At 44.1% G+C, this 72,089-nt stretch overlaps 1 protein-coding gene across 1 annotated transcript; it reads left to right on the forward strand.

Moving 5' to 3' along the window:
* On the forward strand, positions 23,421–24,409 carry LOC8061290. The gene has a single exon (XM_002439523.2). The coding sequence runs from the start codon at positions 23,489–23,491 to the stop codon at positions 24,179–24,181; it is 693 nt and encodes a 230-aa protein (XP_002439568.1). The 5' UTR covers positions 23,421–23,488; the 3' UTR covers positions 24,182–24,409.

Genomic DNA, 72,089 nt, shown 5'->3' on the forward strand with positions numbered 1-72,089 from the left:
CGCTTTTCAGTGGCAGCTCCTCGACGTCGTGAAGCCGAGCTTTCGGCTTGTTGAACTGCCGCCACTTGGAGCAGGGTCTGTACCTTGTCTCGAATGCGTCGAGCTTGGGAGTTCGACGGTTCTGGCATGTTATGCAGCAGCATTGTTGCTGCCACTACATTCTGGACTACTCGAGGGAAACGGCTGACGGGCTGCTCTGGCTCCGCGTCCCCGACGATTTGTCGGTGTACCTCTCGAGCTCGTGTACGGACACTTCTGCCTGGCGGGTAAGGCAAGTCTTGCTCAAGGATTTGCTCGAGCAGGACGAGGCGCTCACGATCCTCGTCAAGCTTTGTCTTGAGCTCCCGCAGCTGTGCAAGTTGCGCTGCCCTGTCTTCCTGTGGAAGAGGGTCGACCTGTCCGTCGTTCCCAGGCGTCCTGGGGTCTTCTCTTGCTGTAGGGGCTCGACCGCCGGCAGCGGCATCCTGCGTCTCGTCAGTTGTTTCTACTGCTCCGTCGACGTGATAGCATTCCCTAGTGGGGTCGTAGCTATCGGTCTCGGAGTCGGAGTCTGGCTCGGCAGCGTAGAAACATCCACGTCCCTCCTCCAGCAGCCGCTGCCTGAGCGAGGTGATTCTGTATCGTCCAGGGCCTAGGCGACAGAGGCCTCGTACCTTGGAGAAATCCGGCAGCTCGGACGTCGGCGGTTGTGCTTCAGAGTCACGTGGGAGGACCATTGGTCTCTCCACGTACGTCCGGGCGTTTGGGCATTTCGTCCTGGCGAGCGACGTCGCGGCGTTTTCCAATCCGAATGGCAATGCCCTTCTTGGAGTGAGCAACCCATGTGGAAGTAACCTAGCGGTGGGGGAGAGCGCGCGGGGCGCGTCACCTCTTGTTGGCGTGCCCACGGTTCCGACACGTGGCGCTGCCAGCTCCTGTGTCACCTCCTGCCTAGCGCGAACTGCTGGTCGTGACGAGGCAGAGGGGTGACGATGGTGCTGTGCACGCCTCTTCTTGGGCGGGGAGGCGTGGTGGCGAGGGCGTCTCGGGGCCCTCAACCGCACTGGCGCAACGCGGGCTCCTCCCGGTCCTTTGATCGAGAGCAAGATCATGTCATAGCCGGAGCCAGTAGACATGAACTCGAGACTCCCAAACCAAATCACCGTGGAGCGAGGAATCGGCGAGGAGAGAGTGGCCATCTGGAAAGGAACGGGAAATCGATGAAAAACACGCAGGACCCCTACCTGGCGTGCCAACTGTCGGTGTTCTCCCCACGGGGGATCACACCAACGAGTAAATTTGTATGCGTGCTCCCTTTTCCAGATGGTGATGCAAGAAGACACAAAGATTTATCCTGGTTCGGGCAAGATAAGGCCCTACGTCCAGCGGGAGAGGGGAGTTTGTATTATCTTGCACCTGAGTGCTTGTACAGGGGCGAATAAAAGCGTGGGGTAGAATGGAGTATGGAGACTCTACTACGTGTGGGTGTTGTGTTGCCTGATCCCCCTCGTTCACTCCCGGGTCTCCCCTTTTATAGTTCCAAGGAGAGACCTAGGGTACATGTATAGGTGACAGAGTAGGGGTCGATAGAGGCATGGCGCGCTGACCTACTCGAGGCCTCCGTACCGGTGTGGTCTCGGGCCATCCCGTCCTGGTAGCTTGATGATGATTACGCGTGCCCATATATCCCGCTCTGTACGCCGTCTTGGGCTGATATGTCCGTTGCACGCCTGTACGTCATGGCGGCTGATACGTCAGAGTGGTGGCAGTGCCGTCAGTCGACGTCCAACCCTTCCCCAGGAAGGAAACACGTCTGGTCGAGGGTCGAATGCTATGTAGCGCCTTGTGTGGGGGAATAAACCCCTATACCCTTACGGCTAGACTTGGGCCAGGAGGCTTGGCCCATTACGAGACGGGCTCAAGGCTTGATCCGACAGCCTGGAGCTTCGCGCAAGGAAACAAGACGTGGAGATCAAGTAGGATTCTAGTCGGTTAGAATAGGAATTGATATCGAACTATCTATGGCAATTGTAACCGACTAGGATTAGTTTCCAGATCTATAACCCTGCCCTCCAGACTATATAAGGAGGGGCAAGGGACCCCCCTAGGACATATTCTCTCAACACAAATCAATACAACCAGACGCAGGACGTAGGTATTACGCCAACTCGGCGGCCGAACCTGGATAAAAAGCTTGTCCGTGTCTTGCGTCACCATCGAGTTCGTAGTTTGCGCACCGTCAACCGATAAACTACTACCGTGGGTATACCCCAAGGTAGACTGCCGACTAGCTTTCGTCGACAGTGGCGCGCCAGGTAGGGGGTGTGCGTGCAACTTCTCCGGCGAATAAGATGGTCACAATCCCAGCTTCCGCAACCATGCCCGAAGGCCTCACGTTCACCGTCAGCCAGATCACATGGACGACGTGCAGCGACGGCCTCATGACCACGGTTCCAGAAGAAACTCAGATCCAATCTGAGATCACGTCGTCTCCGACCACTCGGACGACGGCACCGAGCACCCGACCACCGTTCCAGCCCTACAAGGGAAAGAAGATCGACTGCTCGGACCTTCTTCAAGCGCTTGATCGCGCCGATTTCAAGCTACTCGAAGCCTCCTAACTAGTAGATGGAATCCTGCGCCGGCCTGATCAAGCTGCCCCAACGGATTTTTTCAAATCCCGCCGGCCAACTCGTGTCGTTACACACGAACGGCTGGGAACGTCTCTGACGATAACCTCAACTCCCTCAGGACGATCCGTCAAGCTCAAGACCAACCCGGAGGAAGATTATCCTTGCGGCCTGAACAACTCGGCCTCGCTCTACTCACGGCACATCCAATCTGTTTTCAGCAGGGCGGGTTGGCCCCCAAAAAGGAACGTTCGACCTGCTCGTCACTGCGTCAACATGGTGACGATTCGAGAACTACGGGATGGCCAGGCTTCCAGCACCAATTCGAGCACCGGTTCCGTCCCCACCAAAGTTATAAACTCCGAAGACGAGGACTACGATCTGGATCTGCCTTCACATCCTCCGGGTTTCCCTCGTTTCCCGGTATTCCCCCCGGCAAGGAGATATTGTTTTCAACGTCAGCGCCGACGAGCCGGCCGTTGACGGAGAAATGGACGAGCAGAGGCAGCTCCGCGAACAGCGTAACGCTGATCGTGCCCGACGGCGCGCGGATGAGGAACGACAAATTCCACCGCATAACCTCAGCGACACCTTTGACATGGTCGGGGACCAGCCAGTCTACAAAACGCCAAGCGCCAACGTAGCTGTCGCCATGGCTAATCTAGATCGGCTCCCTGATACTCCTGAGTGCCAGGGAGTCCGAACCAGCGTCCGAGTGCACCTGATCGCCGCAATGGGACAGACAGCCACTCTGCTCAAAAGAGTCCAAGCCGTCTCTTATACGGAAGCCAGCTCCGACCAGACTAACTGTAGCCGGACCTCACCGCCTCCAAGCAGGCATCACCACAGTCGTTCCCCCGACAACCACCGTAAAGATTCACGGCGTGACGATGGTGGTCGGGATGCCAACGGTCAAGTGAACCAGCACAGGGATCTTCGCTATAACATCCCTCCCAAAGATGCCCGGGACCGCATCAATAGGCGCGCTACGGAGAGAGCAGTCCACGAAAACCTGCGCCGTATCGAGTACGATGCAACGCACGGTCCCCCGGGTCTGAGACAGTTCTCCTCACACCTCCGCCAGGTCGTATGGCCCCGCAATTTCAAGCTCGAGAAACTTAAAAAATACGACGGCAAGGAAAATCCAGAGAACTGGATCACTCTCTATGAAATCGCCGTCCGATCAGCAGCGGGAGATGAGCACGTCATGGCCAACTACTTCCCAGTAGTCCTCGACCAGGCCGGTCATCAGTGGCTTCTTGGCCTGCCTGAGGACTCCTTCGACTCTTGGGAAGAGCTAGGCCAGGCTTTTATCGACAACTTCATCACCACGTGCGAGCAGCCTGGAAACAAGTATGACCTCGAAAGGATAAGAGACAGGGAAAACGAACCTCTGCGCGATTACATCCGACGATTCTCGGATATGCGCCTTAAGATCCCGAAGATTTCCCACGACGAAGCCATCTCTGCCTTCATCAAGGGCCTGCGTTTCCATGAAGCGATGAGGAACAAACTGTTGCGCAAAACGCCGACAACGGTGGCGGAGCTCCTCGCCACGGCTAAAAACTACGCCGATGCCGACGACGCAGAGAAACTAATCCGAGATGATGCGAGAGGTCCCGACCAGCCCCCCCGACGGGATGACGGTCGCGGTCGTTTCGACAACAGGAACCACCGCCGCCCCGACAACCGTGATCATAGAGAAGGTTGGAATCGGCGGCGTGACAATCGCGATGATTTCAGAGGAAAGCGCCCCCGCGACCACGACCACGAAGTAAATACGGTCAAGCGTCCCAACGGGCGCCGGGACTATCAGGAAGACTACAACAAAACATTGAAGGGACCGTGCCAACTACATCCAAAGTCTAATCATACCATGGAAGAGTGCCGCGTCCTCAAAAACATCTATACACGGCGGGCCGCCCAAGACGACTCCGCCAAGAAAAACAGAAAGCGAGACGGGCACGACCACGAAGACGAGGACGAGGACCAGGATAGGGACCTCCGACACCAATACGTCAGCCCCACTGACGTGGTCCACTCCATCTTCGGGGGCAAGGTCTCCATCGAATCTAAGCGAGAAAGAAAGCTATTAAAGAGAGCCTGCCTCAACATAGACAGCACGGACGGGCTGATCGCAGACCCAAAATTTCCCCCGTGGTCGCACAGAGAGATCTCATTCAGCAGGAAGGATCAGTGGGCCGCTATCCCAGAGCCAGGTCGTTTCCCTCTGATCCTAGACCCTTGCATCAACAGCATCAGATTCGAGCGCGTGCTCGTAGACGGGGGAAGCTCCATCGACATCCTCTTCCGCAACAGTCTGCCCGCTCTCAAGATATCTCCTGCACAACTAAAACCCTACGATGCTCAATTCTGGGGGGTTCTGCCAGGTCAGAGTTCAGTGCCCCTCGGACATATAACATTGCCTGTCCAATTTGGCACACCCGACCACTTTCGGACAGAGTTCATCAACTTCGTGGTCGCGGACTTCGACGGGACCTACCACGCTATACTAGGCCGACCATCGCTGACAAAGTTCATGGCAGTCCCGCACTACTCATACCTGGTCCTTAAAATGCCTACGGAGAAAGGTGTCCTAACTGTCAGAGGCAATGTCTACACCGCGTATACCTGCGAAGAAGAGAGCTTCAAGATTACCGAGGCAATCGACCTCTCAATCCGCATGGCAGAAACAGCAACCCAAGCCGCGCAGCTGCCTCCCGACCAGCTCCAATTACCCGAGCAGGAGACCGCCAGGAAGAATTCAAAATCCAAGGAGTACAAAGAAGTACAGCTGGTCGACGGCAGCCCCGAGAAGACGGCCCTCATCGGGGCCAATCTGGACCCAAAATAGGAAGACGCGCTCGTCAGGTTTCTAAGGGACAACGTGAGCGTTTTCGCATGGAAACCCGCAGACATGCCCGGCGTCCCACGAAACCTGATCGAGCACTCCTTAAATGTCTCGAAGACCGCAAGACCAATCAAGCAAAAGCTACGATGGTTCGCTCGTGACAAAAAGGAAATAACACGGCTTCTAGCAGCCGGATTCATAAAAGAAGTGTATCACCCCGATTGGCTCGCCAATCCGGTCCTTGTACGCAAAAAGAATAATGAATGGAGAATGTGTGTTGATTACACTGATCTCAATAAACACTGTCCTAAAGATCCTTTTGGTCTCCCTCGCATCGACGAGGTGGTCGACTCAACGGCCGGATGCGAACTCCTCTCTTTTTTAGACTGCTACTCTGGTTATCACCAGATTTCGCTAAAGGAAGACGATCAGATCAAAACATCTTTCATTACTCCTTTCGGCGCATATTGCTACACGACTATGTCATTCAGACTCAAAAATGCCGGAGCCACTTATCAACGAGCTATACAGCAGTGCCTCCACGACGGGATTCGTGACGACCTCATCGAGGCCTATGTAGACGACGTCGTCGTCAAAACAAGGGACGCAAGCACCCTAATCGACAACTTAGACCGAACATTCAAGGCGCTTAATAGGTACAAGTGGAAGCTTAACCCCAAGAAGTGCATTTTCGGTGTTCCTTCCGGTCTACTGCTCGGCAACGTCATCAGTCGTGACGGCATACGGCCGAATCCCTCCAAAGTAAAAGCAGTACTCGACATGCGGCCACCTAAAAATATCAAGGACATTCAGAAACTCACCGGATGTATGGCCGCCCTAAGTCGCTTTATCTCAAGACTAGGAGAAAAAGGCCTCCCTTTCTTCAAACTCTTGAAAGCGTCGGAAAAATTCTCTTGGACAGAGGAAGCCGACGCCGCGTTCACTCAGCTTAAGACTTTCCTCACTTCACCACCTATTCTTACAGCGCCTCAGCCCAATGAAGACCTACTCCTTTACATTGCTGCAACCGATAGGGTTGTTTCCATGGCAATAGTGGTCGAACGAGATGAGCCAGGTCACGTCTACAAAGTCCAGAGACCCGTTTACTTCATAAGCGAAGTCCTAAACGAGTCCAAGGCCAGGTACCCACAAATACAGAAGCTCATATACGCCATTCTAATAACGTCAAGAAAGCTGAAGCACTACTTCGACGGCCATCGAGTCTTGGTGACCACCAGTTTCCCTCTTGGGGACATTCTGCGCAATAAAGATGCCAACGGCAGAATCGTAAAATGGGTGATGGAGTTATGCCCATTTTCCCTGGAGTTCTAGAGCCGCACCACAGTTAAGTCTCAGGCCTTGGTCGATTTCATTGCTGAGTGGACGGATCTCAACGAGCCTCCCGTTCCCGATGTCTCCGACCACTGGTCAATGTTCTTCGACGGATCCTTGAACATCAACGGTGCCGGCGCTGGGATACTGTTCGTGTCGCCTAACAAGGACAAACTGTGTTACGTCCTTAGGATCCTCTTTCCGGCGTCAAACAATGTCGCCGAATACGAAGCATGCCTGCACGGCATAAGGCTAGCCGTTGAGCTGGGAGTCAAACGCCTCTATGTCTATGGCGACTCTGCTTTGGTTATCAACCAGCTCAACAAGGAGTGGGACGCAACCCACGAGAAGATGGATCTCTACTGCAAAGAAATTCGCAAATGGGAAACCAACTTCTACGGCATAGAGTACATCCACGTGGTCCGGGATAAGAACCAGGCAGCAGATGCGTTGTCGAAGTTAGGGTCATCTCGGGCCCAGATCCCGCGGGGTATTTTTGTCCAGGACATCCACGAGCCAAGCGTAGGCTCCGGCCTAGTCGAAAAGCAACTCACTGAGGCAATGCTCATAGACGATGCCACTCCGACAACCAGTGGTCGTGATTGGCGTGCTCCGTTCATCAAGTATATATCGGACGGGTCAGGCTTTCAGGACAAAACAGAGAATGAGCGCCTCATTCGATGGTCAAAGAACTACATCCTGGTCGACGGCAAACTCATGCGAAAAAACGCAAGTTCTGAAGTACTGCTCAAGTGCATATCCCAAGATGATGGTATCAAGCTCCTAGAAGACATACACACTGGATCCTGCGGCAATCATGTCGCATCCAGAACGCTGGTCGGGAAAGCCTTCCGAGCAGGTTTTTATTGGCCAACCGCGGTAAATGACATAGAAAAACTGGTCCGACACTGCGAGGGATGTCAGTTCTTCGCTAAAAGGACCCACGTACCTGCTCATGAAATTCAAACCATCCCGTCATCCTGGCCCTTTGCCTGATGGGGGCTTGACATGATCGGGCCATTTAAACCAGCTCCCGGCAACTTCAAGTTTGTTTTCGTGTTAATCGACAAGTTCTCCAAGTGGATCGAATACATGCCTCTGGTCAAAGCAACCTCCAAGAAGGCTGTGGAGTTCCTCAATCAAATCATACACAGATTCAGCATCCCGAACAGCATAATCACCGACCTGGGTACTCAGTTTACTGGCACCACATTTTGGGACTTCTGCGATGACAGGGGCATAGTCATAAAATATGTGTCAGTGGCTCACCCACGGGCAAATGGTCAAGTTGAGCGCGCAAACAGAATGATCATTGACGCCCTAAAGAAACGGCTGTACACCGAGAACGACAGAGCACCCGGTCGGTGGATGAAAGAGTTACCAGCCGTGGTCTGGGGCCTCCGAACTCAGACCAGTCGGAACACAGGAGTGTCTCCCTACTTAATGGTTTATGGCACCGAGGCAGTCCTGCCGTCTGACATAACCTTCGGTTCTCCTAGGATTGAAAACTTCGACCAGTCAACAGCCGACAACGCCAGAGAGCTCGAAATCAACTGCATGGAGGAAAAGCGTTTGAATTCTTGTCTCCGAACAGCAAAGTATCTCACGGCAGTCAGGCGATACCACAACAGGAACGTCAAGGACCATTCCTTCATGGTCGGCGATCTGGTACTTAGGTGGAAAACAAGCCAAGAGGGAATGCACAAGCTATCCACTCCTTGGGAAGGACCCTTCGTAGTCGCCGAAGTCACACGACCCACGTCCTACAGATTGGCATACCCAGACGGAACACGCGTGCCTAACTCTTGGCACATAGACAAACTGCGACAATTTTATCCATAAGTTCTAATAACTTTCGCTTGTAAATATCTTATAGCTGTCAATAATAAAGATTTCTTTTTTTTGCCTATACTTTGTTACACGCAGAACTCGGAAAGCCTTCTGCACCAGAAGCTCTTAGCGACTACAAAGTCAAATACAGTGGCACGTCACTCAGATAATTGTACAGCGCTCAAAATAACAGTCATGACAAAAGCAAACTTTATTACAAACTTTACATACAAAGTTTACAATAAATACCCTGACGGGCAGACGCTAGTCTATTCCTACAGACTACCCTATTGGCCTACTGCTCGGGCTGATCACCCGCCTGGCCCTGCTGCCTGGACGAAGGGGTCGGGGCCACCGGCGCTTGGCTGGTCGAGACCGCAGGCGTCGACCGCCCATCTCCCGCAATAGACGCGCTTGACAGCTCCCTGGCCGACCTTTCTGAACCTGGCTGGTCGGGGGGAGTGGTCGTTCCGCATAGATTGATGTCGCCGATCACCGTCGACGACAAGTCCAGCAGACCCCCCAGAAGCTCGTCCGCCTCCTGCGGGCCGACCTCCTTGGGGTACCCCTTCTCCAGCCTGGTCAAGTCGACCAAGGGGTAGTGGGCGCGCACCATGCTAAGGACATGCGCGCCAGCAAACTCCCCGGCGTCCTTCACAAATTGCTGGAGCCAGTCCCACGCTCGTTGCGCCATCTCCACTGGAGTCAACCTCGGCGCGCGGGGCTGGCTCTCCGGGAGCTCGGGACTGATCAGATCCAGGACCGGGGATACTCCTTTCCAGATCTTACAACAATTGACCTTCCAGGAGTCCCGGTCCTTGATCAGCTCATCCAGGTGCTTCTTGGCGTTCACCTTGAGCACTGCAAATCAAGCAGGACGTTATTTTCGACATATCAGAAAACAAAGGGGCGACAAGCGGCAGATAACAAGGCAGCGCGTATTACCAGATAACTCCCGGTCCTTCCGACCCAACTCCTCTCCCGCTCGGCGCCCGGACTCCAGCGCACCGGCAAGCTCTTGGCTGAGCTGCTCCTTCTCCTGTCGCAGGCGCGCCACCTCTTCCGCCAAGTCTACGTGAATTATAACCTGGTCAGTAAAACAAACTACACAGCTACACAAAGCTGCTCGGAGCGCATGACTAACCTTCTCGCTGCCGATACTGGTCGGCCAAGCGACGGGTAAGCTCGAGATGATGCTCCTCCTAGGCATTCATCTCGGCCACCTTCTCCCCAACCTCCGACCGCAACCGGTCTACCTCCGCGGACAAGGCCTTATTCTCGGCCACAATTCCTTCGATCTGGTCAAAGCACCGTTTCCGGTACTTCGCCGTTCGCATTGCACCCTGCAAAAAGAACACATGTCGAATACGGGAACACTGCACAAAGTTATCCAAGCAGCACACAGGACCACCTACCTTAACCTCGTCCACGAGGCGTTTAGCCGCGCGCTCCACCCTCGTGGCCTCTTCCGTCTCCGCGAGCTCCTCATGTCCAATAAAGTGGTCCCCGCGTTGGCGCCACACGTAGACATGCTGGCGACCATCACGGGGACGACCCTGGACCTCCTCCACGTCGTCATCGGAGGCCTCCTGGGGCTTCTCGTTTGCCGCATTGCCTCCGGCCGCGGTCGAGGGCATCACTGGTCCCTGGTCTGGGCCAGGGGAGCCCAGGGGCGAAGAAGCCCCTGCTCGGGGCGGTGTCGGCACCCTCCCTTCGGCTGGAGGAGTCGGGACTGTGCTCTCCTCCTCTGCAATAGTACTCGGGGGAGGGGTCCCTGTTGCCTCCTCACTCCTCGGCTGAGTGCTCGCCGCGGCACTCGTCGGGGCAGATTGATCCTCGGTGCCCGCCGCCGCTGCAAGTTGCCCTGTGGCCTGTGGTGCGGCGTCCTCAGCGGCCGCAACAGGAGCAGCCGTCACCTGTTCTGCGGCCTGGTCGGGATTGACGTCCGACGCCGTGCTACGTGCTACATAACAGAGCGATATTTTCAACAACAGCTCAAAAAAAATCGCCAAAATACGTAAGTCGAACACTTACAGCTCCGACCGACGGTGGGTCGCGGTGAACCTCCTCCTTGCCCGGCCAGTTGGCACCTGTGCCCCCGTCTCCTCAACGCGAGGCGCAGGAGGGTCGCTGGCCACTTGATCAGCAGTGGCCGGCACGCTGTCCGGACGGCTGTGAGGCCTCCGGACCAACGATGGTGCAGCCTCCTCCTCCTCGTCATCGTCGTCAGTAATACGAATGAACCGACGACGCTTCGGCGCTCGGCTGCTCTCGGCCGGCAGCGTCGGCGCCGGCGACGGATCCGCCGCCATTGGCCTTTTCCCCGCCACTCTATCCTCGGTGGTCGGGACGGGGTGGGCCTGGTCTTCCTCACTGCTGGTGTAACGAGTACACCGAACAGCGTCTTCCTCCGGCGGATCTTCTCCCGCAGGATTCTCCATTCCAGGTGCCAGTGATACATACACTGTGCACCGGTCAACATCTCCGATCTGCAAAACCAACAAAGATAAGCCAGCTGTAGACGATACATGGATGCTAAAGCAAAAATATCTGTAACATACCTTTGGTGCTGGTCGCCCCAACTTAAAGGCTTGCACCCGATCACTAACACGGACGAAGCCTCCGTCCGCAAAGTTGAACAGCTCGTTCAACAGCTGTTGTACCTCCGCCTTCTCCAAGACCTCAGGTCGCATCCTGGTCGGGTCTACGCTTCCGGCATACTCGTACGCCGAGTGCACCCTCTTCTGGCAGGGCATCACCCGGTGGCAAATGAAGTTGCCGACCACGCCAAGCCCGTCCAGGTGCGACCAGTCGATCAGCTGCATCAGGTCTGCCACTTGACCGGCGTACGCTGGGCGGTCGGTCCAGCTCACCCTCTTCTCGGGGATGTATCCCACGTCGCAGAACGTGGAGCTGCCCGGTTCTTCCCTGATGTAGAACCACCTCCTGTACCATTCGGTCAAGGAAGTGTTCTAGGGGCAGTGCAGGTAGCGATTCTTCATCCCGTCGCGAAGGTTGAGGTATACTCCACCTGCAACCTTGGAGCCTCCAACTGCTCCCTTCTTCCTTAAACAGAAAAGATAGCGGAAGAGGTCGAAGTGCGGCTCTATGCCAACATAGGCCTCGCACAAATGGATAAAAGTTGAAATAAGAAGGATTGAGTTCGGGTGCAGATTGCAAATCCCGATCTCATAATACAAAAGAAGACCCTGGAGAAAAGGGTGGACAGGCACCCCAAAACCCCTCTTAAAGAAATCTTCGAACACGACGATCTCACCGGCGCGGGGGTCGGGGTAGCTCTCCCCCTCCGGTGCCCTCCAGCCGCCGAGCTCCGGGCCGTGCAGAAGCCCCATATCGACAAGGTCACCAAGAGACTTGGTGGTGCTGCGGGACTTCTTCCACTCCTTGGCCATCAGTTCGGCCCTCTTCTTGGAGTCGCTCTTCGCCATTGGAGGTGAGGAAGTGGATTTGAGTTAGGAAGATGCAGGTGATTGAAGGAGGCAAGAGTGGAAGGTTTGAAGGCAATGGTAGGGTAAGCAGTACAGGCGGAACTGTCGAGCTCTTATAACCCGCAACTTCACCCCTCCCACTTCCCGCATTCTTGGGAAGTGGGCGGGCCATACGGCGGACGCGATGTTTCGGTTTTCAATGATTATCGACAATTAATGCGGCGGAGTTTTCGTACAAATTGATGGTTTCCTTTTCTCAAACCGCGCAAAGGGCGGCTGTACAGTTGCCAGGCGCAACTTTTCATGCATCCCGTCACGTCAACTTTTTGTGTGGAAACATTTTCAAAACAAGCAGATAAAACTGGTAGAGAGTCAACAATCCAAAGACTGCACCGACCACCGAGCACTTGATGCTCGGGGACTGGTCGCCCAGTCTATCGATTCGGCACTTCAAAGACTGCACCGACCACCGAGCACTTGATGCTCGGGGACTGGTCGCCCAGTCTATTAACTCAGACGTGAAGGACTGCACTGACCACCGAGCACTTGATGCTCGGGGACTGGTCGCCCAGTCTATCAGCTTAGAACTTCAAAAATCACATCGACCACTGGGCGTTCGATGCTCGGGGACTGGTCGTCCAGTATAGTAACTCAGAATTCTGAGGAGCGCACTTGGTGCCTGGGGACTGGTCGTCATACTATTGTACACCCGGGGACTGGTCGATTAGTCTATTCAATTGTAGACAGACTGGTAAATTCAATTTTTTAGACCTTGCTACAAGGCTCATACATCGCCTTCCAGCAAGCTCGGGGACTACATCGGTACGATGCATCTGGCGATGCATCTCAGTTTCAAAATTTCTTTGAGGACTTTTCTTTTGACCCTGGCACCACGTGCCTACGCCACCTACTACCAGGCTCGGGGACTAAGTGGGCACACTTCACCGAGGTGAATATGCTTGCTTTTTTGAGGTTTATACTTTTCAGAAAAGTAAAGTGGGCACACTTCACCAGGAAAGAAATCTTTTTTAATTTAGAGCACCATGCATTCTTCGAACAACCTGCTTCTTCGATGATAATGTTGATCAACTGTCTTTTGAGTTGGTCAAAATACCGTTTGTAACTGTTTGGGTGATTTTTCTGCTTATTGAAGATGTCGAGCCTCACTGATCGAAGAAGCTCAAGACGGCGTGTTACATCACAATACATGGTGCTCGGGGACTAGCTGTGGGGGTATAAACCCCTATACCCTTACGGCTAGACTTGGGCCAGGAGGCTTGGCCCATTACGAGATGGGCTCAAGGCTTGATCCGACAGCCTGGAGCTTCGCGCAAGGAAACAAGACGTGGAGATCAAGTAGGATTCTAGTCGGTTAGAATAGGAATTGATATCAAACTATCTATGGCAATTGTAACCGACTAGGATTAGTTTCCAGATCTGTAACCCTGCCCTCCAGACTATATAAGGAGGGGCAAGGGACCCCCCTAGGACATATTCTCTCAACACAAATCAATACAACCAGACGCAGGACGTAGGTATTACGCCAACTCGGCGGCCGAACCTGGATAAAAAGCTTGTCCGTGTCTTGCGTCACCATCGAGTTCGTAGTTTGCGCACCGTCAACCGATAAACTACTACCGTGGGTATACCCCAAGGTAGACTGCCGACTAGCTTTCGTCGACACCTTGCTATCCAGAGTATTGACTTTTGGCGTCTCAATGGGGTCCTGACTAGACGTTCCATCCCGGCTTCCCGCGTCCTGACACGCTCTGGGTCCTTCGGTGGGGAAGGCTGCAAAAAGAATGACGGGACGGGTGCCTGTTCCCCATCACGCTTCCCGTGACTAGTGTGTTAGATGGGAAAGCGACAGGCGCATTAAATGCCCGGGTTCTCGTGCGCGCGTCAGGCGGTGGGCGGTGTCCTTGCGCTCGACGCCTCCTGGTTCGCTCGAGCCTATTTCCGTATTCGACGGTAGTTGGCGCTCGACACTTGGGCGGTTCGCTCGACACCTTTTCCGTCTTCGAGGCTACGGCCGTTGATGATTGTGCATGTGACTGATCAGAGCGTCGAGTTGAAGGCCTCGATCTGTGTACAGATAATCTTGTTATGTGCATCAGTTAGGATACCCCTTACTGGTACCATCGACAACTTTATTCTAGACCTTGACCCAATTGGCATTCCTGAATCTCGACACGAGGGCAGACTCAGCGGAAAGGGAACACTTGGGAAGAAAACATACATTGGTACAGGAGACGATTACTTCAATAAAGCACACTACACAGTTCTCCAGAACTCCTCATTGGTGGAACCATATGTTGAGGTACACAAAGATTTCCTACAGTCCCAGTGGCCCAGGAAGAATGAAGCTTGGATAATGCGTCAGCACATGGAAACTTTTGGCGATTGGTTGCGCAAAAAATGTCAAGGTGATGAAAACATTGATGCGCAGCTTTATTTGTTGGCCAGGCAACCATCATGGCATGTCCTCACGTACAAAGGGTACGAGATAAATGGTAACACATTTTACACAGCTGGCCAAGATAAAAGGAGCACCAACCAAAATAGTGGTGTACGCGTCGATGCCACGGATCCAAATGGGAACAGACAAACATATTATGGACGCATAGAAGACATATGGGAACTAGTCTATGCAGCTAATTTTAAAGTTCCTTTGTTCCGGTGTCAATGGGTGAAGATGACCGGAGGTGGGGTAACAGTCGACAAGGAGTATGGGATGACAACCGTGGACCTTAACAATAGTGGGTTCAAAGACGAACCATTCGTCCTTGCTGCAGACGTGATTCAGGTGTTCTATGTCAAAGATATGTCTACGAAACCAAAGAGAGGAAAAAATGATGCCCACTCAATCATCAATGAGCCAAAGCGCCACATTGTCCTTTCTGGGAAAAGAAACATTGTCGGAATTGAGGACAAGTCAGACATGTCAGGCGATTACGAAAGGGATGATCGAATTCTGCCCTTCATAATCAACAAAGACCCAAGCATTCAGTTAAACAATGAGGATACTCCATGGTTACGGCAGGATCATAACCAAGGGTCATACATCAAGAAGAAGTTCACTGTTGTGTCGGCTTAACATAAAGTAATGTTTAATAGTATGTGTTGTAACAAACTTTGTATGAAACTATATTTGAGAATTGTGAATTTTGATGCGTGTAACAAACTTTGTATTCATAACTTTGTTAGATATCATCAAGATCTAAACTTTTTATATACACAACTTTTCCATTTTAGAAAGTTTAAGTTAACAATACCCACCAATTCTTGAATCTCACACAAACTATATGAAACTATATGTGTCAATTGTGGATTTTCAACTACACCTTCCTAAAACTTTGTCAAATGCAAAAGTGGTCTATATATTAAATGTAGATTTTGATGAGTGGAACAATATTGGTACTCATGACTTTTCCATTCGAGACCATCTAGGGTTCCAAAACCGCTGCGTGGCCATGAATTCTCTGAAAATTCAAAATTTAGTGGTTCAAATTTTTCCAAAAGAAAAGTTGACCATTAGACAAAATGTAGAACTTGATGAGTGTAACAAACTTTGTATTTATGACTTTTACATTTGGGACAATTTAGGGTTCGGTCAAAGAGTGTTTTTGTAAAAACCAATGCTTTGACTTTGGTCAAACTTGATCAAATGGCCCATTTGATGACTTCAAATGAAAAAATTTTGAATACAAAGTTCTTAGAGATAATCAAGATCTACATTTTATATATTATCCATTTTTCCATTTGAATAATTTTTAGCCAATCCTAATCACATTTCTATAAAATCCAAGACGGGTTTTGGTCAAACTTGGTCAAATGACAAACTAAATTACTTAAAATGAAAAAATTTTGAATACCAAGTTGTTACATATCATCAAGATCTAAACTTTTTATATACATAATTTTTCCATTTTAGAAAGTTTAAGTTAACAATACCCACCAATTCTTGAATCTCACACAAACTATATGAAACTATATGTGTCAATTGTGGATTTTCAACTACACCTTCTTAAAACTTTGTCAAATGCAAAAGTGGTCTATATATTAAATGTAGATTTTTATGAGTGGAACAATATTGGTATTCATGACTTTTCCATTCGAGACCATCTAGGGTTCTAAAACCGCTGCGTGGCCATGGATTCTCTGAAAATTCAAAATTTAGTGGTTCAAATTTTTCCAAAAGAAAAGTTGACCATTAGACAAAATGTAGAACTTGATGAGTGTAACAAACATTGTATTCATGAATTTTCTATTTGGGACAATTTAGGGTTCGGTCAAAGGGTGTGTTCATCAAGATATATATTTTTATATGATAAATAGATTTTTTATTTGATGAAAACAATACACTACTAGCATTCCGAGTAATAGATAACAAAAATAAAAAGTTTAACGTCAATATGATGTGAAAATAGATTTCCAGTTGATTGGATATAGTTTTTATAAATTTATTGGAATAATATATTATTGCATTAACAAAATAGTAAACATTTCTTACAAAATCATTGCAAATTATAAAAAAACAGTAAGATATTTAAGGTTAAAATTTTTCATGTGTACATTAAAAAAAATTACAATATATGTCACTGTTTAAAAAATATTATACATAATATTTAATTTAATATACAATTTATAATATAAACTGTATATATATACACAATTGAAAAACCCAAAACTAAAAAACAGGGCCTTTAGCACCGGCCCATAGTGGGAACCCTATATAAGCCGCCGGCGCCCTTATCTGGGCCAGTTCCCTTCGTCTTCGTCTTCATCGAGCAGAGACCTCCGCCGCCGCCGTCCAGCGCCGCCCGTTCGTCTCCCCAGCGCCGCTGTTCGTCTCCAGCGCCGCCCGTTCGTCACCCCAGCGCCGCCGTTCATCTCTAGCGCCGCTGCAGCGGCTATCTCCACCAGATCGTATATTCTTCATCAATCGTGTATATATATATATATATATATATATATATATATATATATATATATATATATATATATATATGGATGAATGCCAACAGTTTATATGTATAGACTAAAATTGTATATATGAATTGTATATATATATATGAATACCAACAGTTTCGATGAATAATATGTTATATATATATATATATATATATATATATATATATATATATATATATATATATATATGTATATATATACTATTATTCTTGTATCATTTTGTTCTTGTATCATTATTTTATACTATTATTTTGTATCATTATGTATATATACTATTATTTTATATGCACTTAATTATGTACTATTATTTTGTATCATTATATATGCACTTATATTTCATACCAACAGTTTCTATACTATTATTTTGTATTATTATGTATATATATGCACTTATATTATTCTTGTATCATTTTGTAGTAGTATTATTTTTTTAGTATATTATTCTAGGTGCAAGTGTATTACTTGGCTTAAAACATATACTATTAGTTTATACTATTATTATAGTATTATTTTTTAGTATATTATTCTAGTATATTACTTGGCTTAAAAGACTTTTTAGTATGTTATTCTAGTATATTATGAATTGTAGTGTTTTGAATTGTTATGAAATATATTGTGTGCTAGTATATTATTCTAGTGTTATTGTCCGTATTATTTTTTAAGTACTATTTTTTAGTTTGGAGCACTCTAGCACTTATATTATTCTTGTATCATTTTGTAGTATTAATTTTTTTAGTACATTATTCTAGGTGCAAGTGTATTACTTAGCTTAAGACATATACTATTATTGTTTATACTATTATTATAGTATTATTTTTTAGTATATTACTCTAGTATATTACCTGGCTTAAAAGAATTTTTAGTATATTATTCTAGTATATTATGAATTGTAGTGTTTTGAATTGTTATGAAATATATTGTGCTACTATATTATTCTAGTGTTATTGTCCGTATTATTTTTTTAGTATTACTTTTTAGTTTGGAGTACTCTAGCACTTATATTATTCTAGTGTATTTCTTATCTTATATAGAATATATATATATATATATGTATGATTGCAGACATAGAAATGGCTGATCGCGCTCATGATGATCCTGAATATATGGAAGATGCCATTCAAAATATAATCGACGATGGTAGTCAGTACTTTATTGATTACCACGAGATCATGCAAGGCAATCCTACTGAGCAACAAGAGGGCAATGCCCCTGAGCAACAAGAGGACAATGCGCCTGAGCAACAACTTGTCGTGCAACAAGAAGAAAATACTGGCGAGGTATGTAAATGTAAACATATATAATTAATGCATATCTTACATTAGGTTTTAGACTTACTTGGTTATTAATTTAGTATTTTTATTTCTATATCTACGTGTAGCCTTCTGGATCAACCTCTACGGGGAGAAGCGTACCTCCACGAGGGCTAAAGAAGCCGTTGGAGGGCCGCTATGTAATCTCTGAGTTTGAGATAGCTATAGGCAGACCACTTGGTGAGCATGCAAATAAATATGTTAGTCACTGTGGATATCTTGTGAGAGATCAAATACCGATCAGTGCTCGTGAATGGAGAGAGAAGTGAGGTGCTCCTGAGATCATTTTGTCTATAATCGTGACAAGGAGTTAGTTTGGAAAGCCGTCACAGACGTTTTCACCTTCGACACCAACGATGAAGAGTTGAAGGTGCGAATTTATGACTGGACTATGAAGAAGATGGCAGTACTCTTCCAGAATTGGAAGAAGACTTTGTACAATAAATATGTCAAGAAAAACGAGACTCCAAATTTCAACCTCAAGCAATATGTAAAGCTGAGGGCCTTCTGGGATGACTTTGTGCAGTACAAAACATCAGAAGAGGGCGAGGAACGAGCCAATAGAAACAAAGAGAATGCCAGTAAAAAGACATACCACCATCATATGGGATCAGGTGGTTATAAGAGTGTTGTTCCCAAGTGGGACCGAATGGAACAGGAGATGCTTGCTAGGGGGGTCACACCCGAGACAATAGCAAAGAATTGGAGCGAGCGCTCCAAGCATTGGTTCTACGGTCATGGAGGAAGCGTGGACCCAGACACCGCGCAGCAGAGAGACTAGTCCGTGCACGAGAGGCGGTTCAGTCTGGTGAGTTCAGGCCTAACAGGGAGAAGGATGAACTCACCTATGCGCTTGAAAATCCTGAGCACGGTGGGCGTACGAGAGGCTATGGGGCAGTTCCGTGGCTGTAATCATTCCAAGCCGATCAAGATACCTACAGAAGCCGCCAGAGAAAGAAGGATGAGGAGGCAGAGCGGATCCGCCGCCTGGAAGCTTTTGTTCTGCAGTCACAAGAGCGCGAGAAAGCTCGTGAAGAATGGATGCAGGCAGAGATTCAAAGGCAAATGCAAGCAGCACTTAGTCAAATGACGAAAGGGCTAGGTACATCACAACCTGAGGTCAATGTTAGCCCCCCAGGCCAGTTGAAAAGCAGCTGCGCATCCACGGAAGTACCAACCATTCAGGATGACACGAAGCTACACTTCCCCATGGATGATGTCACAGAGGCTTTTACTACCTGTGAGCTGCATGTACCAGATGGGAATGCAAGCAAAAAGGTGGCTATCGCTGTTGTCAACCCTATCGACCGAACGAGAACTCCAATAATCCATAATCGACCAGTACCTGGTGGATATGCTAGCGTCTCGGTTGATAGGGTTGAGAAAGGTTGTAGCAATGTGCCACTAGACACAGAAGGAGGAGACGGAGAGAAGACCTTAGGTGAAGCTGAGAAGACATTTATTTGTTGGCGCAAGCGCTTCTTAATTATTCCTCAACATAGGTTTGTGTGTGAATTTACTTCTTATATTATTTATTATGTATTGAAATTAAAAAAAGTTTGCTCACAGAACTTGTAATTGTTTTCTTTGCAGGGACTCCTCCAACCTAAGTCCAGTCCTCTCCCCAGCGCATCATAGTGCTGCGGGCGGTGACAATGCTGGATCTCCTCCAACACCTGCGGCGGCCACACCGATCCCGCCACCGCCTCCACCACGGTCTCCACCTCCTCCACCGAGCCTCCACCGCGTTCTCCAACGCCAAAAACATCGACCCCACCACCTCCACCGCCTGCACCGCCCTCTCCAAAGAGTGCACGGTCGGTCCTCTCGCCTCTAAAGCGAGTAGTAAGAAGCTGTCCGCCCAAGAAGGACCGAAGTCATCGGCCCCACCTCCAAAGAAGGCTGCCTCAGCAAAGAGAGCTAAGACGCCAGAAAAATTACCTTACAGAAGAGTGAAGAGGACGTAATTGCTACATCCAAAGCTGAGGTCAAACAATTTTTTGATAAATTGAAGGAGGATAGGAAAAAACGGCTTAACCCAGAAAAGCCGTACTTTTATGTAAAGCCATCGGAACTGAGGCAGAAGGTGGCGGACCATCAAAAGAAGCAACGCGAAGCTCAGAAAAAGCCAGCACTTTCAGACTATGAGCGGTCTCTGGTCAAGTCTTCACAGCCTAAGAAGAGAGTAGGAAAGGGGGTCCCACAGCTCGGAGAAGTATCAAAACCGGTGCCCCCTTTGATTGTGCCAAATCAATACGGCTCAAATGAAGACTTGATGCCAAAGAAATCCTTAGCGTTGTCTGAGCTAGACTCGCTTGAGCGTTACTTTGGACAGAGCGGTTTAAATATGGAAGAAATTGCCGCCATTCTTGGATGCCAAACATTTGAAAAAGCTGAGGTAGTTGATCAATGGAGGGCAAGATATGAACCGGGCAGGAGTCTATTCGACCCTAAGCATTTAGACGAGCTCGGCACACAAATGTTTGCAATGAACAAATGGTGCATTGAGGCGTCTAAAAGGGGAGAGAATTGGATTTCTGTTCGTATTAGACAACATCACTACTTCCGTGGAGATGACCTCATATACGTGCAGTTCGAAGAATTGCACCAATTATGTCACCTCGACGCTCTTGTATGTATATATGCAGGCACCAAATGAGAGAGGTCAGAATGAGAAATGACAATAGTATTGGGTTCGTTGACCCTTATATTGTTTTCAAGGCTCCGCAGGCAGTGTGGACAGCAGATCATGAGACAGAAGTCTGCACCAATCTTATGAGGTTCTTTGTGAACCAAAAAGAAAAAACAAAAAATACTCTCCCCTTACAACTTCGTGTGAGTTATATAGTTATTAAGTGCATGCATATTTTATTTTACATTATAGGACTGACTATATATAAATGTGTGTGTAAACAGCTTTCACTGGATACTCATGGTCATTGAAATTCTCAAGAACCGGTTGATAATCTTTGACTCAATGAGAAAACCACAAGAAAATTATCAACAAATGGTAAACATTATTCAGAGGTACGTAATGTCGATCTCAGCTACAAAAATATCATAATATGACTCTGTAATTATTAGTTCACGATCCACAATGGCTGTGTATAGGGTTTGGAAAAGATTCATTGACCGTGAACATCTCAGTGGATGTAAAGCGCCGCTTAACATAATACATCCACAAGTAAGTTCTACTAGCTAACAAACTTTCGCTAACTTTAAGCCTTCTTATTGTCGTGGTCGTGAATATTTTTATATATATATATCGTACAGTGGTGTTTAATACAAGAAGGGGGAACAATCTATGTGCATATTACGTGTGCAAAAGCATGATGGCACAAGTCAATCAAACACCCATAGAGACGCTCAGAGTACGTTACATGTCTCTTTTCATTATCTTCTGAATTATATTGAATAACTTAGATAACTAATACCTTTTTAATTTATTTCAAATTAAAGACGGAATGGCTGAGGGAAAAGGTCCTACAACAAGACCGAATCAAAGCTATCCAAGTGACGATAGCAGGATTTCTCCGCGACCAAGTGATCAATCCAAACGGCGAGTTTCACTTCAACGGCAACGGAACTCTTATTCCAAACAACGATGATCATTTGTATCGTTTGTAGACATTGGGAGAAAAAACTCTATGTATATATGTGTTACGAATTTTGTACATATAAAACTATATATATATAAAGCTTTTTACATATCTATTTAATTTTTGATGTGGTCTATTCATTTTATTATAGGCAAAGCTTAATTATTAAGCTAAGCCTATAATTTTTATTTATATATGCTTAATATGCGTGTAATATAAATATATTATTGTATCAGCAAAAACATGTATTGAAAAAACCTATTATTATATATTATATAAAAACAATAAACAGAACCGAATAAGTGAAACAAAAAAAAACCTTTAACACCGGTTGGTAATACCAACCGGTGGGTAATACCAACCGGTGTTAAAGAGTTCTGCAACGTGGCAGCCCTGGCAGGACCCTTTAACACCGGTTGGTATTACCAACCGGTGTTAAAGTGGGGGGGCTTTAGCCCCGGTTGCCCGAACCGGGACTAAAGGCTGGGCCTTTAGTCCCGGAAGGGCAGCACCGGCTCGGGAACCGGGGCAACAGGCCCTTCCCGACCGGTGCTAATGCCCGAACGTGCTGCAGTGCAAGGACTCTCTGAAAGAATGTATAGACAAGATCAATTCAGCAGCAAACAAGACTCTGTGGCTCCCATATACCACCATTCAAGGCATTGTGTGAAGATTCAGAGAAGTGATGAAAGAAAAGTGATTTGACTTTACAAGCTGGGGGAAGATGCAGAGAAGAAGATCGATTTGCCTTGGTGGAATGCGCTGAACACATCTCTCTCTGGCTGAGTTGGCTGGTTGGTCACAGCTCTTGGGTTGTTGGTTCTTTAACTTATCGTTTTGGGATGGTTGTCTCTAGTTTTTATGCGTTGGTTGTCTTCAGCTCTAATGTTGAGCTTTGAACTTTCGGGTCCTGGTGGACTTTTGGCTTCTTAAACTGTGCTGTAAAAGACTTTGGTTTTTCGATGTTAATTGTAAAGCCGGGGCAATAGCTCTCGAATTCTAAAAAAAACAATGCATCAAACAGCCAACTGGTTCTTCTAATGTTTTTCCCTATCTATAGGATACACATTTCCACCTCCGACGATCGTACAGCATCATATTCGAATACGTGTTGGAAGAGTTGTTGATGCTACTGTAACATATATCTTTAAGCTTACTGATTAAAGTGAGCGTGTCACAAGATGCTGTTGCGATGCACAGACAGATTTGCTAATATATATTTAATATTGGCAAACATATGTGTAGGCACACATTCGTTATTAAATGGCTCATATAAGGGTCACAACTTCTTAGTGGCAACCAATTATCATGGCATATAATGCTACCCAATTCTTATTGCATATATAATAATGCTATATATGTATGAACGTGTACACCACATCGCTGCAACGACAAGCAGGCACGCACACCACAAACCTCGATCGGGTTCCTACAAATATGCAGCTCAAACATGCGGTCCCGTTCCAAATCGATCAACAGTTTGATGCTGCGTGCCCATCAGTTTCTAGTCTAGCAGTAATATAACTCAGAAAAGATGCATGTTTGCTCGTCTCATTACAAGCCGCCTTCCTGCGTGACGTGCGGCATCCTCGCGCCATGCCGACGAGCACTCACGCGGCTGTTCCGCGTCCCGGTATCCGCTGCGCTCTCCATTAGGGCCTTCCGCTTCCGTAACCTCCGGAAGGCAGCGGCCGCCAGGATGAGCTCGCGCCGCCGACGTCGCGGCCGCAAGACGTTCCGATCGGTGCGCGCTGTCTTCTGGCCGCTGGTCCCGACGTCGACCACGCCGGCGACCTCTACAGGAGAAACTGAGGCCGCGCCGGGGCCAGCACCGGCACCGGAAATAGTGGTGCACGAGACTCCGGTGGTCGCGCCGGTGTCGTCCCCAGAGACGCCAGCGTACATGAAGGTGGTGGCGCGGCTGCGGTTAGAGAGGAGCGCTGCTAGCGCAGGCAGACAAGAAGACGGGGACAAAGAGGAGGAGGCGTGCCGGAGCTTCGAGACCTGTCTGATGGAGATGCTGGTGGAGGAGGGGAAAACGAGGGACCTGCAGGACGTGGAGGAGCTCCTGCGGTGCTGGGAGCGCCTCAAGTCGCCGGTCTTCGTCGAGCTGGTGTGCAGGTTCTATGACGGGCTCTGCAATGGCATGTTCCCCGCGCCAGGGGATGACGAAGTTGACATCGGCGGCAGCGGCGGCGATGGCTCTGAGTCCATGTCTGCTGCTTGATCACGCACGGCTCAAGAGTCTACAGGATGCATCATTCGGTGTTTCGTAGAACTAAATAAATGCTCTTCGAAGTTACTGTTGGATGTTTTGTTATGTATACACTGCCACACGTCGGGCATTAGCACCGGTCGAGAAGGCCCTGTTGCCCCGGTTCCCGAGCGAGCCGGTGCTGCCCTTCCGGGACTAAAGGCCCACCCTTTAGTCCCGGTTCGGACAACCGGGGCTAAAGGCCCCCCCTTTAACACCGGTTGGTAAAGGGTCCTGCCAGGGCTGCCACGTTGCAGGACCCATTACCAACCGGTGTTAAAGGGTTTTTTTTTGGTTCACTTCTTCGGTTCTGTTTATTGTTTATATATAATATATAATAATAGGTTTTTCAATACATGTTTTTCTGATACAATAATATATTTATATTAAGCATATATAAATGAAAATTATAGGCTTAGCTTAATAATTAAGCTTTGCCTATAATAAAATGAATAGACCACATCAAAAATTAAATAGATATGTAAAAAGCTTTATGTATATATATAGTTTTATATGTACAAAATTCGTAACACATATATACATAGAGTTTTTTCTCCCAATGTCTACAAACGATACAAATGATCATCGTTGTTTGGAATAAGAGTTTCGTTGCCGTTGAAGTGAAACTCGCCGTTTGGATTGATCACTTGGTCGCGGAGAAATCCTGCTATCGTCTCTTGGATAGCTTTGATTCGGTCTTGTTGTAGGACCTTTTCCCTCAGCCATTCCGTCTTTAATTTGAAATAAATAAAAAAGGTATTAGTTATCTAAGTTATTCAATATAATTCAGGAGATAATGAAAAGAGACATGTAACGTACTCTGAGCGTCTCTATGGGTGTTTGATTGACTTGTGTCATCATGAATTTGCACACGTAATATGCACATAGATTGTTCCCCCCTTCTTGTCTTAAACACCACTGTACGATATATATATAAAAATATTCACGACCACGACAATAAGAAGGCTAAAAGTTAGCAAAAGTTTGTTAGCTAGTAGAACTTACTTGTGGATGTATTATGTTAAGCGGCGCTTTACATCCACTGAGATGTTCACAGTCAATGAATCTTTCCCAAACCCTATACACAGCCATTGCGGATCGTGAACTAATAATTACAGAGTCATATTATGATATTTTTGTAGCTGAGATCGACATTACGTACCTTTGAATAATGTTTACCATTTGTTGATAATTTTCTTGTGGTTTTCTCATCGAGTCAAAAATTATCTACCGGTTCTTGGGAATTTCAATGACCATGAGTATCCAGTGAAAGCTGTTTACACACACATATATATATAGTCAGTCCTATAATGTAAAATAAAATATGCATACACTTAATAACTATATAACTCACTCGAAGTTGAAGGGGAAGAGTATTTTTTGTTTTTCTTTTTGGTTCACAAAGAACCTCATAAGATTGGTGCAGACTTCTGTGTCATGCTCTGCTGTCCACACTGCCTGCGGAGCCTTGAAAACAATATAAGGGTCAACGAACCCAATACTATTGTCATTTTTCATTCTGAGCTCTCTCATTTGGTGCCTACATATATACATACAAATCCTAAGTGTGTAAGGATTATATACATGTAATTAAAGAAGTTAGAAGTATAATAAAAAGAAAAAAATACTTACAGACAAAAGCAGCTGACAAGAGATTTGTCAAGAGCGTCGAGGTGGCATAATTGGTGCAATTCTTCGAACTGCACGTATATGATGTCATCTCCACGGTAGTAGTGATGTTGTCTAATACGAACAGAAATCCAATTATCTCCCCTTTTAGACGCCTCAATGCACCATTTGTTTATTGCAAACATTTGTGTGCCGAGCTCGTGTAAACGCTTAGGGTCGAATAGACTCCTGCCCGGTTCATATCTTGCCCTCCATTGATCAACTACCTCGGCTTTTTCAAATGTTTGGCATCCAAGAATGGCGGCAATTTCTTCCATATTTAAACCGCTCTGTCCAAAGTAACGCTCAAGCGAGTCTAGCTCAGACAACGCTAAGGATTTCTTTGGCATCAAGTCTTCATTTCAGCCGTATTGATTTGGCACAATCAAAGGGGGCACCGGTTTTGATACTTCTCCGAGCTGTGGGACCCCCTTTCCTACTCTCTTCTTAGTAGGCTGTGAAGACTTGACCAGAGACCGCTCATAGTCCGAAAGTGCTGGCTTTTTCTGAGCTTCGCGTTGCTTCTTTTGATGGTCCGCCACCTTCTGCCTCAGTTCCGATGGCTTCACATAAAAGTACGGCTTTTCTGGGTTAAGCCGTTTTTTCCTATCCTCCTTTATTTTATCAAAAATTGCTTGACCACAGCTTTGGATGTAGCAATTACCTCCTCTTCACTCTTTTCGTAAGGTAATTTTTCTGGCGTCTTAGCTCTCTTTGCTGAGGCAGCCTTCTTTGGAGGTGGGACAGATGACTTCGGTCCTTCTTGGGCGGACCGCTTCTTACTACCTCGCTTTGGAGGCGATGGGACCGACCGTGCACTCTTTGGAGAGGGCGGTGCAGGCGGTGGAGGTGGTGGGGCCGATCTTTTTGGCGTTGGAGAACGCGGTGGAGGAGTTGGAGACCTCGGTGGAGGAGTTGGAGACCTCGATGGAGGAGGTGGAGACCGTGGTGGAGGCGGTGGCGGGGTCGGTGTGGCCACCGCTGGTGTTGGTGGAGATCCAGCATTGTCACCGCCCGCAGCACTATGATGTGCTGGGGAGAGAACTGGACTTAGGTTGGAGGAGTCCCTGCAAAGAAAACAACTACAAGTTTTGTGAGCAAACTTTTTTTTAATTTCAATACATAATAAATAATATAAGAAGTAAAATCACACACAAACCTATGCTGAGGAATAATTATGAAGCGCTTGCGCCAACAAATAAATGTCTTCTCAGCTTCACCTAAGGTCTTCTCTCCGTCTCCCCCTTCTATGTCTAGTGGCACATTGCCACAACCTTTCTCAACCCTATCAACCGAGACGCTTGCATATCCACCAGGTACTGTTCGATTATGGATTCTTGGAGTTCTCGTTCGGTCGATAGGGTTGACAACAGCGATAGCCACCTTTTTGGTGGCATTTCCATCTGGTACATGCAGCTCACAGGTAGTAAAAGCCTCTGTGACATCATCCACGGGGAAGTGTAGCTTCGTGTCATCCTGAATGGTTGGTACTTCCGTGGATGCGCAGTTGCTTTTCAACTGGCCTGGGGGGCTAACATTGACCTCAGGCTGTGATGTACCTTGCCCTTTCGTCATTTGACTAAGTGCTGCTCGCACTTGCCTTTGAATCTCTGCCTGCATCCATTCTTCACGAGCTTTCTCGCGCTCTTCACTACACCACAACACTTTTTTAGGGTCAGACATCTGACGGTAAATGTTTTTTTAAGCGTTGGAGGATCTGACGATAAAGAAAAGCGAGAGACGATCTGACGCTGAAGTCATATATAGCGAGTTGTTGTCTGACGCTATAATTATTGATCTATAGGGTTAGCCGATCTGACGCTAAAACTGGATATAGCGTTGGCCTGTCCGACGCTAAAGAAAATGGGCCCCACCTTCCACCCCTGCGCAGCCGCGAGGCCCAGCTGGCCTGCTCGCCATCCCACTCGGCCCGCGCAGCAGCCAAGGCCCAGCCGCGAACTTCCCCTGCGCCCCAACCCTAGGAGGCGCGCCCCCTGCCTCTTCCAGGCTGCCGCCGCCGCCTCCCCAAGGGCAGAGCTGCGCCCCGCCACCCGCATCGCGCCCTCAGCCTCCATGGCACGGACGCCGATGAGCACCGCGTGTCCTCCCCGAAGCACGGACGCCCAGGAGCCGCTGTAACCTCCCCAACCGTCCGCCGCCGCTATAAATAGGAGCCGCTGCGCCGTCTTCCCCCTCTGCTTCTAGGTAGCCGCCACCGCCTCGCCCTCGCGCACTCGTCGTCGTCGAGCCGGCCATGGAGAGCTCCGACGTAGACCTCACCAGGGGCCTGTGACGTCCGCGTCCTCACCGCGGCGAGCAGGAGCCCGAGCGCCACCGCTTGGCGCCCCAATGCACTTGCAAGTCAACAGAGCAACACACGCACTGCCCACTCTCCGTCTCCTCTCTCTGCTAGCTCTGCTTCCTTTTTCCCTCTTCTGCAGCCATGGCGCCCAAGGTGGCTGTACCAAATCCACCCCCATGGCTGGAGTATTTCAGCGATTTGTACCCCAAATCAAGTCCCCAAAAGTTGTAGTTGCTATCTATCTATTTCTCCCCTTCGATTTTTCCTCTCTAATGTGTGCAGGTTCGGGGGTGGCGGCCGGCGGCGACCTGCTCCATCACGGTGCCGTGCTTGGCGGCCGTGATGCCCAGGACAGGGCCAAGAAGACCCGTGTGTGCAGCACCATGACTCCAAAGTCCGGCGACAACCTCCACAACCTGACAGTGAGTGCTCCTACTCTTGCATCCTCAAACTCAGTTCATCTAGTCAGTTTACATGTAGATGTGAAAGTTTCTTTTGTAAATGTTTTAGCCCAGATTCAACTATTTATGTGTATATTTGCACACAAAAAAAAGGAGAATACTAGTTCATGTTCTGATTACAGCTAGCACATTTTCCTTGGCCAAAACATATCACCTAGTATTTGTTAGCTATGCTCTACTAGTACAGTCAAAATATCTATCTTCATGGTAGGTGTATCGTGCTCTTAGTGGAGAAGGAAAAAGTTTCTATAGATGTGCATGTGAAAATAAACCTCACCTTAATCCCGGTGATGTTTAGCTTCACTCTCTCCCTCAACAAGCACGCTTTCTCCTTGCAGGTCTTGACTACTGAAAAGTTTCTTCTTTTCGATGTGGTTGATCCTCACCTGGCTACTTCTCTTGACTTCTTCCATGGTCAGCTGCCTTACTCTCACCCAATTGCCCCTCTCCATGGATGATCAGGGTATGGCAACAGTAGCTGCAGTGAAATATACTACTATATTGCAACTAGATGTGAGAGAATGATTGTGTGCTATTTTGTGAAGCTATATTGATCTGCATAGCTCCAAGAATTTACATACGATTTATATATGTCCATGCCAAGGTGTATTAAATTAACAAGTTAATGTAATTAAGAGAAACTTATTGTTTATTTTACTATGGTTAATTATTTGCTAAAAAGCAGGTTCTTACAATATTCTAGCCCTTGTGCTCCTCATCCTCCCTACTTTGGTGTGCTATATCTAAATGAAAATATGTATACCCATATAAGTTTATGAACTCTTTGAAGGCGTCAAGCATCTTTGTGATTTGAGTAAATATCAAGGCCCTATGCCTGACTTCAAACGCCTTAACAAAATAGCGTGTCCCTGCATCTTCCCACATTCAAACTGGATCAAACGTCTATCAGGAAAGTAGAATTTATAGGAGAAAGAATGGAAGAAAACTTGTGCATGCATTTTTCTTTATATATCGGGTCAATAAAAACAGGACACTTTTCTTTGCTGCACCAACAAACAAACAGGGGGAGCAGCTCAAGCAGCAGGAAATCTGAATGTAAATGATTCAACAATATCAAGCATTTTTTATATCCTCTTACAGTTAGTTATTAGTAGAAAATAAAATGTGATCAATCATGGATACTAAAAATCATTTGCTCTTGGTAGGAGCAGGTATACAACTGGTAATTTGAGATGCTCCAGGTGGGTGTTTTTTTGGCTCCAACAATCTACTTCCTGACCTCCATCCTGTTTTGTCGATGCTCATGCCCAATGGGATCAAATAAATAGAAACTTTTCTTATAACTTATGTAAAGATCATTCACTCTATTTGTTTAGTTATTAGTTGTTTTTTGCTATTCAGTGTAAAGTATATGTGCTTTCCAATGCAGATTATTGCCCTCATTCCAATTTAAGATTTTATGTATTTTACTTTTAAAAGTATTATAGGGATTTTAGGGTGCCACTTTGGTGATAGCACTTGCAAGGAGCAGGAGCCGCACCAAACCACTAAGAGGAAGCACTTCTGGTGATAGTGGATGAGGAACCGGAGCTGTTTCCATGTATGATGGTGGAGCCACTCTTTTGGCGCTTAGGAATTAGGATTGTAGTCCATGAATATGTATATTATTAGTTTTACCTTTGGTGTGTGAACCTTTTTATATATTATTATGTATGCAAAATGAGAGGATTGTAGGACATGGATGTGTGTATTACACTCAAGCACATCAATTTTAGGTAATTATGACACATGTAATGATGCAAACTTAAATTATTATGGTCTATTTTTTTCCCGTTGCAACGCACGGGTATGATCCTAGTAAAGTAATAAACTAGACTTATATAATTTTCATTTTGGTTTTACCTGTGATGCATGGCCAATGTTCCTAATTAAACCATCTGTGATAGGTAAAGGAATGCAAGAAGAGGGAAGGCAAGAAGGCATCTAGTACACCTCTCAAGGGCACTGCAGGTATGTTCCTAAACTTACAGTCATCTGACTATGTACAAACTCAGTGACCATCTGTAAAAACCTAGTGACTAAATTCAGCACATAGGATTGTATTTGGAAGGCAATCACTACATTTTATTAGAGATCATAAACTGTAGTCTCATAGTAGTACAAAATCCAAAGTTCATGCTTAAGAGGCTCATAGCTACATACCTGGAATATACTTTGACTGAGAAGTGACACCTAGCACACAAATATATATATTTCATCTTTTTTTGACAACATGTGTATGCATAGTTTGTAAAGATCTAAGAACAGAATATGTAATGACTTTGTTAAAAACCCATGTATTTTGAGTTAATAAGTAACTAATCTTTCTCTAGTCTGAATTAGCTTCTCTCAGCATCATTTTGTTGATTACAAACTAGTATTGTACAAATTTACATTGCCTAATTATGGTTATATTTTTCAGGAAGTGCTGGCCACGAGTCTTTGCCTTGAGTTCCTAGAAAATGGTTCTCCACACCTAACTTGATGGATGTGCTCTGTTGTTGGAACCATGACTTTTGGTTTTTTTAGTTTGTACAAGTGACTGTGCACAAACCTTGCTGCCTCAAACATAAACTACTAGTCTTTTGGGATGTGCATTCATGTAACCTTTCGGAGTCAAACTTTGTTGGACGGTTCAAACTTTGTGCAAGACAATGTATTGTTATATATGGATTGAACTCCATGTGATGTATGTGTGTCTATCATTATGTGATGGAACTTCAGTTTGAGTCTGGGTATCATATATGTGCTGGTTTGTAATTGTATTTATTTTTTTTTAATTTATATTGTCTGTTGGACTGTCCGACGCTGAAATTGCATGGACTGTTGGATCATCTGTCGCTGTAGGTATGGTAACAGACTATCTGTCGCTGAAAAATAGCAATGGATGGTCTGACGCAAAATATATTCAGGACGACAGACTGTCTGACGCTAAAAGTATGGTCTGACGCTGTATGTTTTTAGCGTCAGCACTTACACCGTCTGCAGAAGTCTGACGCTATATGTTTTTAGCGTCAGACCATCTGACGCTGTAGCGACTTTTAGCGTCAGATCATCCGGCACTAATTATGGTGTTGTGGTGTAGTGCTTGTGACTGCAGAACAAAAGCTTCCAGGCGGCGGATCCGCTCTGCCTCCTCATCCTTCTTTCTCTGGCGGCTTCTGTAGGTATCTTGATCGGCTTGGAATGATTGCAGCCACGGAACTGCCCCATAGCCTCTCGTACGCCCACCGTGCTCAGGATTTTCAAGCGCATAGGTGAGTTCATCCTTCTCCCTGTTAGGCCTGAACTCACCAGACTGAACCGCCTCTCGTGCACGGACTAGTCTCTCTGCTGCTCTAGAGATTTCTTGGCCCCAAACTAGCGCCCCGGTGTCTGGGTCCACGCTTCCCCCATGACCGTAGAACCAATGCTTGGAGCGCTCGCTCCAATTCTTTGCTATTGTCTCGGGTGTGACCCCCCTAGCAAACATCTCCTGTTCCATTCGGTCCCACTTGAGAACAGCACTCTTATAACCACCTGATCCCATATGATGGTGGTATGTCTTTTTACTGGCATTCTCTTTGTTTCTATTGGCTCGTTCCTCGCCCTCTTCTGATGTTTTGTACTGCACAAAGTCATCCCAGAAGGCCCTCAACTTTACATATTGCTTGAGGTTGAAATCTGGAGTCTCGTTTTTCTTGACATATTTATTGTACAAAGACTTCTTCCAATTCTGGAAGAGTACTGCCATCTTCTTCATAGTCCAGTCATAAATTCGCACCTTCAACTCTTCATCGTTGGTGTCGAAGGTGAAAACGTCTGTGACGGCTTTCCAAACTAACTCCTTGTCACGATCAGAGACAAAACTGATCTCAGGAGCACCTCGCTTCTCTCTCCATTCATGACAACTGATCGGTATTTGATCTCTCACAAGATATCCACAGTGACTAACATATTTGTTTGCATGCTCACCAAGTGGTCTACCTGTAGCTATCTCAAACTCAGAGATTACATAGCGGCCCTCCAACGGCTTCTTTGGCCCTCGTGGAGGTACGCTTCTCCCCGTAGAGGTCGATCCAGAAGGCTACATGTACATATAGAAACAAAAATACTAAATTAATAACCAAGTAATAAGTCTAGAACCTAATGTAAGAGATGCATTAATTATATATGTTTACATTTACATACCTCGCCAGTATTTTCTTCTTGTTGCACGACAAGTTGTTGCTCAGGGGCATTGCCCTCTTGTTGCTCAGGGGCATTGCCCTCTTGTTGCTCAGTAGGATTGCCTTGCATGATGTCGTGGTAATCAACAAAGTACTGACTACCGTCGTCGATCATATTTAAAATGGCATCTTCCATATAATCAGGATCATCATGACGACGGTCAGCCATTTCTATGTCTGCAACTATACATATATATATATATATATATTCTATATAAGTCCATACTACTACAAATGAAAGTGTTGGAGTGCTCTTAAAATAATACTAGGATCTTTTAAGCCAAGTAATACATTAGAATAAAAACCAATACTAGAATAATATATAGTACAAACAAAAATATATACAAAACCCTACTAGAATAAATTTGGTGGCTAAACACTACTAGAACATATATTAGAGACTTATATACTACTACTAGTACTACTACAAATGAAAGTGTTGGAGTGCTCTAAAAATAATACTAGAATCTTTTAAGCCAAGTAATACACTAGAATAAAAAACAATACTAGAATAATATAGTACAAACAATAATATTTACAAAACACTAGAAAATAAAATATGATACAAGAATAATATACAACAAATATATACTAAAAAAAACTACTACAAATAATATATTAAAAAAATAATACATTCATACATACAAACTATATATATGTGTGTATATATGTAAAAAAAATAATATACATACTTACAAAAAATAATACATATATACAAAAAATAAAACATACATACATACTATATATATACTACAAATAATATATTAAAAAAATAATACATACATACATACATACATACATACATACATACAAACAATTATAATTCATACATACAAACTATATATATGTGTATATATATGTACAAAAAATAATATACATACATACAAAAAATAATACATATATACAAAAAAATAAAACATACATACATACTATATATATACTAGAATAATATATTACAAAAATAATACATACATACATACAAACAATTATAATTCATACATACAAACTATATATATGTGTGTACATATGTACAAAAAATAATATACATACATACAAAAAATATTACATATATATACATAAAAATATATACAAAAAATAATACAACAAATCAAAACACCATATATACATATATATATACATAAAAATATATACAAAAAATAATACTACAAATCAAAACACCATATATATATATATGTATGTATATATATACATATATATGGTGTTTTGATTTGTAGTATTATTTTTTATATATATTTTTATGTATATATATGTAATATTTTTTGTATATATATTTCTGGTCTAGCTAGTGTATATAAATACATAATTAATCAATGGCGTTCTCGATCTATACTTAGCAAGGCCGGCCGGAGAGATCAGGAAGATCGACGTGGGATGATGTGTGGCCCGCGCGCTCGATCTGGCCGTGGCCCGCGGCAGCAGCGTTGGAGGAGGGCCGCGGCGGCGCTGGTGGAGAGTCGCGGCGGCGCTGGTGGAGACGGTGGTCGCGGCGGCGAGGGAGTCGAGAACGAAACGACGGCGGCGAAGACGATGAACCCGGCGGCGCTGGAACGAAGACGAAGACGAAAGAACTACCGGATCCAGGACGCCTGTGGCTTATATAGGGTCTAGAGCGCGCTAGGGCGGGCTCCTGAAATTTTCAGGACCCTTTAGCACCGGTTCCCACTATGGGCCGGTGCTAAAGGCCCATTTTTTTAGTTTAGGGTTTTTCAATTGTTTTATATATACAGTTTATATTATAAATTGTATAGTAAATTAAATATTTTGCATAATGTTTTTTAAACAGTGACATATATTGTAATTTGTTTTAATGTACACATGAAAATTTTTAAACTTAAATATCTTATTGTATTTTTATAATTTGCAATGATTTTGTAAGAAATGTTTAGTATTTTTTTAATGCAAAAATATATTATTCCAATAAATTTACAAAAACTATATCCAATGAACTGGAAATTTATTTTCACATCATATTGACGTAAAACTTTTTATTTTTGTTATTTATTATTAGGAATGCTAGTTCAATATAATTTTCATCAAATAAAAAATCATATAAAAATTTATATCTTGATGAACACACCCTTTGACCGAAACCTAGATTGTCCTAAATGGAAAAGTCATGAATACAAAGTTTGCTACACTCATCAAGTTCTACATTTTGTCTAATGGTCAACTTTTCATTTGGAAAAGTTTGAACCACTGAATTTTGAATTTTCATAGAACTCATAGCCACGCAGCGGTTTCGGAACCCTAGATGGTCTCGAATGGAAAAGTCATGAATACCAATATTGTTCCACTCATCAAAATCTACATTTCATATATAGACCATTTTTGTATTTGACAAAGTTTTGGGAAGGTGTAGTTGAAAATCCACAATTGACACATATAGTTTCATATAGTTTGTGTGAGATTCAAGAATTGGTGGGTATTGTTAACTTAGACTTTCTCAAATGGAAAAGTTGTGTATATAAAAAGTTTAGATCTTGAAGATATCTAACAACTTGGTATTCAAAATATTTTCATTTGAAGTAATTTAGTTTGTCATTTGACCAAGTTTGACCAAAACCCGTCTTGGATTTTATAGAAATGTAATTAGGATTGGCTCAAAATTATCCAAATGGAAAAATGGACAATATATAAAATATAGATCTTGATGATCTCTAACAACTTTGTATTCAAACTTTTTTCATTTCAAGTCATCAAATGGGCTATTTGACCAAGTTTGACCAAAGTCAAAGCATTAGTTTTTACAAACACACCCTTTGACCGAACCCTAGATTGTCCCAAATTGAAAAGTCATGAATACAAAGTTTGCTACACTCATCAAGTTCTACATTTTGTCTAATGGTCAACTTTTCATTTGGAAAAGTTTGAACCACTGAATTTTGAATTTTCATAGAACTCATAGCCACGCAGCAGTTTCGGAACCCTAGATGGTCTCGAATGGAAAAGTCTTGAATACCAATATTGTTCCACTCATCAAAATCTACATTTCATATATAGACCATTTTTGCATTTGACAAAGTTTTGGGAAGGTGTAGTTGAAAATCCACAATTGACACATATAGTTTCATATAGTTTGTGTGAGATTCAAGAATTGGTGGGTATTGTTAACTTAGACTTTCTCAAATGGAAAAGTTGTGTATATAAAAAGTTTAGATCTTGAAGATATCTAACAACTTGGTATTCAAAATATTTTCATTTGAAGTAATTTAGTTTGTCATTTGACCAAGTTTGACCAAAACCCGTCTTGGATTTTATAGAAATGTAATTAGGATTGGCTCAAAATTATCCAAATGGAAAAATGGACAATATATAAAATATAGATCTTGATGATCTCTAACAACTTTGTATTCAAACTTTTTTCATTTCAAGTCATCAAATGGGCTATTTGACCAAGTTTGACCAAAGTCAAAGCATTGGTTTTTACAAACACACCCTTTGACCGAACCCTAGATTGTCCCAAATGGAAAAGTCATGAATACAAAGTTTGCTACACTCATCAAGTTCTACATTTTGTCTAATGGTCAACTTTTCATTTGGAAAAGTTTGAACCACTGAATTTTGAATTTTCATAGAACTCATAGCCAATATTCATAAAACCCTAGATGGTCTCGAATGGAAAAGTCATGAATACCAATATTGTTCCACTCATCAAAATCTACATTTCATATATAGACCATTTTTGCATTTGACAAAGTTATGGGAAGGTGTAGTTGAAAATCCACAATTGACACATATAGTCATGACAATTTTGGGAAGGTGTAGTTGAAAATCCACAATTGACACATATAGACCATTTTTGCATTTGACAAAGTTTTGGGAAGTTTGTTACACACATCAAAATTCACAATTCTCAAATATAGTTTCATACAAAGTCAAGCCGACACAACAGTGAACTTCTTCTTGACGTATGACCCTTGGTTATGATCCTGCCGTAACCATGGAGTATCCTCATTGTTTAACAGAATGCTTGGGTCTTTGTTGACTATGAAGGGCGGAATTCGATCATCCCTTTTGTAATCGCCTGACATGTCTGACTTGTCCTCAATTCTGACAATGTTTCTTTTCCCAGAAAGGACAATGTGGCGCTTTGGCTCATTGATGATTGAGTGGTCATCATTTTTTCCTCTCTTTGGTTTCGTAGACATATCTTTGACATAGAACACCTGACTCACGTCTGCAGCAAGGACGAATGGTTCGTCTTTGAACCCACTATTGTTAAGGTCCACGGTTGTCATCCCATACTCCTTGTCGACTGTTACCCCACCTCCGGTCATCTTCACTCATTGGCACCGGAACAAAGGAACTTTAAAATTAGCTGCATAGACTAGTTCCCATATGTCTTCTATGCGTCCATAATATGTTTGTCTGTTCCCATTTGGATCCGTGGCATCCACGCGTACACCACTATTTTGGTTGGTGCTCCTTTTATCTTGGCCAACTGTGTAAAATGTGTTACCATTTATCTCGTACCCTTTGTATGTGAGGACATGCCATGATGGTTGCCTGGCCAACAAATAAAGCTACTCATCAATGTTTTCATCACCTTGACATTTTTTGCGCAACCAATCGCCAAAAGTTTCCATGTGCTGACGCATTATCCAAGCTTCATTCTTCCCGGGCCATTGGGACCGTAGGAAATCTTTGTGTACCTCAACATATGGTTCCACCAATGAGGAGTTCTGGAGAACTGTATAGTGTCCTTTATTGAAGTAATCATTTCCCGTACCAATATATGTTTTCTTCCCAAGTGTTCCCTTTCCGCTTAGTCTGCCCTCGTGTCGAGATTCAGGAATGCCAATTGGGTCAAGGTCTGGAATAAAGTCAACACAGAACTCTATGACCTCCTCTGTTCCGTAGCCCTTGGCAATGCTTCCTTCTGGCCGGGAACGACTATGGACATATTTCTTTAGGACACCCATGAATCTCTCGAAGGGGAACATGTTGTGTAGGAACACAGGACCGAGAATACGAATCTCTTTGACCAGATGAATTAGGAGGTGTGTCATGATATCGAAGAAGGATGGAGGGAACACCAACTCAAGGCTGACGAGACATTGAACGACATCATTCTGCAGAGTTGCTAGTTGCTCTGGATTGATTGCCTTCTGAGAAATTGCATTGAGGAATGCACATAGCTTTACGGTGGCTAGACGTTCGTGTGGAGGTAGAATTCCTCTTAAAACGACCGGCAGCAATTGCGTCATTAGAACGTGACAGTCATGGGACTTCAAGTTCAGGAATTTCTTCTCTGGCACATTAATTATTCCCTTGATATTGGAGGAGAATCCAGATGGGACCTTGATGCTGCTAAGACATTCAAACATGCTTTCCTTCTCTTCTTTGCTCAGAGTGTAGCTAGCAGGGCTTAAGTAATGACGTCCATCATCTGTCTTTTCTGGATGCAGGTTGTCTCATTCTTTCATGCGCTGCAAGTCTTGTCGTGCTTCAAGTGAATCCTTAGACTTCCCGTAGACACCCATGAATCCGAGCAAGTTCACACAAAGATTCTTTGTCAGGTGCATCACGTCGATCGCGTTGCGGACCTCTAGGACATTCCAGTAAGGTAGCTCCCAAAATATGGATTTCTTCTTCCACATGGGTACGTGTCCCTTAGCATCCTTGGGAATAGGTTCGCTGCCTCGTCCCTTTCCAAATACCACTTTTATATCCTTGACCATTTCGAGTACATCATCCCTGGTTCGATTGAGAGGTTTGGTCCAGTGGTCTGCCTTGCCTTTAAAATGCTTGCCTTTCTTTCGTACTGGGTGGTTCACAGGAAGAAACCGACGGTGGCCAAGGTACACGACCTTTCGACATTTTTTCAAAAATACACAGTCAAGGTCTTCACAACAATGTGTGCATGCATTATATCCCTTGTTTGACTGGCCTGAAAGATTACTCAGAGCTGGCCAATCATTGATTGTTACAAACAACAATGCTCGCAGGTCAAAGTGCTCTTGTTTGTACTCATCCCACACGCGAACTCCTGGTTTGCTCCATAAAATTTGAAGTTCCTCAACTAATGGCCTTAGGTAGACATCTATGTCATTGCCAGGTTGCTTCGGTCCTTGGATAAGCACCGACATCATAATAAACTTCCGCTTCATGCATGGCCATGGAGGAAGGTTGTAGATACATAGAGTAACTGGCCAAGTGCTGTGACTACTGCTCTGCTCACCGAAAGGATTCATACCATCTGTACTTAAGGCGAACCGCAAGTTTCTAGCATCATCTGCAAAATCTGGGAATTCTCTGTCTATCGCTCTCCACTGGGATCCATCGGCAGGGTGTCTCAGCATATTGTCTATCTTACGGTCTTTTTTATGCCACCGCAACAACTTTGCATTGTCCTTATTTCTGAACAGACGTTTTAATCGTGGTATTATAGGAGCATACCACATAACCTTGGCTGGAATTTTCTTCCTATGACGTTCTTCACCCTCAACATCGCCAGGATCATCTCGTCTAATCTTATACCGTGATGCCTTACATACTGGACATGCATCCAAATTCTCGTATTCCTCCCCACGGTAGAGGATGCAGTCATTAGGACATGCGTGTATCTTCTGGATTTCTAATCCCAAAGGGCAGACAACCTGTTTTGCTTCATACGTAGTGGTGGGCAATTCGTTGCCTTTCGGAAGCATCTTTTTTATGATCTTCAATAACTGCCCAAATGCCTTGTCAGATGTACCATTCTTTGCCTTCCATTGCAGCAATTCTAGTGTGGTACCCAGCTTTTTTTGCCCCTCTTCAGCGGTGGGATATAGCGATTTCCTGTGGTCCTCTAGCATGCGCTCGAACTTGGCTTTCTCTTTATCACTTTCACATTCTCTTTGTGCATCACGGATGGCATCACCAAAAGCATCATCGCCCCGATCATCTTCTTCCCCCACCTCGTCTTCATTATCTCCCCCCATTGCAACATCATTGAAGCCACCGTACTGAGCAATAATATTGGCATGGTCCAATTCTTCTTCTTCTTCTTCTTCACCTTCATCCATTATAATCCCGCTTTCTCCATGTTTGGTCCAACAAATATAGTTTGGTACGAATCCAGACTTTAATAAGTGTGAATGAAGAGTTCTTGAGTTAGAATATTCCGTCAAATTCTTGCACACGGCACATGGACAACACATGAAACCGTCCCTCTTATTTGACTCAGCCACACTTAAGAAATAGTGCACACCATTAATGAACTCTTCGGAGCGCCGATCGGCATTATACATCCAATTACGTGTTACCATCTGCATTAAATATAACATATATATTATGAAAACCATGCACACATATAGTTTCTCATTTTATTGCACAACATGTCTAAGATACATAGTTGATTAATTTAGGAAAGCTTGGCTACAACAAATACAATCGCAACTAGCACTAAAAAAACCAAAACTAAAATGCACTTAAGCAACATAATTAGTTCGCGTCCGATCCCAACTATAATAGATAGATCATTCGCTTGATCAACATCATTGAACTCCTTTCGTCGGCTCACTGCCTCACCACCTTCATCCTCAACCACCTGTGCAAAAGATTTCTTAATGTGTTCAATGTATTCTTCCTCCCAGTACCAACCTGTACATCCGCCGGTACCGTCCCACTGAAATTAAAAGAGAGAATCAAAAGTTTAATTAATATCATTTAAAAAAATATGCACATATATAAGCAAATGTCTGGAAATAACTCACATTACGATCTGGACACTTGTAGAATATACGACCCTTTTTTACTCCCTCTTTCTACACTTTGTACTCCATCAAAATCTTCTGCCCACACTTGCCACAAGTAATGAGAGGGAGTTCCGGACGGTATCGCTTTTGAACCCGTTGAGAGACCGAAGACCCGGTCACGGTTGCCATCTACTATCCATACTCAATTTTTAAACAATTATAAATTCCACATTTAAACATGTATGATAAAATGGACATTATATGTAGTAATAAAAATAAATCAAGTGATATTAGCAAAACAATTAATTTGAACTATCCTACTTTCTAATATCATAAAAATATACTATAATTCATTCTTGCAAACTACATTAATACTAGGTCAACCATGAAATATGATATATATATATGGATACTAATTCATGTGAAATGATTCTAAATAACAACGAGGATTTGAGCTAAAAATAATGGGAACATCACAAGCCATGAAAAAGACAAGAAAGACAAAAGTTAGTCACCTCCAAACACGAAGAAACGATGACGGAGTCGAAGAAGATCAACAATGGGCGTCGGAGACGAAGAACAAATGAGGAAGAAGAAGCTCCAAGAGCAACAATGGTGAATGGTGCTCTCGGTTTCAAATGGGCAGAGAGGAGAAGTGATCCGGCCTATAAACCGGACCCTTAGAACCGGTTCACAAACAAAACCGGTGCTAAAGGGTAACACTTTAGCACCGGTTTGTAACACAAACCGGTGCTAAAGGCTTTGCCTCGGCCCGTGGCGCTGGCCGGTGCTAAAGGGGACCCTTTAGCACCGGTTGGTAACACGAACCGGTGCTAAAGGGTCTCTGCCCCGACAGCACCTGTCAGTAGCCGTTGGGCAGGACCCTTTAGCACCGGTTCGTGTTACGAACCGGTGTTAAAGGGGCCTTTAACCCCGGGCCGCAAAAAGACCGAGGTTTTTGGCCATTTTGGGCATCGACCAATGCCTCATTCTGTAGTAGTGATACTTGTATCCATGTACTTCATGAATGAACCTAGTTGCATGCACGGTTCAACGACGTGAGATTGTGTTGTCAAAAAAAAACGACGTGATATTGGAGCTTCGATGTGCATGGTATGCACTAGTTAAAAAATCATTTTCGCTCGCATCTTGTTTTTTTTTCACACGCGGTTCACAATATCATGGCGCTAGTAGAAATAATTCAGTGGATCCAACAAGTAAACCGGCTATTTAAATGAGTTTACACAGGCGGTTCTCTTAATTCAACCGCATGTGTAAAGTGTCCATTTACACAGACGGATTACAATAATAATCGCCTGTGTAAATACCATTTACACATGCGGATGTCGTAACGTGACAGTTTGTGTAAATGTGCCATTTTACACAGACGGTTTGTATAGAGGCCCGCCCGTGCCAACCACCGTCTCTCTACGGCAGCCTGAACCAAGGATTTTCCCAACCACACTCTCAAAGAACCAACCTACGCAACCTGAACACGAAGATCAAGAGCACAGGTTGGGTGCCGATGATGTGGTCGCTTCTGTAATCTCCACAAGGTCTCTCTGGTCTGGTCACTTCAAAATCTTAGTTTACAATTAGTCTTAGGGGGTATTTATACTAGCAACAACACTGCTACATAGGTGTAAACTTGAGATAAAAATAAAAAGACTAAGAATGTGAAAGTGAAAAGGCCTCCACAAAATGGTTTCTGAAGTGGAAACGTGAGGCTGTTGGTCTTATGGAAAAGCTGTCAGTATTTTGGCAATAACTCCATCTTGAGAAGTCCAAATGATGCACCGTTGGTTGCGTTAGAAAGTTAGCCTGATGATCTTTCCAACCATATATGCCATGAACCATGAGACATTGTAGATTGGTACATTTTTGAACAAAGATTTGCGCTAATTTTCTGACGTGAGTGACTATGACTTCTAGAGCAATCTTCACCAAACTGACTATATATCGAGCATAAGATATCCAAAATTTATGGAACTTCATGCATTGAAAAGTAGACTTCTTAAGCTTTCCAAAATGTCCTCATTCACCTTCATATCTTTCGGGAATCGAAAGTTATGACATGTTCTTTAGAGTGGTTGGTTCGGACGTCTGAACCATCAACACTGATCTGATCGGGCGTCCGAACATGCTGGTGCGATTCTTCCTTATTGGGCCGATCCTCATGGTCCGTTTCATCTTCTTCTTCATATGTATTCCTGATTACAATTAACATAGAACACTTAGGTAGTATAACATTCTCAGAAGTATTAAAATTGAAATCGATTAGGAATAAATTCACCTGCTCTTGTAGTTTCTTGGTACGACTTCTTGTAAGTGGCCCTTGAATTGTATCTTTTAGGTTGGATGATGGATGATTGGCATGAGAAAGATCATGCATGGTTAGGATGTCCTCATCATCCTCCCCCTCTTGAAAAGGAGTTGACCTCGACGACTCTGAATCTTCTAGTCCAAAGAACGGTGTTAAGTCACCAACATAGAAGGTTGTGCTAACACCATACTCTCCAGGAAGTTCAATCTTGTAAGCATTATCATTGATCTTGACTAGCACTCTGAATGGTCGATCTGCATGTGTTTCCTATAACAACAAGAGTCTGACACAACAATGTGGAACACACAATTTGTTACCTCCAAACAAAAATCCATCATGTATATGATATTTTTCTCATCTTTTTCCAGCTGTACATTTTGCATATGGTTCTAAAAATTCATGATCAGCAGGGTATAATTCTTTTATGCTTTTGATCCCAAGCACTTTTACATTAAGTTGATCCAGCAAAACATTTTTATGGGATAAAATATTAGCAACAATGTTTTCCTTACCTTTCTTGTATTTCACAACATATGGAAAAGTTCCAATGAATTCAACCCATTTGCCATGTCTACGGTTCAGTTTTGATTGGCCCTTCAAATACTTCAAAGCCTCATGATCTGAATAAATAGCAAATTTTTTTGGTCATAAGTAATGTTGCCAAGTCTCAAGTGCTCTTACCAAAACATACAGCTCTTTGTCATACACTAAATAGTTCAGGTGTGCTCCTCCCAACTTCTCACTGAAATATACAATGGGCTGTCCATTTAGCATGAGAACGCCTCCAATACCAATCCCACTTGCATCACATTCAACCTCAAAGGTTTTAGTGAAATCCGGCAACACAAGCAAGGGGGCTTCAGATATTCTTTTCTTTAGTTCTTGGAAAGCTTTGTCTTGTGGTTCATCCCTTTGGAAGGCAACACCTTTCTTTGTTAACTCGTTCAATGGAGCAGCTATGGTGCTGAAATATCTAACAAATCTCTTGTAAAAACCAGCAAGACCATGAAAACTTCTCACCTGGCTTACATTTTTAGGAGTCGGCCAGTCCTATTGCTTGCACCTTTGATTCATCAACCTAAATTCCTGAACCTGAAACGACAAAACCAAAAGATATTATCCAGCAAGCTATCAATAAAGGAAAGATTGGACTGGAGAAAGCTAAAGGTAGTATGGGTGTAGAAGGACATCCCTTCCCAGCAAATATGGTTGCTTCCTCTTTTCTAAAGGCGAAATTCAAGGTGCTTACTTCTAAGAGAGCTAAGGAAGCTAAAGTAGTAGACTCTACAAGACAGATATCAGCTGCTGAATTCAAGAGATGATGAAAAAACAAGATCGACAAATTAGTCGATCGGATATTCCAAAGAACTCTACAAGTGGTGAGATGCACAAATGTCCTACTGTTAGAATTTTATTGAATAAGTGGCAAAGATAGAAAGAAAAAGAACAAATGCATCAAGAAAGAGATTATTGGAGGTATCAAGAGGAATATGAAAGAAGCAGAATTCAAGAAGAAAATGAGTATCATTGGATCTGTCCTTTCGTTCAACATTGCAGGAATGAAGGCCTAAAGTTGCCAACTCTCAACAATTGCCCTGAATGCAGTGATCGATACTAGAAGTATCGTCCGGTAAAGGTCAACCACCGACCTGTACATCAAAGATTAAATTTTGAAAGAACAGATCGGCGTATAAAAATAGAGAGTGTCCATGATTGGCTCAAAACAGAAATAGCTGATCAGGGAATAGTTGATAGAGAATACGTTTGGCAAGAAAATCAGTGGTGCCCTAGTGGACTTACTAGAAGCTAGAAGAGATGAGTTCACCGTCTGAGAAATGATGAATTGCATCAAAAGAAATACAGTATGGCAAGTCATTGAGAGGGAAAAGTTAACCCCTTGGGCTTTATTCTTTGATGGATCTACTTGCAAGCAAGAATGAGGTGTTGGTATTATGTTGATTTCTCCACAAGGGATAAGTTTTGAATATGCTATTCCTATAAACCGATATCTACTAATAATCAGGCAGAGTATGAAGTTATTCTTAAAGGAATTCAACTTCTACATGAAGTAAAGGCCAAGAGTATTGAAGTTTTTTGTGACTCTCCATTAGTAGTTAAGCAATTGCTTGGCCTATATGAATGCAAAGATGATGTCATGAGGAAATATTATGAAGAATGCCGAGAACTTCTCAATTCTTTTTCTTCTGTTATTATGAACCATATCCCCAGGAATCAGAATTTAGAGGTTAATCGGTTAGCCCAAAGTGCTTCTATATATCGACAAATTGTTAAAATTTTAGCTGATGAAGTTGTTGCTGATAAAGATTGGAGAAAGGATATTATCGAGGATTTGAAGATGATTAGCTATATCAGAGAACAGTTGATGGTGTGCTCCTTAAGTATCTCAACCAAGAAGCTAAGGGTTTGATGGGAGAGATTCATGAAGGAGTTGGTGGTGCCCAGCAATCTGCTCATAAGATGAAGTGGATGATTAGAAGAGCAGGTTATTTTTGGCCAACCATGCTAGAGGATTGTTTCAAATATTATAGAGGATGTCAAGAGTGTCAAAGGTTTAGCAATATTCAAAAATCTCCAGCATCGGCTATGAATCCTATTGTCAAACCATAGCCATTTAGAGGTTGGGAATAGATCTAATTGGCTAGATTTTTCCATCATCAGGTACAGGTCAGAAGTTTGTATTGGTAGCAACATATTATTTTACTAAATGGGTGGAAGCTGTTCGCATTTCTTAACGTCATCACTAAGAACAAGGTTTAATCCGTCCTCAGCAACGATGTCAGAAATGTCGTGATAACACTTATTAATGCAATCACCAAGATTCGCTCTAAGGAAGGCTTAATATGTTAACGATTCTAAGATAAGCATAGATCAAAGTAATTATGATAGCAATAATGGAATCAAAAGTCATAGCAGGTGGTAAACATTTATATGTAGAATAGTGATCCATCACAATCTAGGCATGGCATATGGGCTAAGGAATAAAAAGAGACTAAAAGAATGAATTGAATCAAAGAATAAACAAACAACCTATTGGAGCAGGTGTGGTCCTAGATACAGATCATGTCATAGAACAAGTTAATCATGTATTTATACTACTTAGATCTAGTCCTGTGTTTAGATGGTTTGGGAGGTTACGCGAGTACTGGTCTGCCAGCAACCTCCGCAACTATTTAGACTCCTACACCCTAGCCGAACGTGGGGGAATGCCAAGGACGGACAGGGCTGTCACCATCTGCCGCCATCCCCTCAACCGTGGACTAGGACAGTGCATTTACCCTACCTTTACACCCAAGCACCATGCTTACATGCAAAGAACCTACTCGGACTCCCCCGGGTCCCCGACCCTATGGATCGACAGGTAAGAAGCCTGAGCCTACTCAAAAGAGCATGATAAACCCCCATCTTCACACAAAGCTATTTCTAGGCAATTAATTAACATGAAGCAATTAGACTAAAGTCCTAAGTGAGAATAATACAACATACACTTAGCACTAGTTCATATAATACACTACTAGCCCTAGGGTAGCATTATACTATAAGAACTATATACTAAAATGTATGTCATATCATTTTCACTAGAACTATATTCTAGTTCATATGCTAGCATCATAAAACAGGGCCTATGATCTATGTCATATACCATAGCATAAGAACTATACTCTAGTTCATATGAAGAACTATATCGGACATGATAAGGCATGAACTTGGAGTAAAGATATTCTTTATTCATACCCAAGTTTCTCTCCAAGGAGCCAAGCCCTCCTTGATAGCTCACCCAACTCTCTCTCTAAAAGCTAAAAGGAAAAACTAAGAAGAGGTAGTGCCCAAGTGCCTTGAAGGTAGAGTGTTGATTGTCAATGTGATGAGATGAATGGAGCCTCCCTCTCCCCCTCCTTAAATAGGTGGGGAAGGTCGGTTTCCCAGGGTGTAAATTACAATTTGCATGCGGGGACTGCGGGAGGATAGGCTCAGCACCGCCTCTGCGAAAGGCGGTGCCGAGATGGGCTGGGCTAGGGTCGGCCGACCCTAGGGGGCAGCCGCCCCCTGGTGGGCCCCGCTGGCCCCGGCCCGAAGCCCGTTGCCTTCCTCTCGGGCCCCTGAGTCCAGATCCACCTGCAAATTGATGCACTTCTATATTGGGCTTTTGGGTACTTGTTTATTTGCACATTTTTTGACGTGTCGGATTGCGCCTTTTTATTTGCTTTCCACCTGTATGCCTGTATATGATCTGCAAATCACAACTTGCACTACATGTGGAACTTGGTAAGCATTTAATAAGTATATGTGAGTAAAATACATGCTTTTCTTTCTTTGCATGGACTATGTTGGCGGGGTCAATATGTCATTAAGAACCGCCAACAAACTCCCCCAAGCTTACCCCTTGCTCGTCCTCGAGCAAGAAGCTAAGATCTTGGTTGTTGACCAGGAGTTGCTACAATATTTTCACTTCTATCCAGTACATACCTTCAAACAAGAATTCTCCTTTGAATTTTGAACAGATATGTCATGGGGCTTATTGCTCATACCTTGGGTCCTTAAGCATTTGCAGGATGGATTTGATCAGATCGAGCGCTATGTCCCCAGTTCTTTACTTCACTTTTGTTCCGGAGTTTTTTGATTTTCAAAACTTAGCACATTTATTTGTCAAATTAAACAATGGATCCAAATAGAAAGTTAATCATACCATTGAATTTTTGAAAACCTTTTCTTTTCCATCATTCTCTTTTTGTCTATTAGAGACACATGGCTATGTGGCTAATTCTACTGTTGGGCACTTGCCCATTTTTTTTTTGAGGTTCCGGACACATGTCCCTTTTTATTTCCTCGTGATCTTTCTTTTTGAGATTTCGGACACATGTCCCTTTTTATTTCCTCGGATGCTTTTTTTTCTTTTTCATAGCCATATGCCTTCTAACAAACTTTTGAGATGATAACATAATGAAATATTTTTGTTTTCAATGGTATGACAACCTCTCAAAGGGTCAACAAAGCTTAATCTAACTCAATGTGATTATTTTATTTTGTAAAAACTCCAGAACTCTAGCGTTGTTTAGAACAGGATACTAGCAGCTCAGATCATCACAAATATATCCATTAATTACTTTAGACTTTAATAGAGCATTTTGCAACCCACGCATTTAATTATTAATTTGGAGAATTCAAGGTTGAAACTAGATACTGGAAAGAAATTATGATAGAGCAACTATTCATCATTTCAACAAGGAAGAAGCATATATCTTACATCACATATAAGAGTGGAATTATATTTTTGTCTTTTTAGCATTTTTCATTTTTTTATATGCAATAATTAAAACATGAATTTGACTAATGGAAATTTCATAAAGTAAACTTGCTAATTTAAAATTAAGGATGCATGAAAATAAATATGCAATGCAGATAACCTCGAGATTGGGGGTCCTCCCCCAAGCTAGCTTCTGGCCTACTGATCGGGGTTGTAACCCATGTATCGCCAGAAGTCTTGGGACTGTTTCTGCAGCTGATCTTGGCGAGCTTGCATTTCTTCTTGCTGCTGCTGGTGCCAGGCCTGTTGTTGCTGTTGCCATAGCAACCCTTGCTGGTGCCACTCTACGGCCTGCTGGTGGTGCGCATCGGTGGTTTGGATGTGTTGTTGGAGAGTATCCTGGATCTCATCCGTGCGCACCACCAGTCCCCCAAGCTGAGCTTGGAGGCGCTCCAAGTCGGTTTGGCCTACTGTGGAGGCCGAAGGATATTCTTTTGGTGATTCGGCCCTCCAGCGCGATTGTTGTTCCCAAGCGCTAGAATCCGTCTCAGCCCACCCCTCAACACCTTGTGTCGACATGGGTGTGTCCCACCCCGACTGGTAGATCGGCTGTGTATAGGAAGGTGGTGGCTGGGAGCTGGATCCGCTGATGTCCCTGCCAGAAACACTACGCCTTCGCGCAGTTTCAGCTATCTGCAGATCAAAGGTTAGTCTCCCAGAGTTATACAAGCATAGACCCGAGTTAGGTAACCGGATTACGTTTGTATACCCTGGGAAATAAAACACAAGACCGCCCGCATTATCTCTTTTCAAATGGTGACCTTGGATAAGATAGGTTTCATTAATCATGGTCCGTGGAATTTGAATATATTCAAGATCTTGCCCTTCCAACGCACCAATGGCCGTGGCCACACGTGTTATGAGTGAAGTCAAAGAGATAGGGGTGGTTGTCTTGATTGTATCTAACCAATGCCTTACAATTTCTTGCACAGGCGCAACTTTTATTTTCATTCTAGCCGCGTAAAGTAACCTCATTTCATTTACTCGCACAACGCGGGTATCCTGGCTAGGAAACATTGTTATGGATAGCCAAAGGTGTAAAAACCTTAGAGTGGGGTGTTGGATGTGGGCATTTCTAGGATAGTATTTTCTAGTGTGAACTTGCCCCGTGATTTTTTCCCAAAACTTATCCTTATTAAACCCTTTTGTGGCATGCACTAAATCAAGAGAGCATCTTTGATGAAAACCAAGGTATTTGCTTAAGTCTTTCCAAAAGATAGCATATTCATTTCCAAATAAACGAACAGAAATACCTTCATATGTTTCTCTTAAAGTGCATAGGAATTGAATGGTAAGGGTATAGGATCCATACTCAGTTATGGGGTGAATGTTGTCCCACCCGGCAGCTTTCCATATGGAGAGGAATTCAGAGTCCATATCGATGTCGGAGAGGAGCGAGTCGTCGTAGACCGGCGTATGGAGGAAGATCCGGTCCTTGAGCATGTTGTAGGCTTGATGTTCTCGATCACCCACCAAGTCGAATTGGTGGACTCCTCCTTCTTCATGTTGTTCCTCCTCTTGTTCCTCTTCTTCTTCCTCTACCTCTTCCTCTACCTCCTCGATCTCCGGGGATTCTTCCTCAGCGGAAGGACTCCATCGGGGATCGGTGTAGTATGAGGAAGTGCTCCGATAGGGGCGCTTCGAGGATGACCTCGTGACTCTTTTAAACGCCCCTGAAACTGTTTTGCCGAACCTTTTCATGGTGTAATGCTTGCACCAGTGGATAGCTAGCTTGGATCGGTGATTTTTTTGTAAGGTTTCTGCTGGTGGTTGGTTGGAAATAGCAAAGATGTGAAAGTGTTGCTTGGAGAGTGAAGATGGAAGTGATGAAGTGAAGTGAGAATGAGTGGAGAGGGCCACACCCGAACCCCTGGTTTTATAGTTTGAAAATGCAGGTGGATTCTGGGTGTGGGCAACGGCTAGGAGCCTCCCCCAACTGGCCATTGGCCAGAGCTGTTGGGGGCAGGGTCGGCCGCGGCCGCCCCCTAGTGGGCCCCGCTGCTCCCCAGCTTTTGTCTCCATCTTCCAACGGCTAGTTTTTGAAATTTTCCATTGGCATATTGATGCACTTCTAGCTGAAAAAAATGACTTTTGCAATTTCCAACATTTATTTGTAAAATTTTTATTTTCGAAAAATTTAGAAAAAAATATTTTTCTATTATTTTATTTTATTCCTAGCTGAAAATGAATTTTTGAATTTATATATATATATATATATATTTTTAAGATAACTACCGATTACCTTCGGCGGAGGCTAAAAAAAATGTTTATAGTCCTTTTTGAGAAGGACTCTCTTCCGTCGTTTGAATTTCACCCTGCATGGTTAGTGGGAGAGTTCTTGGGTTGCCCCGGGAGTCTACCCGCATTCTCAGTAGGAATTGCAGCGGCGATCTGAGCTAGTTGTGTTTCTATCATTTTATTAAAGCTTAGTTGGTTTTGTACGGAAGAGGCAAGGTTTTCTATTTTTGTATTTATGTTTTCTAAAACCTTATCATTGGACAGCAACTTTTTAGTTAAGTTTTCATTTATTTTAGCTTGTCCAAGAACTAGGTCTTTTAATGAAGGTTGATTCGAATTAAAACTCGAATTACCTTGGAATGAAGAGCGTGACTGATTATTCCAACAATTACCTTGGTTGGCGCCTCCTTGTTGGCGAAACCCGTTGTTGATGTAGGCAGCGTCTTCACGGGTTTCGGGGCAATCATTCCCCGAATGGCCAACTTCTCCACAGACCTCACACGTCATGTGTGAGTCTATGGCCTTTACCAAGTTCGAGGGGTTCTCTTGGTTCCTCTCGGTGAGTTGCTTCATCAATAAATCTATTTTTGCGGCAAGCATATCCGTCTCCTTAACGGTATGCATGCCTTTTTGTGTTTTGGCAGCTGGGGGTTGAGTCCTGTCCTCCCCCCAGCTCTGGTGTTCTACCATCTTCTTGATCAGGGCCATGGCCCCGGTGGTGGTAAGTGATAGGAACGCGCCTCTAGCAGCGGCGTCTAGGTGTCCCTTCGACATGGGCGTGAGCCCATTGTAGAAGTTCTAGAGCACCATCCAGTTCTCCATGCCGTGATGGGGGCAGCTTAGGATGTACTCTTGTAGCCGCTCCCATGCTTCAGGGATTGTTTCGCTGGCATTTTGTTGAAAACTAGCAATCCTTCCCCTCAAAGCGTTAGTTTTGCTTGTGGGGAAGAATTTGGCGAGGAATGCCGCGGAGCATTTTGCCCACGTGGTGACAGCTTCCTTATCTTGATAGAACCACCTCTTCGCCTTCCCCACGATGGAGAAAGGAAAGAGGCGGAGCCAAATGACATTAGGAGTGATGTCCTTGATGACAATCGTGTCACATAGCTCCAGGAAGTGTTGAAGGTGTGCATTCGCATCCTCGCTTGGCAAGCCACAGAATGGGCTTGCCTGCACCATGGTGATCAGGCCGGTGCGTAGCTCGAAGTTCTTGCCGGCCGTGTCAACAGCGGGGCCAGTGGCCACGTTGGTGACAGCGGGCACGGAGAACTCGCGGAGTGTCTTCTCGGCGGCCATGAGTTCGTTCAGGGTTGGTGCGGTACCGGCTGGTTCACTTGTCGGTGGAGTAGCAGAAGACGAAACCGTTCGGGACCGTCTAGTCCTTAGGAGTGCCTCGGGATCGGAGATGTAGTTTTCCGGCAAAGAGAAACCAGGCATACACTATTCCTCCTGTTTCATCCACAACAGGGAGAAAACAGGCAGAGTTAACCTGCATAACAATTGACTCATTACGCACATCAGATTACTTGATTATATTTATCTACAATCATTTTCATATTAGCCTTCCCCGGCAACGGCGCCAGAAATGCTTGTTGGCATTTCTTAACGTCATCACTAAGAACAGGGTTTAATCCGTCCTCAGCAACGATGTCAGAAATGTCGTGATAACACTTATTAATGCAATCACCAAGATTAGAGTATAAATCTATCCTAAGCAACGGTGCCAGAAATGCTTGTTAGCGTTTCTTAGCGTCGCTACCTAGAATAGGGTTCTGCTCTACTCATGATAAAGACATTGGAAGTGTTATATTGGCAGATCTGTAGCATCACCACCTTGAATAGGAAGCTAGATCTACCTTCTCGATAATGGCGCCTTATTACCGTTAGGGTAGGGTTCCAATTCTTAATCATGGTAGTGGCACTAGGATTGCCATGTTGGTATTCCTTAACAAGTCACTAGCTCGGCGCATGTCTAGCAACAGTGTTAAGTATATACCGGGATGATAGTTCCTTAGGTTTGGACTTTAAGTACCGCAAGCGGACGGGAATTATCATGTAGCATTTCAACCCGGGGATTTACCGAGTGTCGTATTTATAGGTTCACTCTAAGGAAGGCTTAATATGTTAAGAATTCTAAGATAAGCATAGATCAAAGTAATTACGATAGCAATAATAGAATCAAAAGTCATAGCAGGTGGTAAACATTTATATGTAGAATAGTGATCCATCACAATCTAGGCATGGCATATGGGCTAAGGAATAAAAAGAGACTAAAAGAATGAATTGAATCAAAGAATAAACAAACAACCTATTGGAGCAGGTGTGGTCCTAGATACAGATCATGTCATAGAACAAGTTAATCATGTAATTATACTACTTAGATCTAGTCCTGTGTTTAGATGGTTTGGGAGGTTACGCGAGTACTGGTCTGCCAGCAACCTCCGCAACTATTTAGACTCCTACACCCTAGCCGAACGTGGGGGAATGCCAAGGACGGACAGGGCTGTCACCACCTGCCGCCATCCCCTCCTCCGTGGACTAGGACAATGCATTTACCCGGCCTTTACACCCAAGCACCATGCTTACATGCAAAGAACCTACTCAGACTCCCCCGAGTCCGCGACCCTACGGATCGATAGGTAAGAAGCCCGAGCCTACTCAAAAGAGCATGATAAACCCCCATCTTCACACAAAGCTATTTCTAGGCAATTAATTAACATGAAGCAATTAGACTAAAGTCCTAAGTGAGAATAATACAACATACACTTAGCACTAGTTCATATAATACACTACTAGCCCTAGGGTAGCATTATACTATAAGAACTATATACTAAAATGTATGTCATATCATTTTCACTAGAACTATATTCTAGTCCATATGCTAGCATCATAAAATAGGGCCTATGATCTATGTCATATACCATAGCATAAGAACTATACTCTAGTTCATATGAAGAACTATATCGGACATGATAAGGCATGGACTTGGAGTAAAGATATTCTTTATTCATACCCAAGTTTCTCTCCAAGGAGCCAAGCGCTCCTTGATAGCTCACCCAACTCTCTCTCTAAAAGCTAAAAGGAAAAACTAAGAAGAGGTAGTGCCCAAGTGCCTTGAAGGTAGAGTGTTGATTGTGAATGTGATGAAATGAATGGAGCCTCCCTCTCCCCCTCCTTAAATAGGTTGGGAAGGTCGGCTCCCCAGGCTGTAAACTGCAATTTGCACGCGGGGATTGCGGGAGGATAGGCTCAGCACCGCCTCTGCGAAAGGCGGTGCCGAGATGGGCTGGGTCTGGGTCGGCCGACCCTAGGGGGCGGCCGCCCCCTGGTGGGCCCTGCTGGCCCCGGCCCGAAGCCCGTTGCCTTCCTCTCGGGCCCCTGAGTCCAGATCCACCTGCAAATTGATGCACTTCTATATTGGGCTTTTGGGTACTTGTTTATTTGCGCATTTTTTTGACGTGTCGGATTGCGTCTTTTTATTTGCTTTCCACCTGTATGCCTGTATATGATCTGCAAAACACAACTTGCACTACATGTGGAACTTGGTAAGCATTTAATAAGTATATGTGAGTAAAATACATGCTTTTCTTCCTTTGCATGGACTATGTTGGCGGGGTAAATATGTCATTAATAACCGCCAACAGAAGCTATTCCTTTAATGATAGCATCATCAGCTAATGTGATTGAGTTCATTCGAGAGCATATTATTTATAGATTTGGAGTCCCTCAGTCCATTACAACTGATCAAGGAAAGACGTTTACATCCAAGGAGTTTGAAGACTTTGCTGCTGGTACAGGTTTCAAGTTGATTAATTCATCTCCTTACTATGCTCAAGCCAATAGACAAGGTGAGGCATCTAATCAGATTCTCATTAAGATTATCAAGAAAAAGATCAAAGAAAACCTGAGGAAGTGGCATTCGATACTCAGTGAAACTCTTTGGCCTTATAGGATGGCTTGTCATGGATCGATCAAATGATCACTGTATGAATTGGTTTATGGGCATGGAGCTGTATTGCCATAGGAAATAAGTTTGGGATCTCGAAGGATATCACAGCAAGAGAAATTGATAGCTGATGATTACAAGAATCTTATGTTGGACAATTTGGATGATTTGAACTTTCATCGGCTAAAAGCTTTAGAGAATATCAAAGCTAATAAAATCAGAATTGCCAAGTTTTATAACTAGAAAGTGCGAGAAAGAAGATTCAATGAAGGTGAACTAGTTTGGAAGGTAATTTTGCCAATTGGATCTAAAGATAGCAAATTCAGCAAGTGGTCACCTAATTGGGAAGGACCGTATCGGATTACTAGGGTTGCTCCTAGGAATGCTTACTTTATGACACTTTGGAAGGAGAGGAGTATTCTAGAGCTGTTAAAGTAAAATATTTTAAGTATTACCCTAGTGTCTGGGTTGATTTGCTTTAGGCCTTGTTTACTTCCAAAATATTTTGCAAAATATGAATAGTACCACTTTTGTTTGTATTTGACAAATATTATCCAATCATAGACTAACTAGACTTAAAAGATTCGTGTCACAAATTACAAGTAAACTGTGTAATTAGTTATTTCTTTTACCTATATTTAATGCTTCATGCATATGCCACAAGAATCGATGTGATGGGGAATGTCAAAATTTTTGCAAAATATTTTGGGAACTAAATAAGGCCTTAGTTGATCAAGTTGCACAGAGAAGTATTTTGATAGCCAATACACTAAGTATCGCCTTTAGCATAAAAATTCAGGATGTTAAGTTGTCAGGAACATAGCCGATACAGTAAGTACAGCCTTCAGCTTAAAAATTAGGAGTTTTGGACAGTTAAGGAAATTGATCAGTTGTTATATTCAGTGTTCTGAACTATAATTTTATAGCTGGTGTAACAGATATCGCCTTTAGCACAAAAAACAAGAACACAGAGAAAGTTTCTGCACATACAGAGTGACATCAAGATTGCCTCGATGGGCAATATCACAGAAAAAGTAAAAGACCGTGATCAACAAAACAAGATAAGATTAAACTACCTCAAGGACAGTATTGTTCATTGATTTGGAGGAGTTTTTACAATGACTAAAAAAGTATAACTAATCCTTATCATCGAAGACACAGGTAATGATGTCTGCTGACGATGATACCTGCACCATTGCATCAGCAATGGGGGAAAACTCCTCCACCATCTCATCAAAGACTTCGTCGTTGCATTCCTCGATGAAGTCCAGAGCAAGATGCTCCAAGAGCTGGGCTCCATAGTAGAGCTAGGCGGCTGCTAGTGCGCCTGCTGCCCCTGAACGGACGCCATGGAGCACAATCTCCCGGACACGATCAGGCACGTCCTAGAGGTGCTCCACCTGGGTCTCCCTGCATGCGTTCACCATCCCGATGACCACAAAGATGGCGGGGGAGAGAGTGTTGAACTGCTCCTGCAGCCCTATGATCGCCAAACAGATGTATCAGCAGATTAGTTGATCAACTGAAAAGATGTAGAGGGAATGAACTTACTGACGACTGCAAAGTTAGACTCTGCTAACTGTTCCATGGTTTGGGCCAAGGATACCTCAATGTTGGATGACACCGCCTCCAGAGTGTTGAGCTGCTCCTCGAGGTGGTGGGACCTCTTGCACTCCTCGGAGTAGAGGTCCTAGGCTACTCTAAGATGATGGAGGAAGCCCCAGACGTCTTTGTGCTCGAAGACAACATCGTAGCTGGTGACATCTTCATCACCAACCGGCTCTGAGCCTGCCTGGCTTGCAGCAGCCTCCTCAAAGGCCACTACCACTAGAGGCAGAGAGAATGCCAACGCAGTAGGAGCAGGATGGCTCAGGTCTGCCCCAGGATTGACTTGGGGGGTAGGGCTGCAAGAAGAGCAGGGGATGAACAGTTGATCAAGATGAAACTAACTAAAGAACTGCATTAATCAGGATACCTTTCTAGACACCTGCGCTAAGTAGAGTTCATGTCCTCAAATGACGAAGGCAACGCCGGACGCTTGCCTCTGTTGTCTGCCATTGATTGGGAGCTTAGGGTTTCTAGGAGAGAAGGCAGGAGGTTTGGAGATTGAAAGGTTGAAGATGTGAGTCTAACTGTGTGACTTTTACCCTTAGAGCTCTGGTATTATTTATAATTGGTTAAGTAAAAGTATAAGTGGCGTGCAGTTAATCCCCTAAAGAAAGTGGATCGGCTATCACAAAGATGGTTCCTTGAATTTTGGGTGAGTGGATCGGCTCAAGTTAAAACATTTCCATAATCCTAGGGACATGGGTGGCAGAGTATAGCTGATCAACTTAACTGTAACTGCGGAAGGCTTGAGTAATGGATCAGCTAACTTTGCTAATGAGGCTCTACTTTACTTGGATTCAGTTAACATTGCTGATAAGGTTTTAACAGAAGTGTATAATTACTGAAAGGAAAAGGAATCTAAGTACATAAAAGTTAAGTTTGAGAATTATAGGATACAAAATAAAGTGCAAAAAGTATCCAAATTACATATTCAGGGCAGACTTAATGGAATTTAAAGTTGAAAGCCTAATGCTATCTATTCTGGCTATCTGTTGTTGATCTTCCTCTATTGATCTAGGAATCTTGGCTTTCTTGTTGAAAGCCCTAGTTTGGTTTTGGATAATTGATTAAACCCTAGTACTAACCTCTATACTATGTGTGTGTAGACTTAATAAGGTTGGTACATGCCAAGTGATGATCATGGTGATGATGGTGATGACCACAAGGTGATTTAAGTGCTCAACTCGCAAAAGAAGAAAGAGAAAAACAAAACCGTATTGAGATCAAGGCAAAGGTATTGCTTAGGGTTTTGGTTTTGGTGATCAAGACACCATAGAGGGTGTGATCACATTTAGGATAGATATCCATACTATTAAGAGGGGTAATCTCGTTGTGAAAACGGTTGTCTAAGTGCCACTAGGTGATTGATTTCCTTGCATGTGCATTAGGACCTAGTGAACTAATTAAGTAACCCTTGAAAAATGTTTTGAAATATGCTAACACACGTGCACAAGTGTTGAGACACTTTGGTGTTGCCACATGGAAGCAAGGGAAGAAGTTGAGGATCTTTTCGTGCAGCGCTTTCAGGCCGGACGCATCTGGTATGAGGTCGGACGTGTCCGAGTTGAGGCACCGGACTCGGAAACAGTTTCCACATGGAGTCCGGTGTGTTTTGTCCGGTGAGATCGATTCTCGGTGAAGCTCTCGGAGTTTGCGTTAGGTGCACACCGGATGCGTACGGTGTGACACCGAACTCGTCCGAGTTAGCGTCCGGTGCAAGTTCTTCGTGCAGAGCTCCCTGAGTTTTCATCCGGTGTGTGTCTGGTGTGGTGACCGATGTTGGCTCAGTTTGCGATCCTTCTTGAGTTTTCGTCCGGTGTGTGTTAAAGCTAGAGTCCGGTGCCCTGTCGTGTCAGAGGCAACGACTACTTTTCTAACGGTCAGGACGCTGGTCTGGCTCACACCGGATGCGTCCGGTGTGAACTAGGACACGTCCGGTGTGGACGCAGATAGTGGGATTTTCTGCCAACGGCTAGTTGAAGCTTGGGACTTCTATAAATATGCCTTGGCCGGTTCATGCTCACCCTCTTGACTCTCTAACTTGTTGATACATCTTGTGAGCATACTCCCACACATCCCACTCACCTTGTTCAATTTTTGTTCATCCAAAGTGAGATTGGGAGAGATCCTAGTTGCATTTGCTTAGAGTTTGAGCATCTAGTGGCACTAGTGATCGTTGAGCAGCGGGTTTGCTTGTTACTCTTGGTGGTTGCCGCCACCTAGACGGCTTGGAGCTACGGAGGAGCTTTGGCACGAGTTGGTGATTGCTCGTGGCCATCTCTCAGTCATTGTGAGGGCTTTGTGTCTACCTCGGCGGAGAGCCAAAGGCAACATTATTGAATTGCTCGTGTCATTGAGCTACCTCACTTGTGGGTAGGTTCTTGTGGTGTCCTAGTGAGGACGAGGTATGTGCTACACCTCTTAGCCACCGAACAACCAAGTGTTGGTCGACCCAACAGGGACGTAGCGTGCCGGCAAGCACGTGAACCTCGAGAGAAAAATTGGTGTCTCAATTGTGTTTGATTGGCATTCTCCCGGTGCTTGATTGTTTATATTGGTGATTGGTTCATCCCCTACACGGCGGTATAAATATCTCATCCTATCCTTTACTTACCGCAAACTAGTGTAATTTGTTTAGTTGCTTGCTTTGCCTTGTGTAGCCTAGTTCACTAGTGTAGCTTGTAGTGACATAGCTCTTGTGTGCTTAGTGATCTTATCAACTAGAATTGTTGGATAGGTGGCCTACAAACACCCCTTTAGAGCTAGAGCAAAAAGCTTCACTTTGTTTTTTACTAACCTCTTGCTCTAGCGTGTTTGTAGAATTTTTAAATAGGCTATCCACCCCCTCTAGCCATATCAGGACCTTTCAAGTGGTATCAGAGCCGTGGTCACCATTTGTGAAGGCTTAACAACCTCGGTGCTCAAATTATGGCTCAAATAGTGTTCAACCATGTTGGGGGCAAACCACCGTTCTTTGATGGCACATGTTCTTTTGACTATTGGAAGAGAAATATGAAAATGTATCTTGGATCAATAAATGATAAAGTGTGGGAAGTCACCGAAAATGACTTTGTGATTCTTGATCCGGCTAACCCCACCGACAATTTGAGAGCAAACAAGCAATGTAACACCATGGCTCTCAACACAATTTACAATGACATTGATTCAAAGGTGTTTGAGCAAGTCAAAGATCTTGAGAAGGCTAGTGAAGTGTGGACAAGGCTTGAAGAAGCATATGAGGGCACTACATTGGTAAAAAGTGCCAAGTTGTACATTATCAAGGACAAGCTTTCAAACTTCAAGATGAAGGATGATGAATCAATACCGGAGATGTTCTATATGCTCTAAGTCATCATCAATGATCTCAAGGGCCTTGGTGAGAAAGTAAAGGATGAGGACTTCATTCACAAGTTCTTGATGTGCTTGCCCAAGAGGTTCAAGACATTGAGAACAATCATCTTTAGAGGTGGATTGACAGGTGTATCTCCAAATGAGGTACTTGGAGATGTCATGACCGAAGATCAATACAATGATAATGATGATGATGAGGTCATGAAGAAGGATGAGGAAGACAAGAAGAAGAAGAGTGTAGCATTCAAAGCTAGCTCTTCATCCAAGAGCAAGAACAAGGGCAAGGCCAAGAAAGAAGAATCAAGTGATGAGGAGTGCTCCAATGATGATAGTGATGATGAAGCACTAGCACTCTTTGTCCGCAATTTTGGCAAGATGATGAAGAAGAAGGGCTACCATACAAGAAAGAGAAGGGACGACTCCAAGAACAATGAATATGTGAGGCTATGCTACAAATGCAAGAGCCCCAATCATATTGTGGTGGATTGTCCATACAATAGTGATCATGATGAGCATGACAAGAAGAACAAGAAGGAGAAGAAAGAAAAGAAGGACAAGAAGATGGTCTTCGAGAAGAAGAAGAAGAAGGGTGGATCCTATGTTGTGACATGGGATAGTGATGCTTCTTCGGATGATGATTCTAGTGATGATGATAAGGCATCCAAGAAGAAGGTGCTTGCAAGCATTGCTATCAACAAGCCATCACTCTTCGACACTCCTTCATGCTTCATGGCCAAAGGCCAAAAGATACAATATGATGAGAGTGAAAGTGAAAGTGAACATGAACATGAACATGATAGTGGCAGTGATGATGAAAATGAATTCACTAATGAACAACTCATGGACATGTTAGAACAAGCCGATTCACTTATTCAATCTAAAAACAAGAAGTGCAAAGAATTGGCCAAGAAGTTAAAAGCTCTTGAACAATCCTTTGATGAGCTCAATGCTACTCATGAGAGGCTAGTGGAAGCCCATGAGAAGCTTGGCAAGGCTCACACCAAGCTTGAAAAAGCTCACTCCTTGTTATTAGAAGAGAATAAGGAAAATATTGTTGTATCATGTGATGTGGGCACAACATGTGACTTAATTAAAGAATCACCCAACCCACCTATTGTTGTTGCCACTAACTCTTCTTGTAGGTCTTCATCCACCACCACTAACTCTACCTCTACTTCTAGTGTTAGTGTCACTTGTGATACCTCACTAAAGGTTGAGAATGAGACTCTCAAGAGAGAGGTGGATGAGCTCACTCACACCCTAGGCAAAGCCTATGGTGGTGAGGCCCGCTTGCTAAAGTGCTTGGGTAGCCAAAGGTTTTCTCTCAACAAAGAGGGATTAGGCTATACCCCAAGAAGGGCAAGAAAGCCTTTGCAACTCACAAGCCTAGCTTTGTGAAGAGCAATGGTCGGTATTGCAACAAATGCAAGCAAGTTGGGCATCTAGAGCTTAATTGCAACAAAATGAACAAGAACAAGAAAATTGCTAATGTACCTTACATTCCTTTTGATTCTTGTTATGTGCTTTCCAAGGGTGAGAAGGGTGTGCATGATAAGTTTGTTGGTACACCAATTGTGGGTCCAAAGAAGAAGGCCATTTGGGTACCAAAGAGCTTAGTCACTAACCTCCAAGGGCCCAAACAAGTATGGGTACCTAAGAAACATTGATTTGTTTTGTAGGTAAACTATAAAGCCGGAGGAAGGCATTGGGTGCTTGATAGTGGGTGCACACAACACATGACAAGAGATTCAAGAATATTCAATTCAATCAATCCAAATGATGACAATGGTGTTGATAGTATCACATTTGGTGACAATGGCAAAGGCAAGGTCAAAGGGCTTGGTAAAATTGTTATATCCAATGACTTGAGCATTTCCAATGTGCTTCTAGTAGAGAGCTTGAACTTCAACTTGCTATCCATAGCTCAACTTTGTGATCTTGGTTTCAAATGCATATTTGGAGTTGAAAGAACAGCATCATGAGTACATGCAAGGCATTTGAGTTGTTGCACATGGATCTATTTGGACCAACCACATACACAAGCATTGGTGAAAATAAATATGGATTTGTGATAGTGGATGATTTCACAAGATACACATGGGTATTCTTTCTTAGTGACAAGAGTGATGCTTTTGCAACCTTCAAATCATTTGTCAAGAGAATACACAATGAGTTTGAAACAACCAATAAGAAAGTTAGAAGTGACAATAGAAGTGAATTCAAGAACATAAGAGTTGATGAGCTTTGTGATGAATTTGGTATTAGGCATCAATTCTCAGCCAAGTATACTCCACAATCAAATGGTCTTGTTGAGAGGAAGAATAGAACCTTGATTAACATGGCAAGATCAATGTTGAGTGAGTACAATGTGAGTCATTCGTTTTGGGCTGAAGCAATCAACACGGCTTGCTACTATAGCAACTGACTCTATTGTCATCCAATGATGGAGAAGACACCATATGAGCTCTTGAATGGTAGAAAGCCCAATATTGCATACTTTCGGGTTTTTGGTTGCAAATGCTACTGTTGATGCAAAAGTAGATCTGCAAACACAAAGGGCTAATACCCGATTTCAAACGTTAAGGCGTGCCAGCCGATTTGACCTTACTATCGGCAAAGGTGATAACTCGAATACTTTGGTCCCCACAACAGCGATGCGCCCGGATGCCACGGCCAAGAGGTATTCACGCGGAACTTGAGAACACGCCGAGCTTAAGTCGACGGATTTCTAAGAACTCGTAAAAAAAGGAAAAAGTATGACGAAGTCGTCGAAAAAGTAGATGCTAGAATATGAGTAAAAACTGGTGTTTGATTGATTGATAGATGTCTCAATTACAAGGCCCTTGGGTCTACAGTTATACCCTGCTCATAGAGCTACAACCAGACACGACTAGAATTTGAATTCCAAATTTAAACAGAATCCGTGTACAAAACGATTTAAATAACTAAGGAAAACATAAAACTATCCTGCTGTGACAAACTGGGATACCGCCATAGACCAGCTGGCAACCTCCAAGTCTTCCTTCCACGACATCGGCAAACTCCCCATCAGCAACGGTTAATACTGGCATCGGCATAAATACATCACCACCCATGGACTTAGCCATATCCAACTGTCTCCTCATCGGCAGCCATCCTCATCGGCAACTCTCCTGCAGACCAGTTACTATTGCCCTTTCATGCCGATCTACACTCTACCGATCCTGGGTACGTGTCCAAAAAACGGTGTCAACACATGCCCCCAATTTCGGAGTATGAAATCATTAATGCTCCAAAATTCTCTGCAGTAATGATGCCTTTCCACAATTAATTCTCCCAATATGGTAACCGACAACTTTAATCCAAACAACCCTGGTTTGATTCTTCCGCAGATCCCTCGAAATCCTCAACCTTCCAAACAGACATTTCCACTTTAGTCGCGCATCGGCAATGTTACCGTTACAGAAACCTGCCGATGGACTGACCAGGACGTTCTGTTCAGTAAAGTATCTTATCCTCCCCAACGGATATTCCCACTTTATCCGTCCATCGGCAATATGACCGTTACAAGACGTTGCCGATGGACCGACCAGGAAATCTCGCACAGTAAAATATCTCCAGATCACGACCGCTTCCTGTCAAATCACCTGTGCAATCCCTTGATTACCGTGCGAACAGTTACCATATCTTCCTGAGTATCCTCAGATTTCATGGATACGGCGAAGTGATAAGTCAGATTTACCCTTGCCCATTTTGTCCTATAAATAGTTCCTTCTCGGGTACTCCTTCTCCATCGCATCATTCCACAGTTCCAACTCCACCTTCTTGGCGGCGGCGCAGTTCGAGAGCTCCAAGAACTCCAACGAAGCCCTTCCTCCACCAACCTCGAAGCCTTCGATCACCCTTTTTGTGAGGAGATGGCCATCAACTTCACCGTTCCCGAGGTTAGTTCTTCATCCTATTTCTTGTACCTTTACCACATCTATGTTTATTCGCGATTTATTTCACTGAATATCCCTCTTTTTATTCTTTTGTTCTTATTTTTATACCCAAAACCATTAGGATCTGTCCAACAAAATTGTCATCCCCACCGATCAACCACACCTCCAATGTCTTGGTCCGTTAGGGAATCCAGATCCAACCGGCCTCATTAACGCAAAAACAAATAGAATCCCATTTAGAGCCGAGAATTTTTCTCTGGATCTGTGGAAGGATACCTTCCGTTCCTGGCCCAGTCCTACCATGGGATGGAAGGATTGGTTCTTGAGGGTAAGCCACTCAAATGAAGTCCAGTGGGGCGAGAGAAAACTAGACCAATGCATCAGGTTGTCCATTGCCGATATGCATAGGAATGAGTCACTGCTGATAGCTGCATCATACTTCTGGTCAGACATGCTCAATGCCTTCGTCTTTGGCCACGGCCCTGCTTCCCCTACACTTGCCGATGTAGTTATGCTCACTGGCCTAGATGTATCTTCTGCCAATAGCACTCATTTTTTCGATACCAAACCCAGTGCTAAGGTAGAAACTCGTGCCATCGGCGGTTGGTCAGGGTACATCCAAAAATATAGACGAACAGGCCCTGTCAACATAAAAGAGCAGACCAGCTTCCTGAACATGTGGTTAGATAAATTCATGTTTTGCGGCCGATCGGCAGGACCAACTTCCGTCTACCTAGCAGCAGCAGAAAATTTGGCTAATGGTGGCCGATTTCCCCTCGGCCGATACCTGCTTGGTGCAGCCTACCACCTCCTTCACCAAGTGACCAGGAAACTCCTACTCGGCCAGCCCATCGGCAACTTGGGAGGTCCCTGGTGGTTCATCAACATGTGGCTCAGCCTCCACATGCACAAGCATCTTGAGTTTGACCTTTTTGCACAGCGTTTTCCAAGGGACATAGCCGAGGACTAAACTGGAAGAAGAAGAATCGGCAACTCGCCCTCCTCTAAACTTTGGTGAGGCTACCATAGTTTTGTCCGGTACAGGAGGAAATGCAGATCAAGTCAGCCGATTCTTTCAAACCCTGTATGAAGGCCTGACCAGAGAACAGCTAGCATGGATGCCTTATGAAGATCCAGATACTATGTTTCCCTTGGTCTTCCATCCGTTTAACGATGCTCTCAACAAGGATCATGAAGTAATGATGGCATTGATCACCCCCAGAGCCATACCAGTAAATTTCTTCGGTAGTGGGAAAACCTCCAACAAAACCTATGAGTTCTACAACCCATCGGCACTAGCCCGTCAACTAGCTTTCGGCCAACTGCCGATTGCACTCTGTTATGCTGATGTAATAAAACCTAGAGAAACCATCACTAGCCTTCTCGAGTGGATCCATGTAGCCCAGCTAGCACCGAGTGCCGATACAGATGTAGATTTGTCAGAGTGGGTTCCAGCCCTCTTCATTACTCAGGCATACAAGCAGTGGTGGGAGGAGTGGAAAGAGCATTTGTTCTGCAGATCAGCCCTTACATATCGTGGCATGATCGATCCTCAGTACAAAGTCCTCGATGACACTGTAAGTACCTCTAAGCCGATATTCTAATCCTTTTATCCTTATTTTCATTAGTAACTCACCCTTTGTGTCATGTTGCAGGTTGATGACACTCCCCCATCAGTCAGCAGGAGCGGCAAGCCGATTGACCTGTTCCCATCAGGTCCAATCTCTTCAATCGGTAACAATGCTCCCACTCTAGCTGCCATCATGCACCGAGGTGTGCGCCTCAAGAAAGTAACCACCAAGAGGACCAAGACATCTCCATCGGTAGCCGCCTCCACCTTAGCACAGGCCTTCAAGGTAATCGTTAAACCTTTTCATTCATACCGATTCTACTTTTACATCTGCCACACTTGTACTCATAAATTTTCTTCTCTGTATCAGCAGACCGGCGCATCGGCAAAGACTAGAAGCAAAAGTATCGATGCCCCCCAGTCCAGTCAACCGAAGAGAAAGGGTGCCAAGAACACCAGAGCACAAGCAAAGCGCCAAAGAGTAGCAACGCCTTCTCCTCCCCCAGTATCTCCAGTCCCAGTGGAATCTTCTCCTTCTTCTCCAGAAGCCCAGATGCAACAAGCACCATCTCCCCCTCAGCTACAAGAAGCACTCCAAGTGGAAGAACTCAAACCAGAAGAACCCCAGCCAGAAGTACCTCAGCCGGAAGACACATCGACTGATGTGAGTGAGCAGACTACCGATCCAGCAGGCTCAATCATAGCATCGGTAGTTTCCTCAATCCAGACAAGTACTGCACCTCCTCAAGGTAATATCTTTACGAAGTTGTTGCCGATAATCCCACTTTTCTGTTCTCATAATCCCTTCTGCCAATTTTCAACTGACATAGTCCCATCGGCAACCCCGGCCGATCAGCCTGTAGTGCCATCGGCATCTTCCAGTCAAAGGCGAGAGATTGCCTTGAAGCAAGTAAGCCATCCAATCTCCATCAGTATTATTTGTCAATATTTGACCATGGAACGACTCATTTTATTTCCTTTGCAGGAACAGGATTCTCCTGATAGCCTCTTCTCTTTTGCCATTGACATCTCTGAAGATGAAGGTGAGGAAGCAAGTTCCTCCCGGGCAATTGGGGTTACTTCGGTAGAGATCAGGGCAAAGCTTGAAGAACTGTCAGCTCTCCTCCATCAAGACATAGCCCAACTAGTCGATGATTCTGATCCAGCTAAAGCCTTGTTCATGACCCTCAGAGGCTAGATTCCTGCCAATGCTGAGGAAATTCTCTTTCAGGCTGCGCATCTGGAAAGCCGCCAGCTGTAGTATCAAAGAGCCGCCCAACATCTTGCCGATAGAGCTGCTCATGCCTAGCTGTCTGAAGAGATGATGAAAGTGAAGCTCCTTGCCGATGAGAAGCACAAAAACATCGGCATCTTACAATCTTCAGGAGATGCATTGAAGCACAAGATTTCCGATCTATCAGCGAGAAGAGAAGCCCTGTTGGCAGAACTCAAGCAAGTAGAGGATGCCCTGTCCCAAGCCCGACAAGAAGAAAGCCAACTGCCGGAGACAATCAAGCTTCTTGAGCAAGAACGAAACATCTATGGCCGCAAGGCGCTGCAGATGAAAAAGAAGCTGAAGCCGATGGAAGGCTCTGCCGATGACGACGTGAAGGAGATAGAGGAAGCCAACCAGATTCGTCTGCGCGCCTTATCGGCGATCCAGGCGTTGTTGAACATATGAGCCCTTCATTGGCAATACATCCTCGCCCCTCTGCTTTTCAGCTTTCCTCACGTTTAGTCTAGCCGATAGGACTGTTATCGGCATCTCCTAAAACATTAAGTCCGGCGCCAGACACATTTTGATCCAGCCGATAGGAGTGTTATCGGCATTTAAACTTTTATGCATCGACCCATATACTTGGGTAGTACTTTTTCAGATATTTGCCATTTAAATGCTCTGGGAAACTCGACCCCTTCGAGGGTTTCTAAGATATAAGCGTTGTTGATATTTGGTAAAGCAATAAGGAAATGATCCGCAAGCGCACGGATATCAGTGAGCATTTCACCCGGGAGGTTATCCAGAGTTATCGTATTTATATTTTTACCACTGGGAGAAAGGGTGCATCTGACTAACCAAATCTATTGCTACTATCCCTTTAGGCTACAAAGAATGTTTCTCGATGTGAGTGATGTATAGAGAAGACTGCAACCGTAGTCTCGTTCTAACCTTGGTAAGGATGATCTACTATTCTATTGGGGAAGCTAACGGAATCTAGACACCACAAAGGATGTTCGACCCGCACCTATAAACCTACCCATCCTGCTAACAAGATATGGGATACAAAGGTAACTCGGAAATGTCACGTTCCTCGCTACTACCACGGTCCAGCTAGTCAGGGGATATCTATGAGTACCCTAGCCTAAACACCACGTTTACGCTAGCAATGATTACTCTAATACTCAACCGGAAGAGGATTAAAGTAAACTCATAAACCAAAGAACAATAAAACAAGAACTTACTAGAATTAGAAGTCGAATTACTGAAGAATCTTAGAAGCAAGCCTCGGGTTAGAAGACTTGATCCCGCAGGTACAACTCGGAGTACACACCGACAGGCCGGCCTTCCTCCGATCTACACCTCCACTCTATCTCTCTCAATCTAGTAGAAACTAGAAGATCTATTTCAACTTACATTGGTTGCTAAGCCTAAAACAAATTTTATTTAGAGAAGAGGTTTTCCTTCGAGGGCACCCCTCAACTCTATGATAAACTTGTCTCCTCCAGGGGCCAGGGGCCTTGCTTATATAGTCCTCCTCCTCTATGCATTTTTTGGTCGGTAGGCGATGTGGTACTACATTATCCTTGATCCTTTAGGTCGGTGGAACGTCGTGTGCGAAGAGAGTTCTGAACGGAGTCCAGAGGTGGGCGGGCGCCCAGGTCCTCAGGGCGGGCGCCCTGGGCCGGGCCCCTTTCGGCCTCTGCTTTCTTCCCGTGGCTTCTGGAGTCTTCTAGATGGTAGAAAATTGCACGGTGCGTTGATATCTCTATGTAATCCCGACATGTGGGTCTTTCTTCCTTATTTCCTGATACCCCCCTACAGAAATAGACAAACACCAAAACTCGTGGAATTCTGTCAGATAAAACCCTAAGTCTGGGTGTTGGTTGCATTTGGATCCTTTTCTTTATTTATTGATGATTATATTTGGTACTTAAGGACCGTCAACAACTCCCCCAAGCTTACCTCTTGCTCGTCCCTGAGCATGGCTGGACTCAAAAGTTTCTGCAGTGGTTTCATGCCTTAAGAGTACACACGCATTCAAGCAAGATCTCATCTCTGAGTTAGAGTAAACTGTTAAGACTTAAAAACTTACTCATTTTACCTTTCACCATGGGGCTTGTAACCGTCACTTGTGTCTTGAGCAGTTAAAAGATAGAACGGTCAAGTCAAGCACCATGTCTCTTATTTTTGATCAGCTATAGGTCTGGAGTTTTTGCAGATTTTCAAATAAAACTTAGAAATTCCTTGTATGACTCTCTCAGATCTCTCTTTTGTGGTATTTCTGGATCCTTACCAAGGCAGTAATGGTATATGCCTTCTCTCAAAGTATGTAGTATTTGTGGTATGAGGCATAGTGATATTGCCTTCTCTCTCACCCTACTCTAATAAGGTTTTGATATCTGGATCTCATAGGTGGGAGACAGCTAATACATACTTACAAGACATTTATTGCATAGTCAAACCATGGATCCAGAGAAACAAGTCAATAAGTCAAATCAAGATGTGCATGTGTGGCGAGTGAGTGGTGTATGGTGATGATGGTGATAACAATGGTGAAAGTAATGGTGAAAGCAATGGTGAAAGTCTAATTCTACGTTTGCTCTTTTAAGGGCATACATACCTTTCTTGCACTTTGAAGCTTTTTGGGGAGAATGAGATGCTCTATATTTTCTTTTTCTTTCCTCTCAGGTGGGTATCTTGTACCCCTAATTCTACTGTCGGACACTTGTCTATTTTTACCTCTCGTCTCACTTTTTCTTTTCGTCGAGGTTCCGAGCACTTGCCCCTTTTTATTTCCTCGTATTTTTTTTCTCTTTTTCTTTTTCTTTTTAGAGCACTCATCTCCTGAAATAATATAGCAAGTAGTAGTAACCAAGATAACTCGAGCATTTATTCCACAGGGAAAAACAGAAATATTTTTGGCCATTCTTTCCCGGATTAGGAGTAGAATGTTTTTGGGTGGTTCTGGAGATGGAAATGAGTGGATATATGTGGATGGTACTTCCGGAGTAGAAGTAGCATGTATGAGTGAACGTGTAAGTGAATCTTGATTTTAACCACATGACAAGCTCCTAAGGGTCTACACAACTTGACCACACTCAATGCTCATAAGCAGTAGGAAGTAAATGTGCGGCTCAAAGTCTAATAAGCATGTATATATGGCTGTGGTAGGATTTTAAACTCTCATCATACACGAACACATCATGTGATATTTTAAAGATTTTTTCAAAGATAAAATTCTCCAGAATTCTAGCATCTCTAGGAACAGATAAATAGCAACTCAACCTTCCCATATCAAATCCGTTAACAACTTAGACTTTGGATCAAGTACTCTTCCCACAAGTTCAGGTTTAGAGCAAATCTTACTTCATAACAGTCATGCCTAAACTTGAGAGAGATTTCAATTTTAAGAACTAGTCATGGTAGAGCAACTATTCATCATTTCCATGTGAGAGTTTATCATGAGAGTTCATAGCAAACTTTATTTATTTATTTATTTAGCAAACTAAGCAAAGTTATTTATATAAAAGCACAAAATATTTATTTGGGTTTTCATGATTATGCATCTTTTACTATTTGAGTAAAGTATAAATGCGAGTAGAAACACTTAGCTGGATAAATGGGGGTGCTCTCCCCCAAGTTGGATTTTGATGTAATTTCTTCTGATGTAGCTAGCAGGTGGTGGAGGTGTATTTGAAAGTCGGCAGCACCCTGACAGCGATTAGGATGTCCTCCGTCTGCTAGTCTTCTTTGATCCTTGAATTCTGTGAAGCTCAAATAGACAACAAAGCTTTGTGGAACTGGTTAAGTGTTAGCATAAATATCTAGCCTTTATCATGTTGAGCCTCCTCAATAAATGTTACTTATTTAGCAGGATCATGCACTTATTATTTTTATATTTTTTATTGTAAGATGAAAACTTATTTATTTTATTTTTATGCCACCACAGTGAATGTACTTATGGGTTTTATGCCATGAGCATACTCACATGGGGCTTACTATTTTTTAACATTTTTATTTTCCTTTCAAGATAGCATGAACCTGATTAACTAAGCAAACTATAATTGAATAATTGAAAGGAAAAGGATAACTACCAAGTTTACCTCCTGGCAAGGCGTTCGACGCTTTTAAGTCCTCCGAACGGGACTCCTTGTGTTTTCAGTCGTCCTAGGATTCGCTAGGTGGCGTAGTCGGTGATTCTAGCGGCGTCCCTTCTTCATGTATAACTATCTTCTTCTCTCCACACCTGACTCGGTGCTACGGTCTCCTCAGGACAGTTCTGTTCAAGCTATATGTCTTCAGACCTTACTACTTCTCCTTCGTACTCTGCCCATCTGTCCTTGATGATTTGCCTCCTCTGGTTGCGGTTGCGTTGTCTTCTTCTTGTCCTGACCTGCTTAGAGTCTTCAACTAAATAGTTAGGGTCAGTAAAATAACGGCGTACCTTCTCAGAGGGGAAGTGCATGTGGACTTCTCCGGTTCCAATATAGATGATAACTTTGATAGTGTTGAGGAACGGTCTTCCAAGGATGATGGGTGGATCGTACTCGTCTTCTCCCATGTCAATGACCTGAAAATCATCTGGAGCTGAATGTATATTGGTTGTAGGGGCATGGTTCCATGCAGGAGCTGATAAGTGACTACGCCCATTATGTTATCGTCAGATCCGTTGTCGTAGAGTGTCTTCTGAAAAGAGTATCCACTGATTGTGCACTCGATGCTTGGAACACCAGGGTCGTCCTTCTTGATCAGGAAAGGTGACTTGAGTCGACGATCTTGACCTCCTCCGACAAGGATCCAATGTTTTAAGTCTTCTGCACAGGACTTCCAACCGTCTTCATCCTTTACGTGTATCATTTGATTAGTTGTGGACCTTGACGTCTGCACCTCTTGATACGGAGTCACCCATGTTCTTCATTTGCCCAACAGTTCGAAGTGCGGTGTTGGCAATATCCTGCTCAGTGTGTTTGTGCTCATAGATCCAGGTCCTTCACTTGGTGGAGTCTGGGAGTTGTAAAACTCCTCCATGTTTTGCTTGAAGTGTACCTATTCATAGAGACAGGCAGAGATCAAGTACATGGGCCCTGTTGGTGGAAAACACCAACAGTACTAAAAGTGTATTTGTTCTTCTCTAACCTTAAGCATAGTGAACAAGACAAAGTTGATGGATCATGAGTGTAGCATTTGAAACATTTGTCAGATCAGATGGCTCAACCTAATGGAAAGATAATCTATCTATGTATATATCTTTTTCTTTATATCTTCCTAAAGATTGAATGTGCAACATATTTGCTTATATGATTAGGAGTGTGGGATCATGAAGGTAGTACTAAGAACAAAGATTAAAGGACTAAACATGTTGAATTAATTGGGTTGGTTAATTTGTGTTTGTCTCTTTATTCATGTGAACGCCAGAACCAAGGAGAAGCTTATAAAAGTGATAGTCAAGTACCTTAAGATGTTACCTTACTTGAAGAGTGATGGTATAGTATCACCTTGTGGAAGCTTTCCTTTGTTAGTGGTTGTGCATCGTGTTTGCGGCACCCTCCATGGATCATCTCTTGATGATGAATGAGCTATGTCCTTCTTGTGGAAATTGTTAAACTTCATGTATCTCCTTTATCTCCAATGAGCTTGTCTCTCAGGACTTCCCAAGTTGATATTGAAAGTTTTCCTGCAGGGGTTAGTCCGACAAACTATACCAATGTCTACTCAAGCAGTTTTTAGTTCAGTAACCAAACTAGACTCCATGTCTAATGAGATTAAGGAAGGCTGTTTAACCTAAGCACCATGCTTAATTTAAATGCCAATGGAAGTATGTCGAGTACTTTCAAACCAACACTTACTAGGATAAACAAAGGCAGCATGATGGCATTTATAGAGATCTACTCAAGTGGAGATGAAGTAGTGTGATTAGTATTTAATAAATTGAGCATGTCTCAAAGGTAAGGACAACCAACATAGCAACATGGCAAAGGATGTTTTTATGTAAAGTACTCCCCCAAGCTTGAATTTTGCAAAATTCAAGATTGGATGAATTTAAT

Source organism: Sorghum bicolor, chromosome 9 (assembly GCF_000003195.3).
Source record: "Sorghum bicolor cultivar BTx623 chromosome 9, Sorghum_bicolor_NCBIv3, whole genome shotgun sequence".
Taxonomy (NCBI): domain Eukaryota; kingdom Viridiplantae; phylum Streptophyta; class Magnoliopsida; order Poales; family Poaceae; genus Sorghum; species Sorghum bicolor.

Excerpts from the sequence above, each read along its gene's own strand:
- LOC8061290 (XM_002439523.2), top strand. The coding sequence starts at position 23,489 with ATGCATGTTTGCTCGTCTCATTACAAGCCGCCTTCCTGCGTGACGTGC.